The sequence below is a fragment of the Crinia signifera genome, chromosome 2 (genome assembly GCF_055691185.1).
Source record: "Crinia signifera chromosome 2, ASM5569118v1, whole genome shotgun sequence".
Classification (NCBI taxonomy): domain Eukaryota; kingdom Metazoa; phylum Chordata; class Amphibia; order Anura; family Myobatrachidae; genus Crinia; species Crinia signifera.
In genome coordinates this window covers 130,984,530-131,056,618 of record NC_139218.1, presented here as the reverse complement: position 1 = coordinate 131,056,618, position 72,089 = coordinate 130,984,530, and the positions used below count along the sequence as shown (strand labels likewise).

General features: G+C 45.6%; 1 long non-coding RNA gene across 1 annotated transcript; it reads right to left on the bottom strand.

The window, feature by feature from the left end:
* Positions 1-22,748: 22,748 nt before the first annotated feature.
* LOC146058867 (uncharacterized) lies at positions 22,749-50,279 on the bottom strand. Its single transcript, XR_014470013.1, has 3 exons — positions 50,058-50,279; positions 45,311-45,399; positions 22,749-22,893 (listed from the first exon to the last, which is right to left on the bottom strand). It is a non-coding gene; the product is annotated as an uncharacterized LOC146058867 (long non-coding RNA).
* Positions 50,280-72,089: the final 21,810 nt, after the last annotated feature.

The following is a 72,089-nucleotide window of genomic DNA, read 5'->3' as shown; positions in this document are numbered from 1 at the left end:
TTAGGCAATCTAGGCACCTGCCTAAGGCTCGGTGGCCCTAGGGGTACCAGCCAATAATCATATTTTACAGTTTGCATTATTTCATATATTGCTGAGATCCTCACTTATTCGGAGTGGGGCCTACTATCTGTATGGTGGCTGTGCAGTTCCTAGTATACTAAGCAGATCTCATGTCTAAAGTGACTGGATCCTCCATTGCTGAACTTTATGTTGGCTGGCCAATCTTCTGAGGGCAGTTACAATTCCAATTGCTTACAAGGGCTATGCCTCCCCCCTGATTACCTGTCCTCCTTCCACATTCTAGAGCCTTTAACACATATTGTTTATATATAACAGACACACTGTAATGTGGATCAGTTATTGATCCAAGCCACAAGGTAACTTTAGTGTTTAAGCGGTCCACCCACTACCCAAATTAACTCATAATAAGTAACCAAGCACACATGATGATGTAAGATGTGTAACTGGGCCTCTTAAGGGGGTATGGTATGTGCCCCCGACAGTGGATATATTGATTGGAGGCGGTGGGCGGATGGGTGGGCCGGCATACATCTCACTTGCTCGTGCGTCCCATTGCTGAGAATGCGGCATGCTAGCATCTCGTGCCCCATTCTGGCACATGCCGCAGGCTGGCAGGGGCTGGTGACTGGCGATCATCGCACCGGGAGCCACTCTAACGAGTAATGTATGTTTTATACAGTAATATAATAAAAGCAATGTATTTGCTATATGCACATTTAGAAATAATTTATGAGGCCCCTTTCTAAAAGAAAATGTGGGTGCACTGTTTACATAAGACACATGTGACAGTTGTCCATAATGAAACACCCCCAAAAATATGCAGGTTATTATGTGAGTGCTTATATATGCTTAGCATACCCTCCTGTATGGGGATATACAGCGCATACCCTCCAACATGACCCGTTCCATTAGGTACATAATGCCCTGTTTCTGGACTTCTTTCTTAACCCCTTCCCGCCGCAGCCTGTTTTTGCCTTCCTGACAGAGCCCTTTTTTTCAAATCTGACATGTATCACTTAAGTGGGGATAACTTTTTTTTGCTTTTACTTATCCCAGTGATTTTGAGATTGTTTTCTCGTGACACATTGTACTTCAAGTTAGTGGTAAATTTGGGTCGATACAGTCTGTGTTTTTTTGTGAAAAATACCAAAATGTCGTAAAAAAATGGAAAATTTAGCAATTTTCAAAATGTTAAATTTTCTGCTTGTGAGACAAATAATCATACCACTCAAAATAGTTAATAACTAACATAGACCATATGTCTACTTCATGTTTCCATCATTATTTCAACCTGCTTTTAATTTTTTTGGACACTAGGAGGCTTAAAATATGAATAGCAAATTCTCAAATTTTCAAGAAAATTTCAAACACTGATTTTTTTAGGGACCAGTTCAGTTCTGATGTGACTTTGAGGGACTTGTATGTGAGACACCCCCATAAATGATGCCATTTCAAAAACTGCACCCCTCACAGTATTCAAAACAGCATTTTGGAAGTTTGTTAACCCTTTAGGTGTTTCACAGGAATTAAAACAAAGTGTAGGTGAAATTTCAAAATTTCATTTTTTTTGCAGATTTTCAATTTTAATAAATTTTTCTAAGGAACACAGTAGATTTTACTAGAGAAATGTGACTAAAAATTGATTCCCCCAATTATTTTGTTTTCATAAATATCCTATATGTGGCCCTAGTGTGCACGTTGACCAAACCACAGGCTTCATAACAGAAGGAGCACCTACTTGATTTTGGAGCCTCCTTTTTATGAGATTATTTTTTAGGCACCATGTAGGTTTCTAGGCACCATAAGATGCTAAAAGTTAGGAACCCCCCCACAAGTGACCCCATTTTTCAAACTACACCCCTCAGGGAATTCATCTAGGGGTATAGTGTACATTTCAAACCCCTAGGGGTTTCACCAATTGTGGTACAACTGGGCTGTGAAAATGAAAAATTACATTTTTTACACAAAAATGCAGTTCTGGCTCAAAATTTTTCATTTTCACAAGGAATGAAGGAGACAAAGCACCCCAAAATCTGTGCCCCAATTTCTCCCGAGTACGGCAATGCCTCACATGTGACCAAAAAATACCATTTGGGTGCATGGCAGGACTCAGAAGGGAAGGAGTGATATTTGGATTTTGCAGCACAGATTCTGGTGGAATGTTGGTGGGTGCTATGTCGCATTAGCAAGACCCCCGAAGCACCAATACAGTGGAACCCCCCCACAAGTGACCCCATTTTGCAAACTACACCCCTCAGGGAATTCAACTAGGGGTATAGTGTACATTTCAAACCCCCAGGGGTTTCACCAATTGTGGTACAACTGGGCAGTGAAAATGAAAAATTTAATTTTTTACACAAAAATGCAGTTCTGGCTCAAAATTTTTCATTTTCACAAGGAATGAAGGAGACAAAGCACCCCAAAATCTGTGCCCCAATTTCTCCCGAGTACGGCAATGCCTCATGTGTGACCAAAAAATGGCAGGACTCAGAAGGGAAGGAGTGATATTTGGATTTTGCAGCACAGATTCTGGTGGAATGTTGGTGGGTGCTATGTCGCATTAGCAAGACCCCCGAAGCACCAATACAGTGGAACCCCCCCACAAGTGACCCCATTTTGCAAACTACACCCCTCAGGGAATTCAACTAGGGGTATAGTGTACATTTCAAACCCCCAGGGGTTTCACCAATTTTGATACAACTGGGCTGTGCAAATGAAAAATTAAATTTTTTACACAAAAATGCAGTTCTGGCTCAAAATTTTTCATTTTCATAAGGTATGAAGGAGAAAAAGCAACCCAAAATCTGTGCCCCAATTTCTCCCGAGTATGGCAATGCCTCATATGTGACCAAAAAATACCAGTTGGGTGCATGGCAGGACTCAGAAGGGAAGGAGTGATTTTTGGATTTTGCAGCTCAGATTCTGGTGGAATGAATGGTGGGTGCTATGTGGCATTAGCAAGACCCCCGAAGCACGGTGAAATCATGAACCTAATAATCCATAGATGTGTGGTATATTTTAAAACACTCCTTTATACATAGGCCGGGTTTGTCGGGGCAAGTTTCACAGTGGAAAATAGTATCCTTTCTTATTCCCTTTTTATAGCAAACTTTGCACCTTTTTTGTGTCCTGCCCTTTTTTGCAGTGGAGGGGATTTCGTTAGGAAAATGCTGCCCTGGTACAATACGGGGGCCAGTACTAGAAGTACTGGGGCCCTCTGCCTGCTGGTTCCCAAATATTAGGCCCTTTATGACTTCCTCTTGAAAGTGCATAAATGTCCCCCTCTGGCTGGTAGAACGGAATAGCACGTAAGCTTTATACAGTGCCATCTGGATGATATACATGGCCAGCTTCTTGTACCAGATTTTTGTTTTCCGCAGGGCACTGTACGGCTTCAGTACCTGATCTGAAAGATCCACTCCGCCCATGTACTTATTGTAATCTAGGATACAATTAGGTTTTGAGGTGTGGGTACTGGTACCTCGTACAGGGACGGAGGTGGTACTGTCTCCATTAATTGTTGTCAGTATAAGGACATCCCTCTTCTCCTTATATTTGACCAACAACATATTTTCGGTGGATTGTGCCCTGCTTTCACCCCTTCTCAGTACTTGGGCAATGTGCGTTTTTGGGAGGCCTCTTTGGTTCTTGCGCACAGTACCGCAAGCTGCTGTACCTCTTGAACCAAGGGCCTTAAACAGGGGGATGCTAGTGTAAAAGTTATCCACATAGAGGTGATAACCTTTATCCAGGAAGGGGTGCACTAAATACCAGACAATTTTTCCACTAACACCTACGAGGGAGGGGGGGCATTCTGGCGGTTCAATTCTTGAATCCTTCCAATCATATACCCTAAACCTGTGGGTGTACCCTGAGGTGCTTTCACACAGTTTATACATTTTTATGCCATACCTTTCCCTCTTACTGGGAAGGTACTGGCGGAATTTAACCCTTCCTTTAAAATGTATAAGGGACTCGTCGATACAAATAAATTTTTCAGGGATGTACATCTCTGCAAATTTGGCACTGAAATGATCAATGACCGGCCTGACTTTTAATAGCCAGTCAAAGGTGGGATCATCTCTGGGTGGGCACTGTGCATTATCGGTGTAATGTAAAAATTTAAGGATTGTCTCAAAACGAGTCCGAGCCATGGCCATACGGTAAAGTGGGGTGCTGTACAGAACATCTGTACTCCAATATTGCCTAATTTCTGGCTTTTTTACTATGCCCATATGTAACACCAGACCCCAAAACGTCATCATCTCTACTGCATCTACAGGGGTCCACCTAGCAAATGATGACGTGGGGTTTTGAGCAATAAACCGCTGGGCATATAAATTACTTTGGTCCACCATTAAATTTATAAAATCATCAGAGAAAAATAATTTGAAAAAGTCAATTTCTCTGAGACCTGTTGAATCAAATTGGATTCCTGGGATGGCCAAAAACTCAGGAACCTGGGGCTCAAAATTGTCTGGTGGTGGGGTCCATACGAGATCAATCATTGGGGGGGGGGTCTCAGCTGCTCTACGGGGGCGTCTTTGAGGGGGTCCCTCATCACTAGAGGAGGAAGAGGAGGTTAAGACGAATCCTTCAAATTCCCCGCTTGCATCACTGGCTGTGTCAGAGTCAGAGGCAAGCATGGCATATGCCTCCTCCGCTGAATACATTCTTCTGGATGACTGGGATGACATTTGGGATGACATTTGGGATGCCATTTTTATTTTTGTGTTTCTGTAAGTGTAATGTTTCAACACGTGTATAGTGTAGGGGGGGTACAAACTTTATTTCAACACGGGGGGTATGTAGTGTAGTGTGTATGTAGTGCAGAAAAAAAATACTTTATACAGGAATTTGATCCCAATTAAAAAAAAAAAAAAATTAGATCAAGCCTGTGCCGAAAATGCTGTTCAGTGATGTACGTCACTGATCAGCGCTCAGCGGCCACAGGACACCCACAAAAGCAACGTGGGTGTAAAAACAATTTAAAAAAAAATAAACCACAGCACTCTCCCCCAAAAAAACAATTTAAAAAAACTGCAGAAAAAAAAATTATATCAACCCTGTGCCAAAAATGCTGTTCAGTGATGTACGTCACTGATCAGCGCTCAGCGGCCACAGGACACCCACAAAAGCAACGTGGGTGTAAAAACAATTTAAAAAAAATAAACCACAGCACTCTCCAAAAAAAAAACAATTTAAAAAAACTGCAGAAAAAAAATTATATCAACCCTGTGCCAAAAATGCTGTTCAGTGATGTACGTCACTGACCAGCGCTCAGCGGCCACAGGACACCCACAAAAGCAACGTGGGTGTAAAAACAATTTAAAAAAAATAAACCACAGCACTCTCCCAAAAAAAAAAACAATTTAAAAAAACTGCAGAAAAAAAATTATATCAACCCTGTGCCAAAAATGCTGTTCAGTGATGTACGTCACTGATCAGCGCTCAGCGGCCACAGGACACCCACAAAAGCAACGTGGGTGTAAAAACAAAACCCCACTGCATTCTCAAAAAAAAAAAAACTGCAGATCAGTGATGCAGTGATGCAACACTGATTAGCAGTGAGGGGCAGCAGGCACACAACTGTGGGTGCAACCTGACAGGGTATATATATATATAAAAAAAAACCTGCACCCCCAAAAAGTTGCTGATCAGTTAATTTATACTGATCAGCACAAAAGGGGGGGCAGCAGGGGGGGCAGCAGTCAGTTGCACAGGCAGCACAACCTTTGGTGCAACTGACAGGTATATACTGTATATAAAAAAAAAACCTGCACCCCCAAAAAGTTGCTGATCAGCACAGATATACTGATCAGCACAAAAGGGGGGGCAGCAGACACAAAATATAGCACTCTCTATCACTCTCTGTCACTATCTCTCACTATCTCTCACTATCTGTCACTGCAGCAGCAGCACACAAGATCCAGGAAGCATTCAGCTGCTGGCAGCACGCTACCAGCGGTGATCAGGTAAGTATCAGGCAAGGATCAGGTCAGTATCACGACAGATTGGCACGGTGACCGCTCTGCACGCAATTCCAGACCGGAATGGCGTCTGCAGCGCAGTCACCGTTAGTTTAATCACGCGCCATGGCTGTGATTGGTCCGTCGGTCCGACGGACCAATCACAGCCTTGGGGGCAGGTGGGGTGAGGTGTTGTCATCACCGGTGACCCCCTCACACCCGGCGGTGATTGATCCCTGTGTTACCGAGCGTCTGATTCGCCGGTAACACAGGAAAACACTGCGATTGGCTGTTCACATTGAACAGCCAATCGCAGCGATCGCCGACGGGGGGGAGGCATCGCCGCCCCCCCTGGGCATGCTGGGACATGTCTGCTGTCAGGGACAGCAGACATCGTCCCTCTGTCACCGCGTCCCTAGACGCGGTGACAGTTTAAAGTCATGATGTATATATACGTCATGTGTCGGGAAGTACATTCCGGCCATGACGTATATATACGTCAAATGTCGGGAAGGGGTTAATTGATAATTGCAGTCACCTGTGCTGAACTAGTTCAGCGATGATAACGGTGTTCCAGCAAAGGTGAAGGCAATCCTAAATTAAGGAAGAAGTCCAGAAGCAGAGAATTTTAGACCTAATGGAATGGGTCATGTTGTAGGGTATGACAGCGCTGCTGAAAAATTCACCTGTATTGAACTGACGGGTTCTACAACTTTTCATTTTCTGATGCTAGATACTGTATACCACATTGAAAGGCTAATTTAATGTTCCCAAATCTTTTACCCTAACAAAACAGTGTAGAATCATAGATTATCTGTCTTGAAGATCAAAACGAAAATAAATACACTTCCAACAGTAAATAATTAAGTAAATACAGGTGTTGGTGGATCAATGCATCTCTGTGACTCGTTGTCAATACAAATTATGGGATGCCATGTCAGGTATTGCTAGGAACAGGCTGACCTACATGGAAACGCATCTCTGGAGGCAGAGAGAGTGTGTGTTTGCCTCTAATCAACAGAGCAACATGTGACTACTCTTCTGAAGTTCATGTGCATGCATATTATGTTCTGTCTTTTTTGACAATCAGTGGTATTTAAAGTGTATATATATATATATATATATATATATATATATATATTACTCTAATAAATAGTGGCACACAATCCAGGTGTAGAATCACAACAGGTGTATTGGGCAAATGCACATCTAGCGCTTTCGGGGATGCAACCCAGTCCTCAGGATGATAGCCCCAACAGAAAAAAAGTGTAAACTTTGGGGCTATCATCCTGAGGACGGGGGTTGCATCTACACCTGTTGTGATTCTACACCTGTATTGTGTGCCTCTATTTATTGGAGTACTGTTTGTTTTTGCATGGAGTGCACCAATCAAGCTGCTGAAAAATAATTGGAGTGCCGGCATATATGGAAGTATATATATATATATATATATATATATATATATATATATATATATATATATCTCAAGACCCAAAATCTTTAAAATTGCGCTCACAATGATCCAACTGGTCGCTTATAACACTTAATCCCCTACTAGTGGGATTTTCTAAACAAATACCACCCCAATAGTGTTATTCTAGCGCCCTTGTGTAGGAATTAATTAGGTATTTTCCTTTCTTTCAACTCCTTAAGAAATCAACGATTTCTTAATCAGCAAGTACCCAGGGTACTTGCTTCAAGATTAAAGGAACACCAGTTAATCAAGAACTGATGAGATAAAATGCTTTTATAAGTTGAATATTAATTTTTAATAAATATTTTTGATATATGTCAAAAATCGTTGATTTCTTAAGGAGTTGAAAGAAAGGAAAATACCTAATTAATTCCTACACAAGGGCGCTAGAATAACACTATTTGGGTGGTATATATATATATATATATAGACTTCGACATTTTTTTGAAGGGTCTGGAAAACAATGACTACAATCTTTCCTTCACATACCAAGTTAATGAAGAAAAAGTAGAATACTTGGATCTGGTACTTTCAACCGAAGGGGATAGGATAATGACAAAGAATTTCATTAAGAATGTAGATGCAAATTCCTATGTTCACTACAAAAGTAACCATAAGAAACAATGGAAAAATAATACCCCCCTTTCCCAATTCTCAAGAATTAAAAGAAATTGTACAGAGACGGCTGACTGCAAAGAGCAAATTATGTTGTACAAAAATAGATTTTTGGAGAGGGAGTACCCGGAAACTGTTCTTGATGACGTTGTGGAGAAAACAAGAGGCCTGAACAGGGAAGACCTCCTTAGATACAAAAATAGGGATGTGAGAAGCGATCGAGTGAACTTCATCACTACCTATAATTCACAGGAACATAATATAAGAAAGATCTTTAAGAAGCATTGGGGCATATTACACACAGATCTGATTTTAACCAAAATACTGCCAGCTCAACCAGATATAGTGTTCAAAAAGGCGAAACATTTTCACTAGCACCTAGCATGTTACAATCGAAAAGTTTGAAAATAAACACCCCGTGGAATCAAGCAAAGGGATTCTACAAATGCAATAAGTGCAATATATGCAAATTTGCACATCAAGATTTTAGAAATTTTACTAATTTTAATGGATCTGGAAAATACACCTTAAAAAGTCTTGTAAATTGTAACACAAACTCGGTCATCTATATGCTAAAGTGTACATGCAATCTGAAATATATTGGTAAAACCAAACGCATGTTGAAACTTAGAATCCAGGAACATGTGAGGGGAATTAAGAATAAGAGCGAATGCCATTCAATACCAAGACATTTCAAACAATATCACAATGGAGAAGTGGCAGATTTAAAATTTAAAGTTGTGGAACATGTCACTCTGGGTCCAAGAGGAGGAGACAGAGAAAACCTCCTGTCCAGAAGGGAGATGTTCTGGATCCACGAACTAGGCACTTTAGCCCCAAATGGTCTGAACGACAATTATGAACTGGCACCTTTTTTATAATCTTTTTTTACAATCTTTTTTATAGTCTTTTTTATAGTCTTCTATAAGGAGATTTTATATGAAATTTTTATCATGATAGCCCCCAATGCATGAGAATACCTGTATTTTATAGTATTTTATTTTAATATTCTTAGGAGGAATCCTTTTACTGTTGTACGGTTACTTGTATCACCTAGTAATATCTTTTACCTGTTTGCTGTGGAGAATAACGTTATCTTTGTAGGTAGCCGGGTACCCAATGGGAGGGCACTGTGACCTTTAAACCCTGTTGTTTCACCGGCCAAAACCTCCCCCCCCCCTTTTTTAGCTTTTGATAATATGCCCTATTTTTTATACACGGAGAGTCTGCAGACTATCTATATGTATGCACCGTTTTTTAAAGATAAAGAAAGATCATGTTTGTAGCTTTGTATTCCCTGCTGCCATCATAGCCAGTGAGAGGTAGTCATGGCAACGGGGACGCCTTACTGGGAGGGAAGATCGAGACCCGCCCACGTCTCTGGACGTAACTCTGTTGTGCATTCTAAAAGCCGGAAGCCCTGTGCGTGTCACAGAGCCGCCGGAAATGACGTCACCGGAAGCTCCGTGTGGATCACGGAGCTCCCGGACTCAGCTACCCGCCCACGTCTGGGGCGTGACACTACCGTGCACTCCGATGTCGGAGGCCCTGTGCGTGTCACGGAGACAGCCGGAAATGGCGCTACCGGAAGCTCCGTGCGTTTCACGGAGCTCCCGGAATTGGATCTTGCGTTCCACGGACCGGAAACCGGAAGTGGGGAGCCGCGATGGCGGGATCCCCACTCCAATAATCAATTAGAGGAGGTATAAATATGGGGCAGAGGACCCATAGAAGTCATGCTCCTGAGGAAGTCCAGCCTGTGAGGCTAAACGGACGAAACGCGTTGAGAGTGACTAGTGGGGACGATTAGATTCCACTTCAACTGTATCAGATAAGCTCTTTTGCTTTTTAAACATTGTACGGGCATTTATTGTCGTTTTGTAGCGTAAATAAATTTGTTGTAGCAATATTACGCTAGTGTTGTTCTTATGTCTCTATTTGTATATGTGGCCACCTGACTAAGGGAAGAATCTCTGGAGTATAATCAATGGTTCCTGACATCCGAGGGAATTTGCAAATCGAGCTCATAATATAGTGGTTTAGGACCACTACAGACGGTACACCTTTAATCTTTGGGGTGTTCTCTACACTAAGTGGTGAAGGGATTCAGATTACTCAGTAACATACTGCACAAGGAGGCGCCTATCTCACATTTTTTTCAGATTTAAACCGTTGGGTTCCTGGGAATAGGAGCCAAAAGGAGAGGAGCTGCCACTCTAAAAAAAGAGGACTTGTGCTAGAAAATACGTGGAACTAATCCACATAAATCAGTTGAATATCTGGGGAGAAGTGTCCTTACAGCGCTAGTACCACCACCCTATCACTATCACTATATATATATATATATATATATATATATATATATATATATATATATATATATATATATATATATATATATATATATATATATATATATATATATATATATATATAGAGTGTGTCCTCCAATAGGAGGTGTGGGGCACTCTCCAGGACAACTTTATGCAAGCTGGAGTTGTCCAATCAAAAAGACATCTTGTTCATAAATACAAACGGGTTTTATTGGTCCAACATCGTCAATCCAAACATGCCCCAACGTTTCGGTCAAAGAGACCTTTGTCAAGGAGCCTACAACAACAGTGGTACAAATATATCAATATGGACGCTTCACTAAGCATAACAGTGTGCATCGATGCATAAGAAAAGAGGAACTTACTTTATGTCTGGTGTAATTATCGCGTATCTGAGGCTTAAAAACCTCTTCCTGATGGGAGACAGCCTGATCAGGGACTTACCAGAGCCGGTTTTTATACCTGACTGCCATAAGTCAGCGTCCCCCACGTTTGGCGCCATTTTCACAGCGTCAGCGTGGTTTCGTGCGGCATCCCGAACAAACCGGAAGTCCGGCCGTCGGAAGTACCGCCAATGGAACGCAAGTTGGTACGCACGGCATCTGGCGCGATGACGTGCGTGCCTGGCAGTCAGGGCGGGTACTGGGGCTGATGAGGTTCAAACTAAACGCTATTATTGTAGCGTTGATGCAGTATGTGGTGTATAAAGAGTTACTATAGAAACCGGCAATGGACCAAACTGTGGTGATATCACCATAGTTACGTGCGTGATGTATAACACGATGTGGGCAAATCTATATAGGAAATAAAATGCATATATCTATATATATAGAAAGGGAAAAATCGATAGTGATTAATGCAATGGGTAACCATCGATGGTCAATGTGACAACAATTCATTTTCTATTTTTTATATATATTTTTTTGTTTTTTATGGTTTTTTACTTAGTTTTGTATTATTTTATTTCATGGGTTTTTTTAAAAAAAAAATAATATTGATATATTATGTATTTTTATAGAAAATTATTAATAGAAGAAATATATTTATATGAAAAAAAGTAGAAAAAATATTTTTATAGAAAAAGTATGAAAAAATATGAAAAAAGTGAATAAAGGGATGTTACTCAACACCATTGTAGAGATTCTGCTGGGATGGGGAAGGTCATGTAAAGGAAGTGCACATTTAACCATAAACGCATGGAAAGGCTGCATGTCTATGCATGCACAGGGGTGTAATCTAGTGCAGGCATGTCTGTGCAGCATGAGCATGCTTCAGGGGGAATACACTTTGGCACATGATATATCAATTCACACAAAACATGATCTAGGCAAGCATGGAACAGTCCAGTGATGAATCTATCCACAACAGAAGGTATCATAATTTATACCACAGTCCTTTGTCGGAGAACAAGGCTTATTTCAAAAAGATATTTAACAGATTATTTTCATTTAGTCCTCTGGGTGACAGCGTCCCCAGTTGGTAAATCCACCGACTCTCGAGTTTTTTTAGGGTTAGGGTTCGATCTCCACCTCTCGGGGGTGGGGGGACCCAGTCGATGAGACGGCACCGTAGACTAGCAATCTGATGGCCCGCTGACAGGAAATGACGTGGAATGGGTAAATCGGCTTTACCTGTTTGGGTCGCTGATCTAATAGAGTTCCTGTGATTGGCCATTCTTTCACGAAACTTGCGAGTTGTCATGCCCACATAGGCCAGGCCGCATGGGCAATTTAACATATAAATTACATAGTCCATCATGCAATGAAGGCGGTGACGAATTTTGATGGGTTTGCCCGAATGGGGGTGTGGGAATGTTGAGCCTGGTATCATACTGTTGCAGGTCGTGCATCCAGAACACTTAAAGCAACCTGGTCGAACTGTGTGTAGCCAGGTTGTGTTTTTGTCAATCTCTGGTGTTGTTGTGGGTCTCATCAACAGTTGCTTTAAATTGGGGCCTTTTTTATAGGCCATCATTGGATGTACATGTTGTTGTAGCTTAAGTGTAGGATCGGATGCCAGGATACGCCAGTTCTTTTTAAGGTCTTTCTGGATCTGAGTAGAGGTGTGATCAAATTTGTTGACATATATCATCCTCTGGGGCTTCTTTGTTGCAGTAGGTGCGATCTGTGTTCTCATTTTGTCTCTTGCCTTTTGTAGGCATCTGTTCAGTGTGACCAGGGGGTATCCTCTGTTCAGAAAACGTTCCGTCATCTCTTTAATTTGTACTTCTGATCTCTCAGTGTCGGTGTTATTTCTGATTACTCTCATGTACTGTGAGATCGGGAGATGTTCTTTTAAAGCCGGAGGGTGTTGGCTTGTTGTGAGTAGAAGGGTATTTCGGTCGGTGTTTTTCCTGTAGAGGCTTGTATGTAGAGTATTATTCTCAATGGTCACACAGATGTCCAGAAAATTGATCGTCTGGTGGGATATCGAGTGGGTCAACCGGATCGGACAGTCTAGGTTGTTTAGGGTGTATAACATTTCATTAAGTGCCTCCAGGGCACCAGACCAGAGGATGAAGATATCATCTATAAATCGTTTGTAGAAAATAATGTTCTCACGATATTTGGACAGGATGTGGGTAGTCTCATACTCATACATATACAGTCCGGCATAGGCTGGGGCCAAATTAGACCCCATGGCTGTGCCGGATGTCTGTACATAGTACTGATGATTGTACATGAAGTGGTTGCAACAGAGAATCAAACGGGCCATATCTACCAAAAATGTGGTGGGTGGATCCTTCATTGATCGCGTCTCAAGGGCTTTATGTAGTGATGACAGTCCTTCCTCATGGGGTATTACTGTATACAATGAACTGACGTCCATGGTTACAAGCAGTGTCCCGTCTGTCACTTCCATTGCGTGCAGTTTGTCAATGAAGTCTGCTGTATCGCGAATGTAGGTCGTACTTGAGGTGATCAGTGGTTGAATATGATGATCCACGTACATGGCCAAGGGTTGGAGTAAGGAAAGTCTAGCCGAAATTATAGGGCGGCCCGGGGGGTTAATTGTGGACTTGTGGATTTTTGGAAGCGTGTACAATATTGGGCAAACTGGGTACTGGACGGTCAGATAATCGAGTGCGTCCTTACTGAGCCATTTAGAGTTGAAACCTTGCAAAAGGAGAATGTCAACCATTTTTTTGAAGGCTGGTATTGGATTGTGTGGTACCAACTTATATGTATGGACGTCCGGTTTCTATAGTAACTCTTTATACACCACATACTGTATCAACGCTACAATAATAGCGTTTAGTTTGAACCTCATCAGCCCCAGTACCCGCCCTGACTGCCAGGCACGCACGTCATCGCGCCAGATGCCGTGCGTACCAACTTGCGTTCCATTGGCGGTACTTCCGACGGCCGGACTTCCGGTTTGTTCGGGATGCCGCACGAAACCACGCTGACGCTGTGAAAATGGCGCCAAACGTGGGGGACGCTGACTTATGGCAGTCAGGTATAAAAACCGGCTCTGGTAAGTCCCTGATCAGGCTGTCTCCCATCAGGAAGAGGTTTTTAAGCCTCAGATACGCGATAATTACACCAGACATAAAGTAAGTTCCTCTTTTCTTATGCATCGATGCACACTGTTATGCTTAGTGAAGCGTCCATATTGATATATTTGTACCACTGTTGTTGTAGGCTCCTTGACAAAGGTCTCTTTGACCGAAACGTTGGGGCATGTTTGGATTGACGATGTTGGACCAATAAAACCCATTTGTACCTATGAACAAGATGTCTTTTTGATTGGACAACTCCAGCTTGCATAAAGTTGTCCTGGAGAGTGCCCCACACCTCCTATTGGAGGACACACTCTATATTTTGGGCATCACAACCCTTTGTTGGGCACCCAATTGTTGTACTTTATATCACAAGTGAGAGTGTGGTCTCTCCTTCGAATATATATATATATATATATATATATATATATATATAGTGGTGAAGCAGGGTTAGTTTCACAAGGGAATGGTGTTTTCTCTGGTCAAGACTGCCCTGTAGTCCAGGCATTCCCAACCACGGTCCTCAAGGCACACCGACAATGTAGGTTTTGTAGATAACCAGGCTTGAGCACGGGTAACTTAATTAGTATCTGAGGGATTCTGATTAAACCATCGGTGCTGAAGCTTGGATATCACTAAAACCTGCACTGTTGGTGTGCCTTAAGGACTGTGGTTGGGAATGCCTGCTGTAGAGGGTTAAGAAGCCATCCAACCTCAGAGAGAATGCTTTGCAACCAGGTAAGACAAACTGGTTCACTGCAAAGCCAGGAATGGCTCTCTGAGGTGTGTTTGGGGGATATATGGATGGGCTCCTAAACATGTGGCTCCAGTCCATATTTTCAGACCTGCACAGCCACAGGTGGGAACTGGGCTAATTGCAGAAAAAGGGAAAGAGATTTAAACCTTGTTTAATTTGGTGCTCAGGGCGCTGATGCCTAAAAGGGACCAGTAAGTAGCAATAAGTATTGTAGCGGCCGGGACTTGGATTGCCAGTGCCCTGAGCCACTGAGGCATCGCGTGCAAGGAGCGCTGAATGGACCTTTCTTTGTTTGTTCATACAGATGGAGCCCTCCTCATCTAGCACTTTAATAGGATAAAGTGAGTAATAGGATTACTCTGCTAATCCCCTACTGTATTGTTCTATGTATTGTATTGCTGCTGAGAACAATAGGATAGCCATGGCTAGCCATGGTGCGCCGCGACCTAAGGAAGATAGTTGAGAGGGGCTCTATTTGTTTGCTTTGAGTAAATTTGTGGCGTGTATGTCAATAAATACATGCACAAATACCAAAAACTGCATGCTGTGTCCTATCTGAACGGCATACCTGTTACATTGTGGTGGGGATCGAAATTGGATGCGCCCCCTCCTGGCAATTTCTGATGCCCCCCTAAAATAAAGCCTGCCCCCCTTAAAATAAAGCCCCCCTCCCACCTCGCTACTTACCCCTCTGCTCACCGCCTCAAGAAGATCTGCAGTCCCAGTGGCGGCAGTGAATAGAAGGGCAAGATTGGTTGCGTGACCCGCGGCGGCGAACAGAGGGGCAAATTGGTCCCGGGCTCCAGCAGCAGTGCAGCACATGATAGCCCACCAGACGCCCGGTGCCCACACTTAATCAACACCTCCCTGCGACTGCAGGGTCTGCGGGGCTATTGTTATTAAACCAGGTAGTTCTTTATCAGTTTTTACAATCAGCCAACCTGCTCAGGTTATGGGGGGGATCTTAGAATGCACACCTGATTTACACGAGGTGCTATCATGCTGGGACTTGTAGTTCTGCAAAGAAAAACATGTGGTGCAGATGCACACTCCATATTATTAATTAAATCAATCAATAACAGAGGTTCTCGGTATATTCATTGGCCAAGAAATATTTGCCCACCAACCAGCTTCACGGTGACCTCATTTCTGGTGGGCACCTAAAGTGCTCAGGTGGCATGACCGATAATCGGACAAGCCATAGAGTATACACTTGACCACCATATAATATCCCCAGACTTTTTGACTCACTGATGTAGCAACTGAGACCTAGGCATACCCATAACTTGTCGTTTCTGGGCTTCAAGTACCGAACAGTCATAACCTCTCATAATTTAGTGATGAGGGTGTCAAGCCGCTCAGAAATGCCAGTTGCATCACTCATCAACCTCGCAATCTGCATCATCTGCGACATGGGAAGACTTTTCGGTACTTGTATACTATCACGGCTCCCATCGCATGCCATATGTAATGGCATGCGATGGGATGCGATTTTACTGGGTTTTCAATGCAATTGTGAGAAAAATCGCATGCCATCGCATCGCATGCCATCGCATCGCATGCCATCGAATGTGATCGCATGCGATGCAATTTTTCACAAAAATCATGGACATATGTTCAAATGTAAAATGCACCCCAAATGTCATTTTTCACACCGTATCATCGACATTATCGATGCCAACCCGAAGCGTGGCGACCGCAGCGAGCCGGCGAGGGGCGGCGGTACGCGTCCTACGACCTTTTCATACCCCCACTATCCACGTCGGCGTGGAGTTGAGAATAGAAAGTGTGGCGAGCGCAGCGGGCTCGGTGGCTCGCTGCACTCGCCACACTTTCTATTCTCAACTCCACGCCGACGTGGATAGTGGGGGTATGAAAAGGTCGTAGGACGCGTACCGCCGCCCCTCGCGGGCTCGCTATGCTCGCCACGCTTCGGGTTGGCGATGATAGTGGGGGTGATACAGTGTGAAAAATGACATTTGGGGTGCATTTTACATGATTTGAACACATGTCCATGATTTTTGTGAAAAATGGCATCGAATCGCATGTACGATGCCCATCGTGGGAGCCATGATAGTATACAAGTACCAACTTTTCTTTAAGACAGGTGAGTGATGGGATGCAGTCAAAATCCTGACGGTCGAAATACTGACGCCGGAATCCCGACCACCGCAAAGGCGGCACTTTGTCCCTCTATGGGTGTCCACGACACCCATAGAGGGAGAATAAAATAGTGTGCTGAGCGTAGCGAGGCACCAGGCCCACTGCGTGACGAGAGCAGCAAGCCCACATGGATTCCGGCTACAGTATTTTGACTGTTGGGATTCCAACCACCGGGATTTCATACTGATCCCATATATATATTTAATTTATCTAAGACCCTGCTTTCCAAAGAAGAAACTTTGGTCCTCTCCAAGGGTCTATCTTTTGTCCCAAGTCACGACCTTGATCAGTTTGAGTGGAAACTTGATTGTTACAAGTTTGGAATGACTTTACACCTAAGGGAACATTTCTGTGACAACAATACGAGTCTGAAGATAGACATACCACCACAGGTTAAGAAATTACAACCTAGATTAACCTATGATCCACAAAATTTCAATTCATCTATCAAAACATTTGTCCGCGTGATGGAATCGACATGTCAGCAACAAACAGCAAATCAATCACATAAGAACTTAACGATGGTGGAGAACCAGGCTTTGCAAAGGCTTAAAGGAAGTACAGACATTGTCATCCGCAAGGTGGATAAAGGTGGGTCGATGGTGGTACAGGATCTACCGGACTACTTATCTGAATGCATGTGACAATTATCAGACATACAGGTGTATAAATTATTACAGAAAGATCCAACTATGGACTACAAAAAGGAATTGGATACTTTGTTAAGTACAGCAGTCCAGAATAATTTAATCTCAGTGGACTTGGGTAAGGTATTATGTACTGAATATCCCATATTCCCCCTGTTCTACCGAAGGTGCATAAGAGTCTTTCGAAGCCCCCTGGAAGACCCATCATATCTGCCAGGGGCTCACTTTATCACACAGTATCCACTTTCTTGGATGCACTGTTAATCCATGCATACAGGAAATGAGATCTTATCTGAAGGATACCAATCGCCTACTGGAGCGACTAGATGCATTGGGCACCATTCCTGACAACATAGTCATGTGTAGCACGGATGTGATAGGTTTGTACACCTGCATCCCACATGCAGAGGGGTTGCAAGCAGTGGAGAACCTGATAGGTTCTAATGCTGCATACAAAGGCCCATCAGTTTCCTTATTCATGGATCTGCTGACCCTGGTTCTTAACCGCAACTACTTCTTATTCAATGGTGCGTTGTATCGTCAGCGCCTAGGCATAGCGATGGGGTCAAATGTGGCCCCATCCTATGCTAATGCATACATGAATGAGGTTGACAAACAATTAATCTTTCTAGCACCTTATGCAGATAAGGTACTATTGTATCTTAGGTACATAGATGATTTACTCATCTTTTGGAGCAGTAACGCCAGTGAACTAGGAGACATCTTTGATACTTATAACGCACAACAGAACCCTGTGAGGTTTACTTACAGTATGAGCAAAGAAGTTATCAACTTTTTAGATGTCAAAATTAGGGTAGAACATGGCCTAATTCAAACTTCAATCTACAGTATGTGAAGGAAACTGATCGAAACACGCTGCTAAGATATGAGAGTTGTCACCCTATAGCACTCCGACAGGGATTGCCTTACTCTCAAATGTTGAGAGTGAGGAAAATAACTAGAGAACAGGATTCCCTGGGTTACACAACATGCAGTGGGCAGTAGCAATATCACCCAACAAGTGAAAAATCTGTGGACAATGGTAGCCACTGATGGTGATCTAAAAAGCCTACATAATACCAGGATTATGCCTGCCTACAAGAGAGGCTGCAACCTAGCAGACCTTCTCGTGAAAACTGATGTCACAGAAATGACTAAAGTTAAAAAGCCAGCACACTTCTTGTCAAGACCTAAGGGCTGCTATAAATGCACTGGATGCGTGACATGCAGTTCCTTACTGGCTGGAGACATGGTTAGTCACCCTCATACGGGACATAAATTTAAAATTAAACACTCTGTCACATGCTCCAGTCAGTATGTTATGTACATTCTGTCTTGCCCATGTGGGCTTTACTACGTGGGCAAGACAGAGTGTCAATTCAAGGAACGCATGGTATACCATCGTCTAGCCATTAGACAAGCTCTTAGCACTTGACATAGCGTGCCAAAAAAGGGGCATGGTCTATTTTGACCCCTTGGGTGGGTGTGATACATATGTGCCTCCAATAGTGCAGTGCCATATATACATATGCCCCCAATAGTGCCAGATTCACAAACGTGCCAGCTATGCCGACCATGGTGCATGCCAAGTGCCCCCACGGTGCCAGAAAGCTGGTGCCACAACCTGCTATGCCCTTACAGTGCAACAATGTGCTCGAGAGCCGCGGGTTGGCCACCCCTGGCATAGATGGTCAGACAGAGCACAACATGGAGGAAAAGAAAGACAGGTAAAGGAGGAGCAGGCTTTGTGCAGCAAGGGTGAGGGAGTACTAGACAGATGGACAGAGCACCATGGTGGGACAAACTCACAAAAAGACTGACAGGGGGTAAGGTTGTTCTCACCATCCCCAGGTTTGTAGTATCCACTTACTCTCCTCCATGGTAGGGCTTGCGGCAGCAGCAGAAGTGGCTACTTGCAGCGGGTCCACCTTGGAGCATTACCAGGCAGCAGTGGGCACCATCTCCCCACACACACACACAGGGTAGTGCTACTCTGGACAGGGAGCAGCTCTGGGAGGCAATGGAAGCCAGTCCCCTCCATCAGTGAGCAGCTCTGGAGGCAAGGGAGCAGCTCTGGGTGGCAACAGGAGCAGGTCCCCTCCTTCGCCAGGGCGTGGCTCCGGACAACAAACAGTCCTCGTGTCAAACTCAATACACGACTAACTAATGCAATGAGTAGGCCCTCTGCTTTGTCCTTGCCCTGAACAAAGACCTCACCACATGTAAAATGTGACCACAAACTGCACCGTCTCTAATGCCCCCAACAGGAAGACATCCAGGTAATGGGTATCACCCCTATGGCTGGATGCACCATTGTAAGAAAGCACTAAACTTCTCAAAGTAGGTGCAGGGGACAGAACAGCCCATTGGCAAGCTCATATCCGCAAAAAATTCCCCACCTAACCTAAAACCCAGGAACCGCAAGGAATCTGGGTGTAATGGGAGCAGGCAGAAAGCAGACTCCACGTCCAGCTTCGCAAGCAGTGCCCCCAGACCACAGTCCTGAACCAAACACAGGGCCTCATCAATGAATGATAATACCCCCTGGTCACTGACTCAGGGATGGCATCCATCCCGCCCCTCCCTGGGGATGAGACAAAAGCTGGACAAGGCAGATCTTTCCCGGTGTGCTCTTGGGCGCCCACCCCACAGGAGAAATGCACAAAAAGGGAAGAGAAGGAGCAGGATACAGACCGCACATGTGTCCTAAACAAATTTCCACATCCACCCTATGTCTCTCCACCAGGAAAAAATCAAGCCGACTCCAAACTCCAGAAGGTGACCACCTGCATGGACTCCCCAATAGGCAAAAGAAAACCAAAGCAGGGACTGATTAGCAAAAGCCAAGCATCCGCCCTGTCAGGGTATGGCTGAAGCCACCTGCCCAACTCAGAAAGGACAATCAGGGGATTGACTTACTTGTGACCACCGCTGAAGACCCCAGAAGGGACGGAGGACTTACTGGTCACAACTGACGTGCAATCTTATGCCGCATGACCCGATCTGCACACATTGCAGGAGTGATGAAAAGGCAGGTAACCCCCAAGCTATACCTACCCTCGCTGTAACCCAACACTTGCCCATATCCGCAGCGTGGGCACTAGGGGTACTGCTGCCCGAAGAGCACAAGGGTGGTTCGATCCACTGGGTAATGTCCAGTCACACCTCAACATCCCTGAAACCCATGGGCAAAAGAAGGCTGCAAAAGAAGCAAAAGAAGGCTCTTTCCTGCGGAACCTCTCATCACAGTCCCACCAATGGTAACTCTAGACTCCAAGGACATATCATGAACCAAAAACCAAAACTCCATTACCTTAGGATATACCAACGGCCACAATTCAGCATAACAGGTGGCTAATACCAATAACAAAACCCTTAAGCCATTGCTGGAAATTGGCATTGTCTCCATACCACCCATTTTCTTTGCATTGTCTAAACGGAATGGGATCATTCGTCAGACTGCATTTAGGTCTACAAGCATTAGGTCTACACCATTAGGTGGACTTGCATTTAGGTCCACCTGACTGAAGGTCGACATGGGTTAGGTCGACAGGGTCATTAGGTCGACTGGGTCATTAGGTCGACATGTGTTAGGTCGGTCAGGTGTTAGCTCGACAGGCATAAGGTCGACAGGTTCATTAGGTCGACAGTGAAAAAGTCAACATGTTTTTTTTCTTCATTTTTTCAAGCGTCGACAGAGTCAACATAGCACCGCGTCCTCTCGCATGGCTCACTGCGCTCACTATGCTTCGTGTACGGTGCCTCGCTACGCTCGGCACACTATTTTATTCTCCCACCACGCCCTAGTGGATGGTAGGGCATGAAATACCACCTGTCGGCACATGTCGACTCATAAAACAGTCAAATGACTCCATGTCGACCTTTTGCCTGTCGACCTTCCCCAATCTTTTCCCTCAACCACTTCCTAAGACCACTGATGTCTGCCGTATTGGCACAATGCACCATCTCCGTAAAATTGGGGAATAAGGGGGGCCGCTGCGAACCTATATCCTTTCTGCTAACCTTAGCCACATGCCATGCAAAGAGCCAGCTAGCAAACAGATGCCGGGGGGAACCCGGAGAAACACTATTATCAGAACTACTGGAAAAAAGAACTAGAAAAAAAAAAAAATGGCAGCAATCTCACCAACACCCGCTGGTCCCGGAAATTCGTTGGCCGCAACGGCTGACCTGGAATCTGTAAGCGTGATGAAGGATTCGTTCCGAAAACGCGTTTAAGCGTTATTGCATGTTTGTGTGGACTTGTGGACCCGTGGACAGAGTACTGCTGAGCGGTGAGACCTTACTGAGCCCCCCTTGTATTCCGGATCAAGGGACCCAGTCTGAGGGACTACTCCGTGGATACCATCTGTATGCTGCTTTGCCTGGGTGACACATTTCTATGCTGTTGTTCAAGTCATTTTATTGTGAGTGTATCTGACTCAATTAAAACATTTTGCTTGATTTTACTGAATTGCACTATGTTGCTTTCTATTATGTCTTCCATATATTTGTAATAGGAAGGATCTGGAGATTGATATACTCCCAACAACTACCTGTGAACCTTGCCAAGTTCAAAATTGGTTTTGTATATCAGTATAAGGTTTTAATTACCCTTATTGTTTGGTTATCTGTGAGCGCTGTTACTTCCAATTCACCTCCTGTCTTTTGCTATTGCAAACAAATGTCAAAGATTTTAAGGTTATTAACTTCTTGCCTGGCGGCACCTGTGATCAATTGAATGTCGGTATATAAGTATGTGGATATCAGGAGTTAGCCACACCCCCTGATGAAGTCTGTGTCTGTGACGAAACGCGTTGGACGTGGCTGCTGTGGTTTTGACGCTGTGACGTCCCTGCTGGTCCGTGCATTCTATTGGAGTTCACTGGCTGGTGGCATGTTTCCACCAGTGACTGATCATCCCCTGAAGCGGCTTTTACATCTGTGCATACCCCACAGTACTGCCTTGTGATCATCTGTGGCAAGCTTTTATCCGATAACCCCCATGTATGTCAGAATATTATAATAATTATTTTTTTGCAATTTGCTGATTGGTGCGCTTCACTTCTCTTTTAGAATTTCTCCGTGCCAGGTGCCCTCAGCAGGGGTACAGCCGATAGATGTCCCAAATGTATAGCGGGATTAGCAGCGGCACTCAGGACTTAGCTTGAAAAAAAGACTAGTAGCCAATAGCAGTGACGTTTCAGCCCTTACGGGCTTTTATCAAAAACAGTTTACATACATACATAAGGTGAGCTTACCTCTATAAATAGTGCAGGATCAGTGCTGTAAGCAGGGACCGGGGCCACTCGTGGACGCCGATGGCGCTGTGTGAGTGACGTCACTGTCAGTGAGACCGTTGTCACGGCAACGCGTCTGTTCATGGTGAGAAGTAATAAAGTTTTGTTGAAACTGAAGGAAAAAAAATGAGAGAAAGTGCTTTTGAATGCGTGAGTGTGTGGACCGCTGTCACTGCCTATAACACAGGTGCTGCAACACAACAACAACAAAAAATAACACAACAGTGAAAAAACATAACATGAATGACAGCGGATTATGCTAAATATTTAAGGAATTACTGGAGAATAACATTAATATAAGTGACAGTGTTTGTGAGCTAAATATAATGTACATTAATTAATAATGAAAAAGATAGCCTAACTTGAACACCTGCCATGCTAATAAAGAAGTGATCTGAAATGTAAGCCCGGATCACTGTACTACTTGAAATACATAACTGCTCAACAAGCATTAACCAAGAAAGGGATATCCTGCTTAAAAAGAATAATGAGTTTTAAATATACTATGCTGGAGCTACTTATGGGCTCCTGTCGATCTGTGTCTTAAATGCACTAAAGTAAATAAACTAGAAATAGATGGTATAGAAAAACCTAGCTTCTGTTCTACTTAGCACCAGCTGAATAAATGTCACCTCATCAAGGGGCAACATATATGAAAGACATCACAAGAACCAATGGAGTCCCAACTGTTCGTTGAGACCTTTGGGGGCCATGGTTCCCAATTTATGGATCCAGCGGGTCTCCAGCTGTAACAGCTTTCTCCCTCTGTCTCTTCCTCTCGCCAATGGAGGCACATGGTCAAGAATCATGTACTTGACAGAAGACAAGGGGTGTCTGGGGCCTTGGCATAGTGTCTGGCCAGTGGTTGATCACTGGAGCCTTTGTTAATTGCAGCTCGAATGGCAGAGTGATGTTGAGACATGCGCTCTTTAAATTGTCTCTCTGTTTTGCCTATGTAGGCCAGAGAGCATGGGCAAAAAATGATGTAGACAACGAACTTCGTTGTACAGGTGAGGAAATGCTTGATGGGAAAACGTCTCCCTGAGTAGGGGTGAGTGATATAAGAACCGGTTTGCATAAAACTGCAAGAGGTGCAGTTTGGGCATTTGAAACACCCTTTTTTTGTTTTACCTAGAAAAGTAGTAACCGGTGTTTTACCCATGTTGGTGATATCTGTTTTGACCAGATGATCACGTAAGCTCCTCCCCTTTCTGTATGCCGGCATCAGGGCTTTGTTCCCCAGATCCAATTCAGAATCGGATTTGACTATCGGCCAAAATTTTTTAACTTTATGAATTTTATCTCGGGATTCATTAGTAAATAAATTAACCCATATAAATTTGTCAGATTTACTTTTAGAATCCTTAGCCGAGTTCAGCAGCTCATCTCGCGTTTTCAGCATTGCCTTTTGTTGTTGTTGTATAAGGTCTTTGCGATTATAACCCCTCTCAATTAACTTGTCTGTTAAGACAGACAGTTCCTTGATCGCCTCATCTTTCTTACTGACAATCCTTAATATTCTCAGGTATTGACTGTATGGTAAGGATGCCTTACTGTGGGTGGGGTGTGCACTGCTGGCCAGAACAAAATTGTTCCGGTCTGTGGGTTTTCTGTAAAGACCGGTTTTGATTGTATTTTGGTCAATGGAAATCTGCACGTCCAAAAAAATAATTGTAGTGGTGTTAATGGTATAGGTCAATTTGACAGGACTATCTGTTTGATTGTGCCTTTCAATAATCTCCTATATTTCAGATTCTGAGCCAAGCCAAAGGATCAAAATATCGTCGATATAGTGAAAATATCTCAGGATTCTCCCCGCTATACCAACGTCACTGAAAAATAAATCTTTTTCCACTTCATACATAAAAGCGTTGGCTAGCGACGGGGCCACATTGGACCCCATTGCCACGCCCCTTGTTTGCAAATAATGTGCTCCATCACAGTAGAAATAATTTTTACTGAGCACCAACTCCAATAATTCCATAAAAAAACCTAGGTCAGGGCCTGTATATTTAACGTTGTTGGTAAGTAATCGGTGAACCGCTTGGAGGCCTGCTTGGTGGGGAATACATGTGTATAAATTACATACGTCTATCGTGACCAATAGGCAGTTTGGAGGTAATTGGCCCAAAGCCGTGAGAGCTTGTAGTAAAGATGTCGTGTCTTTCAAAAAGGTGGACATGGATTGAACAACAGGTTGCAAAAAACCGTCCAGGTAAACCGATATCGGCTGGAATAAAGACCCTCTTGCCGAGATTATCGGCCTACCTGGGGGCCTGGTCGCATGCTTATGTATTTTGGGAATAGTGTAGAGAATGGGTTTGATGGGAAACTCTACTGACAAATATTCTTTACAAGTCTCAGAGATATGTCCTTCCTGCACTCCTGTGCGGAGGATCTGATCAATTTGTTTTTTGAAGACTTGAGTGGGGTCATTCTGCAGCTTGGCATAGGTGGTTGGATCTGACAATTGGCGCTGGATTTCCATTCGATAATCTGAAAGGTTCTGGACAACAATTGATCCACCCTTGTCTGATTGTCTGATGATAATGTCCTCATATGAGGCTAGTTGTTTTAAAACTTGATGTTCTGCCAGTGACATATTCCACTTGGTGGTGTTCTTATGTGATGTGGTATTTTGTGTGGCTGGCTCCGTGAGGTGTATGAAGGTCTTCAATGAAGCATTAGTAATGGTGGGATCAAACAAAGATTGTGGTTTGAATTTGGCCATATGTGGCGGGATGGACATATTGTTGGCTGTAATCGGTGTAGCTTTAAAATGTTCACTCAGCCTAATTTTTCTATTGAGCTGGAAGGCTTCTATTTTGTCCTGTAGGGGGTCTGCCGTCACTGTTGGAATAAACGCCAGACCTTTCTGCAGGACCTTGGTCTCGTCGGTAGTAAGGGCTCTGGAAGATAGATTAAAAACTATATCCTCCTTGGGTTGGGAGGTTTTTTTGTCACTCTTCCTCTGCCTGATGTTTTGTTTGGCGTGTCTTGTGTAGCGGGGTTTGTGCCGGCTTTTTGGGCACGGGTACGGACCCCTAAAGGGCGTGAACCTGGGATATCGCCCATGTCACTATCGCTGCTAGTCGTCGCCGTGCCGTCATCAGCTCTACGTCGATCTCTGTAGTTTCTTCTTCTTCTATAGGCTGGACGGGCATCTTCACTCGGTGGGGCTCCTGTCAACCAGCTGTAGACTCTTTGGAATTCATAGTCTTGGTCGACTTTAACACGTTTGGCCTTCTTAAATTGAATAAGTTCCTCAGTATACTTTTCAATATCTTTCTTTAGCTTGGTAGACCATTCATCCATCACATCGGTGGGTATTCTGGACAGGTGAGAGTCTTCATATGCCTTAAATCGCGTTTTAGCACTCTCGAATTCTTTTTTAGACTCTTCAATCACAAGGAGTAACAAATCGAACGAACATTTGTTAAGAATAGATGTCCATTTGATGCAGAATTCTGCATTATACCTCCCGATGGTGGGCGTGTTGCGGATTCGGAACCCACGTGGGATTTTTTTGTCCCGAAAATAATTTGAAAGGGTGAGCCCGTGATAAAAAAAGTCTAACTCACGTTTTTTTTAGCTTATATAAATTAGCAACAATGTCCTTGGGGTTGTCTTTACCCTCCAGTAAATTGGCTACATCGGTAAATAATATGCCTTCAGCGTCGGAGTCTGAATAGCTATATAGAGCTCCCGGTGTTAGGGTTATATATATAGGGTTATATATATACAGTGGTCGAAGTGTATAGCCAGTATACAGCGGTATGTCATACCGGCACTTCTTCGACCACTGACCCGGAAGTGATTTTTATTTATTTAAAAAGTGTGCAGCAGAAGGCAGTGTAAGTGGCCAGCCTGCTGCACTTACAAGATGCTGCTACCCTACCCGAACCCCGCCGGGATCTGGAGCCCACATAGGGCGCCGTACGCTGAGTGGTGCCGCTCTCTCCCAGGAGAAGGAAGCAGCTGCACGCTGTTACTCACAGATGGCGTGCGCTTCCATCCGCACCCGGGTGATGTAATCGGTTACGGGCCGGGAACTGAAGCTGCAGCACAAGAGCCAGCACAGCGGGGAAGTGCGGCTTCTTCCTCCGTGCAAACGGAGAAGATTCACTTGCAACGGCCGCTGGTGGCCGGACAAGAGACCCCGGAGCCAGCTCCGGCATCTAGGAGTCAACAAACAGCAGAGCTCCACAAGGCAGAAGCCCCGGCAGCAGGACAGTGTGGATCCAACAACAACTGGAAGCAAGTCCAGCAAACACCATCCAAACTTGAGTGTACCAACCACATCCACACCATCCAATCTGCTCGAGCCGCTGAAAGTCACACCACAGTAACATTGCAAGTGGGAGGGGACATAGGCACATAACTATGAGATTGTAAAGGGGTCTAAAAGATCGCCTGAAGCCTTACAGGCTAACATTGCATAACATGAATTTTGGCTCAATCTGGGTGGCATGATGTGATTTTTTTGGCTCCTTCCATTTGCATTTTGTCTCATTCTGTGTGGCATCATGTTTAAGGGGCAAGTATAAGGGGGGTCTACTATTGTGTTGCATTATGTATATAAGAGGTATAGGACATGCCCCTTTTAGGTGGCCACACCCCCTTTTTCAGGAGCGCATAGCATCGTCCTTCACTTTTCCATACCCCCACTTTAACATTTCCACTTCGACCACTGTATATATATATATATATATATATATATATATATATATATATATATATATATATATATATATATATATATATATATATATATATATATATATATATATATATATAAATATCTTATACAACATTGGGGGAGGGGGCACCAATATACATCTTGCCTCAAGGCAAATGGGATGAACTTACTTCACTGAGCATTACCCTAGCCTTCCCCTTCTCTTCTAACCCTAAGCTGCCCCACTAGTGCCTAAATGTTACCCCCCCCCCAGCTGTCCACTCCTGCTTCCAGCATACTTATCGATCGGGATGCCAGCTGTTACTATTCTGGCGTCAGCATCCTGATCTGTCCGCAGCTCCAGAGCTTGTGTGCTAAAGGCAGATGGGATGCTGTCATTGGTTTGCTGAACTTTGCTATCTTGATCAACAGATGCTGACTGCGTCCCCAAGGAAGAGCACCCGGTATGAAGAAGTGTACACAGCCTGATCTTGGACACATTACTGCATACTGTAATACTATGACCTATTGGGCCAGATTCTGAGTTGTACGCTGACCAATAGTGTGGGCATCTTTTGCCAAATATCTACATAACCGAGTCTTTGTCACCTTCTAAATGTCCTATACATTTTCAAGACACATGCCACGTGTGACTTAGATGCATGCACATTGGAATCAATTTACTGAAATGCATACAATATCCACATTGCATTTGACTGAATTACTCCCATGGTCTTTACTTTCCTTGCATAACATGAGGTTAAACAATTTTACAATAAATATGATATTAGCATATAATGATTAATCAGATTAATTTCATATGTGGACAGAAACTCTATAAACTTATTTTTCTATTTAACTTACTTGGAACAAGCAGCAAATTGCAGAACCAGCTCATTTACCCCATTAATCATTTCAAATCATTTTTTACTAAATAATTTATTGGTACTTATCTAGTTACCATAAATGCATATTTAGATTGAGCCTTATTCAAGGTTAATGTTACATAGAAAAGGGTAGGGATTTGCATGAGGAAAGCAATGCGCTAATGTGTGTTAAACCATCCAAACAGATCTGTCTCTAAAGCATCTTGATGCATCATCTCAGACTACACGTGACTTGGTGCTGTCAGTTTAAATTGCCTGCCCGGTAACTTGATACATGGAACTCTACCTGCATGTTCAAGATCAAATGTGTAATTGATAGGATCATCACGCATACAATAAGAAACATAAAAATGAATAGCCAAACAGCGGCTTAGAGCCAAAGATGAATGAGTCACAAGAGCCAGACAAGGATGGATGGGAAAGAGAAGGTGGCAAGCTTAAAATGCACAAGTAAATGCAAAAGCTTAATTAATCAATAGACCAATTTGTAAAATGGGACAGGGAAGTAATCCATCCGTGGAGCAGATTCAAGACAGCTCCCATGGGAAACTAAGCAGTTTGGTTTGAAATGTTCAAGTTACCAGTAGAGAGATACTGTAGGCAGAATCCTTGTCACTCATGTTTGTATCCAAGCAAAGTTTCCAACTAGTGACTGACCTTGATCGTCCTTGAGTCAAATTTTTTAGTAGCTATAAACTAATATTTCTTAAAGTTAATCAAACATTTGCATTGCAGTTGCTGCTATACACATCTTACAGTAAGTGATACTTAAAAGATGTTTTCCAGCAGCAATAGTATGACACATTCTGAAAATGTTTAACAGTGGTGCAAAGTACGACCATACTCTCTATTTTATGCAAACCATTTTTGCAAATTTTGTCAAAGAAATTGGCACATAATTACGGATTTTACAGCTGTTTATACCCTTCTGTGATACGGTATGAAGTTATGGAACTACTGAATCAATACTGCAGCAAATGGATTGCACATTGCACCTGTCCATTCAGGTGAGACCCATTATTTTAAAGAAGCAATGAATCAATTGAAAGGAGAAAGCCCCATTAAAGTTCCTATGGGTTCAATTAAAAGAACAACAACTTTGGGGTCTAGTTTCTAAATCGAGGCAATACAAGGAAATTGTTACAATTTATCAATAAAATTTAGCAAATCTAGCTAGGTGATGCTCCGCTTCCAGCATAGAAATATGGGGTAGGGCTTTGCACTGGCATTTGCGTAAAATTGGAAGATGTCAGAAAAAACGCAGGAAGCTCTAAAGTACTGGGGTACATGGGGGAAGCGGGTAACCCCTACCTTAGAAAATGTAGAGAGGATTTACGGCTTCTTCAACTGCCTTTCTCCCCAGGCCAGAACACAGCAGCATATGTTATGGGTGTACTGCAGACATCATTAGCGGCCTCTTTACCACGGCCTTCGCACCGCTTTGTAAGTCTAGACTTTCTCGGCATGTGCAAATGGGGGAATCCATTAGACGGTGAGTGATTACGAATGGATTTCCTCGCGTGCATGGCTGCAAACGCATTCACAGCAGTGCACATGTGGGGCGGTGCAACCTGATCTATGGGCTGCCAGTGTCGGAATCGGGCCCAATATGAATTCTATTGCCATCATTTTTGGTGCTCATGTGCTGTAGATTACAACATAACTTGCATTTGTGCAAAGTTCTACATGAGCTCCTATTTGTGTGCTTTACTGTAACAATAAATATGTGCGTTTTGCACACAGTAAGGTTAAAGAAGCGTACGTAGAAGATCGCAACAGACAAGCTTCACCCTGGGCACAACCTTTTTGACATTCTCCCATCGGGCAGACGCTTCAAATCGATTCCTGCCAAATCATCCAGATCCGTGAATAGCTTCTTTCCGTTAGCTATCCGCCAATCAAACAATGTGCTACAAATGAAATCAAATAGACTCGTCTAACTTTGCTTGTCTAACTATGCTCATCATTGAAACGTTAATTATCCAATGTATGTATGCGAAAAAGTTGAAATGTCTCTGTATGTCACACCTCTCCCCCCCCCCCCCCATGTTCCCTTGCTTGTTCCCTTGCTTGAAGCTGCTCTGTAATACACAAAAATTCCTAGTATACGCGCGTATACATGGGCAATAAAGTTTATTCTGATTCTGATATCGGAGAAAAAATGTGTTGCAACTTTAAGTGATGTATAAAAAATGCACAGTTAAAACAACAGTAAGTTTCAATGCTGAATTTTTGGTAGGTTTTAGCTACTGACTTAAAGAAGCCTCTAGCATCTAATTTGTTAAAGGGTTTTTTCCATCTTGTAATCTTTGGCTTTTAGTACCAAATATAGTATTTAAGGATAATTAAGCTTGATAATCTGTTTGATGCTGTGGGGTCTGCTAGTTAACAAGTGCTTTTATCTCTTGCTACCCGTGTTGTTCAGAAAATGTTCTACAATTTTCTCTCCCTGTAATAAGAGGAGCCATGTTCCACACTACACTGCTATTTTCTAGTACAACACTTACTGTTTTAGAATCTGCTATAAATATAGTGTTTTTGGTGTTCTGTGAAAGTTTAATGTGGATTAAGGCTTGAAAGAATAAAATGGAATTATTTGGATTCTTTAACTCTTGTACTGTATTACAGTGGAAAATAACTTACAGTATACACTAATTCTGTCATATTAAAATAAGAACAGGGACAGTGACATTGCATCAAAAGACACAAGTGCAAATCATAAAAGAAAATGTAAATATTATGCTTTTGCATCGTATGTGTTCTGTTCATAGTATTGCTGTATACAGCGGTTGTATAGTGCTAGTAATATGCAGTGCTGTATAGATAATTATACTGTATCACATCCAGGCTACTTGATAGCACCCAAACAGTTATTGTGTAAGCTTTATTAATGTTGTTTGCATAGTGATAGAAAAGAAATCAGTTTCCATGTTAGCATGTTTAACATGGGTTATAATTATGCTGTATGCTGTAGTTTGGACTGTATTCTGGTCCATCGCTCCCCTGCGTGTTCGCGAGTGATGGTATGCGACTGTGCATGTGCATAACCAGTTATGCGCAGGTGCAGTCATTTGGTGTGAGCAGCCACAGCAAATTGATCATTAGCCGGCTGCTCGCACACAGCACTGCAGGTGGGGGCATGTGGCAGCATCGTCCATGGTAACACCCAGCATTTCATGGGCGTTCCCATGAAAACGCTGGGAGTTCCCATGGAAATTCGGCAATTATGTGATTGGGGGGGGCAGGCAGCTGATGCCAGCAGATGTCAGCTGCCCGTCCACTCTCCACACAGGGCACCCGCAGACCTAAGACACCACAGAGGTGTCTTAGGTCTGCGAGTGCTGTAGAAATCATTTGATGGTCGGAATCTAAATGCTAAACATCCATTTGCATGCCTGCGGGGGATCGTGGCATGTGAAGGGGCGGGCGGCATTTGGTGGACTTGCAAGGCTGTGAAATTCGCAACCAGAATAAGGTCCTTAGTCCCATGGAGAAATGTGGATTTTCAGGAGAAAAACAAACATGTGAATGTTTCTGACCGAACTTCAAAGCAGTGGTGGTTTTTATCTATGGGCTGCAGGGCTGCAGCCCCCCCAGGTAAAATCTGCCACTGTCTCTGCCTAAAGTGAAGCCAGATGCAATCTGCAAAACTGCACTGGCTTCACTGTGACTGGCAGTGACTTCCTATTGGAAGTCTGACCTGCCAGTCACTCAAGGCATCCCATCGGGAGGTGTTTCCTCCCTTCGGGATGCCTCTCTCTGCACAAATGCGCGGCAGCCCCCAAAACGGGTTCTGTGCATGCGCAGTAACGCGGACCATACTGCGCATGCGCTGGAACCTGGGAACCTGATCAAGTCTCCGAGGGTTACTGCGCATGTGCTAGCCCCGTGCAGGGACAGGGATGCGCATGGCGTTCGGGGATGGTGGCAGTGACCAGGGACAGCAGCGGAGGGGGGGGGCGTATTGCGGCAGCCCTCCCCCTCCATAATGGTAAGAACCGCCACTGCTTCAAAGGGAGTATCAAAGGATTTTTTTATTCCTGGTAGAACTTAAATAGTGAAATTTGTTATTGACACTCTTCCTGGGGGTGGGCCTTTTCATATCATATAGATTATCTGAGTATAAAAAGTATAAATATAATGTACCAACTAAAGTTGCCTGGGTTAAATCTTCAAGTTATCAATGAGTTGGTTGTAACTGTCATCAGTTTAAAAAATAATTAGCAGCTTAGTAACTCTTCCAGACAACCAGTGGTGGTTCCAGAGGAGGGGCTGCAGCACAGTCCAAAAATCATAGGGGAGCCCACCAACTGCCAGAGTCCGTTTGGAATGGCATTTGGTGCCAGTTTGTGTGGCTCCGCTATTTGAATTTTGGACTGTGCTGCAGCCCACCCTCTGGAGCCTCCCCTGTAGCCAATCCATGAGGTGACTGGCCAGTTCTGTTTTAGTTTTTTGGTGGCTGGACCCCTTTTTGTGCCCCCAGGTTTGGGATTGGTAGTTTAAGTAGCCATAAACTTAATCTGAACCCAATCAATGTTCTCTACCCCCTCTATGTTTTGCAGCTTTGCCATATCTTGCTTTCCTGACCCTTTGTGTAGTGGCTGGACCCCTTTTTGGGCCACAGGGGTGCTAGAGTTGTCTTCCCCCACAGCCATATTTTTCCAGATTGTAAATAATATGTTTACGTTTGGATTATTATCTATTACTTTTTTCAATAATTCCTGTATAAATGTGCATCTAGTAAATATAAAAGGAGTTACATACCGTTTTGATTTAAAAATAAATACCTCCCTTAGACCATATGTGGGGATGGAATGGAAATGGTTCCTATTGAGATCATGCAATAAGAGTTTTTATTACTATCCTATTACTCTGAGTTTTTATTACTACTTTTAGATATTGTGTAAAATACACCAATACATACTGTATAAGTACAATTTAATGACAAATATAATTACAAATTATATTACAATTATAACTACTGTAAGACTATTCCAGAAATACCAAGTAAGGAAAAAACAAGTGAATGTACTATTACATTTACCTAGTTCTAGTAAAACGTATGTCCAGCTCACAAGTGTGGATTAGCTGTGGGCCTATTTCCTATTTATGGGCTGGTGAGAGTGGCATCACTTCCTGTGTAGCCTATACTAAATGTATTTATATTTGAAGTAATATTTTTATTTTTATATATTTATACCGTATATACTCGAGTATAAGTCGACCCGAATATAAGCCGAGGCACCTAATTTTACAACAAAAAAACTGGGAAAACTTATTGACTCAAGTGGGACCATCACTCGAGTATAAGCCGAGGGGGTCTTTTTCAGCATAAAAAATGTTCTGAAAAAGTAGGCTTATACTCAAGTATATATGGTAAATGGGTATTTCCATAGCTAAATGCTCATCATTTTATGTGTGCTATATACTGTATATTAGGAAAAGGACATTATTAGCTGTGTTGCCTGTATATCTTTTCTGTATTTAATTAGTGCTTAAATATTTTAGGGGGTCCATTAGAAGGGATACTACCCAATAGCCCAATCCCCTGTGGTCCCCAGAGTTTATGGGGTGCTAAATAAGGAGTTTTTTTAAATAAAAATAAAAAGTGAAAGCGGCTTGCATTCCACCCAATAATTTACTCCAAACCCTGGTGCCCTCAGGAACAATAGATTAAGCAATAAAAAAAAAATCCAAACTGCGGCAATCTGTGGTCATTTCAATTGTATTATGCAAAGAAAAGCATTCCCAATGTTTCGGGGCTGCCACGTTTGTCGATGTGAAAAAATTAACATAAAATTGTGCCTACCTTCAAGTCGCTGGATATGAACTGATGACTACTTCCTGCTCAGCGCTGTGACGTGCACCCATGGAATGCATATGCGTACACATAGAAGTACTGAAACCTCTTGGTCCTGGAGTGTTTATAGATAAATGGATACAAAAAACTACCAAGGTAACATCTAAAGATCTCAGGTTGACAAACCGAATAAAAACGATGGAGTAGGCTGCTCTGGCGGTGGCAGGAAGTGCTTGTGCTGGAAATGCTGGAAATTCAGAAAAGAAAAGTTAGCAAAAATCACACAGTGTATATACAGTGTTACGTTTCGTGAGCTTGGTGAAGCACCAACCGGAGTGTAACGGAGCGGAATGAGGCAATTGGATAAAATTAAACCTTTTTTAATGAAAGATACTGCGATACAATGTTATTGGTGATGGCACAATGATATAACTGTAGATATTGGATGAGGAGTAATAAAGACAACAATAATAACTTGTTGAAGGTTATAATGAAGAACTTGCTGAAAGAGTTTGAAGATAATGACGACTGAAGATAATTTTGGAAGAATTGAGGATAATGATGATTTGAAGATAATAATGATAGGAGTGGAGTAAGATGAAGTCAAATGGAAGGGGTTCTGCTGAATGAGGTCGTGACTGCTAGGACACCAGGTAAACTGTCCACGGACTTTGTATCCTTGTATCCTTAATGGCGGCAATGAAAGTTCCGTGGAAGAATATGGATAGGAAGTGGACCAGCAGGAGTGGATACCGAGAAGACTTCACCCAGAGGATTGGAGTCAGGCTGCAGCGGAGACTGCAGGAATTGCCAGAGATGCACGGAGATGCTAGCAGATGGACAACATTGTACTAACTGCCGGTCTGGCCTGGCTAGTCAGTATTTAAGTGCTGAGCTGTACTGTGATTGGCCGCAGGGATGACATCACGGCTGGAGCTGCGAAGTATAGGCTCTGGGAACCAACAAGATGGCCGCCGCCCGCTGTGGCGACAAAAACCAGCCGTCGAGGAATACTACACGGAGGCGCTGCAGCCTGAGGCCTAGACAGACGTGGACACCATCATGGCGGATCACACCTCACGCTACCTGGAGCCAGAACGCCAAGACACTGCACATCAGAACTGACACCCGGTAAATGGACATGGACCCTGGTGGGTGACAGAGCTACAGCGCGCGGCAGGTCGGCGCCGACATCAGAAGCGGAGGTGAGTGCCAGGGCAGAGAGCATAGCGTCAGGGCAGCGCAGGTCGGAGACAGCACAGGGAGCAATGGTAGCTGCTATGGTGGTTGTGACATAAAGCTTGTAATGCTGATGCGTGATCCTGTGGGTTTGGCATTGCAACAAATAGCAGACTGTGAAGGCAAGCCAATTTTGAATATATTGTATACAGTCTAGTATTCTAGTATAGTCAAAATCGGCAGCATGGACAGTGTTATGGTTAGCATTTATTCCTCGCAGCACTGAGGTCATGGGTTGAATTCCTACCATGGCCCTAACTGTGTAGTTTGTGCATTCTTCCCCTGCTTGAATGGGTTTCCTCCCACATTCCAAACATTATACTGGTGCTGTGGGTGAATTGGCTTTCAACAACAAAAAAATTAATGAATGTACAGGGCCTGATTCTGGTTGAGATTCCGATGTTGGGTGACTGCGCATGCATGAATATGGGTATATGTAGACTACCTTTGCGAACACTTCCCAAGGTGTTCGGTTTGTTGAGGGAGGGAAGGATGGCGGGAAGGGGGCTGGGGCAGGAAAATGCCCAGTGTTTTATGGGTGTTTCCATAAAAATGCTGGGCATTCCCCTGGGAACTCAGGCATGTCGATGCCTGTCAGGGCGGGTGGCTGACATCACATCTCTGTTGTAAATAAATGCAGTCTAGACTGACTTGTATTTGTGAACGGGAGAAATATCTTTGGTGGTCGCGAACATGGAATGATTTTTCAATTGTGCAGCTGCATGCATGTGGTCGGGTGATGGGTGTTCTATCTGAAGCAGAGGAAGATTCATGGGACCCTCACCATACACCTGTATCCAGGGATGCCTGTTTTTGGGTTAACATCTTTATGCTTATCTTGTCTGTATTTGTTCGTAGGCAAGACTATGGTGAGAGTCCTCTGTTTCTAATCCTGCTTGTTAATTTGTTTTAAATTGTTATAAAAAAATACTGCACTATGGTGATCTCTCCATCCTTTTGAGTTACAATGTTTCTGAGGAGAAGGAGGAACTCATTGGTGACAAATTTGTCTCTCAACCAAGCGCATTTGTCTACTATATATGTGGACAAAAAATATTATTCATTTTAAGTGTTACAGTGTTACACTATTGCCTATTTCTTTTTCTTTTGGGGTTACCATTTTGGATGTACTGCCAAAAATCACGACATCTAGTGCCTGGGGAATTCTCCAATATCTTTTGTTGGTATAGCAGGTGGTGATTACCTGTTCGTAAGGCTGCGAATATACGCAGCCTAGTGAACCGGTCCGAATCAGGCCCTAAGGATGCTATCCTATTCCCCCAGATGTATTTTTGGCCAATGGTCATTATCACTCCATCCAAAACACAGTGGATTAGGGATAAGTCTCCGATCCCATATTGTATGTTTTCGCCCATCCGGCAACTATCTATCGGTGATTAGGTATATCATGGCTCAGCGTGTATTACGACATGCCAGAATCATGGCTAGTAGGAAAGCCCTTGAAAAACCTTTTGGGCTGTTTCACATGCTCCGGCTGAGCCCGCGTGGCGAAACCCCGCATGGCCAAGAAGCCATACTGTACACAGGAGTTTACAATGGTTGGGATTTGACGGCAGCCCGGCAGCCGTCCTTTCCAGTGGTGAAATCCGGCTGCAACCCGGCGGCCAGGCCGTGACGATCCCATGTGAATGGACACAATCCTGTCCATTGTGGGTGGCCGGGTGGGCCAGCCCGCCCCAAATTCGGAGAACAGCGTACAGCCGGAAAGTAAGTTCTGGGCTACCTTTCAGGCTGTGAGCAGAGGAAAACTCATTCAATGGTGAGCAACCATCAAATGATCGCAGCGCAGCGAGCCACCGAGCCCGAAGCGTGGCGAGCGGACGCGGATACCTTCACAGGTAAACGCGTCCCTTCGCGGGCTTCACAGGTATCCGCGTCCCCTCGCCACGCTTCGGGCTCGGTGGCTCGCTGCGCTCGCCACACTATTCTATTCTCAACTCCACGCCGACGTGGATAGTGGGGGTATGAAAAGGTCGTAGGACGCGTACCGCCGCCCATCGCGGGCTCGCTGCGCTCGCCACGCTTCGGGTTCACGTTGATCGTGGGGTGGCGTTAACAATTGTGGGGGCCATTTCACACTTCAGGGTGGCTATTTGGCCTCTGTGGGCCATTTAACATTGATTCCTATGGAAAAATCGTGTCAATTGAGGCATTGAACAGAAAAATCGGGTCAATTGAGAAATTTAACATTGGTCCCTATGGGAAATCGCGGGCATCGCGTCGGTCGCGTCGCACCCGATTTTTTAGTGCATTCAATGCCCGCGATGACCGCGATATCCTATCTAGTGGCGCCGTGAAAGTAAAGAAGTACCAGATTTTTCTTAAGATCCCGTGTGCGTTCCTATGGATCTTTTGTTAAATCTTCTGAAAAAACATGGTTATGGATGAGAGCAAATGACAGTTGACCATTTGCTTGGAAATGCTGGAAAACTGCCAAACTGTCACTCATCCATAACCATGTTTTTGTTCCAACCAGCCAAATCTGAAGATAAATCTTACTAGTGTATGGCTACCTTTAATCTGTGTTCTTATACTTTTTCTCTGTTACTACTGTGTTCTGACGCATGGTTTCTTGTTAGTTTTATTATATAAACCTCTTAATGACCTTCATTTGTATGTTTTCATTTCCGTTTTCAATAAAAATTGTTATTCAGAAAAAAAAATCGGAATAATTTAATTTATCATTTATATCTTTTTTTTTTTTCAACCTGCACTATAGCATTTACAACACTGAAAGCCAAACAATCAAGAAAGGGTTTTTATTTTTTTAACAAAAACCTACAATCCTATTCAGTGTATGTGAACTTAAATAATAACCTCGAGCTTTCAAGAGAAAATACCGAACAGATTTCACGAGGTTGGCTATGGTAATGGCAGTAGCATGTTTTTTGGCAGGTATTGAAATATTTTTTAAATGCGTATTACATAAAATGTTATAGAGCCATTTAAACTGACCTGAACTTCTAATGGATTTTAAAGTAATGTTTTATGAGTTATACAGTACCAATCAGTGCATGTTTGCATCATTAAGCCACAATACAGCAGAATGACAAAGGTAAACTGTGGTAGCAACGTGACATTGATAACTATTGTAGTGCAAACAATGTGGAAAAATGTGGTAGTGGGGATATTGGGCCTGATTCACACTTGATCACGTTGCTGCACAGTCATAGGTGCCGATTCTGTGCGTGCTTGAGGGCCCGAGCACCCACGGAAATTGATGAGCACCCACCCGCTCAGCAGCGGCCCACCTGCCCGTGTCCCAATGCATTCCCCCCCCCCTCGTCGCTTGCACAGGTACTGTGTGGGCATTTATGTATTTGGCACTGTGGGGGGGGGGGGGGGGATTTTTGTACCTGCACTGTGTGGGCATTTATGTATTTGGCACTGTTGCCATAATTTGAATATTGGAGACAACTGTGCTGCGTAATATAAATCAGTATTATTTTGTGGCCATGCCCCTTTCCAATGAAGCCACTCCCCTATATTTTTGGCTTGAGCACCCACCTGCAAAAACATAAATCGGCACCTATGTGCACAGTGGTTGATTATCAATACACTACACATACATACGGCCCATAGTACGCATGCATGAGGCTGTCCTGCAATAAAGTCCTGCAACTTTTACTGGGTATGGATCAATGGATAGACATGAACTAGGCTGATAAGCATTAGGTCGATGCCACTAGGTCGACATGCATGAAGGTCGACATTACTAAATGTCGATGTGCAGAAAGGTTGACACGACTGAAGGTCAACATGGGTTAAATCGACAGGGTCATTAGGTCGACACAAGCATTAGGTCGACCTCCAGTCATGTCGACCTTCCTGTATGTCAACCCTCAGTCATGTCGACCTAGTGACCGTATCCTCTTTTACTATATGCACTCTGGGTGATTGTAGGAGGCGTCTGGGGGTGGAAACCAGGCAATTTGTGGGAGTGCTTCGATGGAAAGCAGGCGTGTCTAGGAAAAAGCTGGGTGTGTTCCGGAAGGTGCAAACACGACTGAGCATTTTAGAGGACGGTGTGTTATCAGTTTATTTATTTATTTATTATTTGCTGTTGTGAGGAGCCTATATTTTGAGTGCAGAAGCTCCTCATGATACTAAGCATGCTCTGTTGGGTCAGGCAGGAAGACAGCAGCAGTTGTGGGCTCCTGACAGTGCGCATTTGCCTCTATATAGTACACTTCACTACTAGGTGCTGGGCTTCTGGGCCTCAGAAGCCATTTTAGGTTTATTTTAGTTCAATTCGTCACAATCTATTGGTGGATACTCACCTAATGAAGTCAATACCCGACTGCAGAATAACATCTCCGGCGACTTCCGCTAACTTCCGACACTTGGGGTCCCGCCAACAGCGACACATGAGTGAAGGGAGCCATGCAAGGGCACGTGTTACACTAATTGAGGGTCCATGTCGCAAATGTCAAAATGGACACCAAACCGCGAAAAACTCATGTCAACCTTTTCATGTGTCAACAATTTCCATGCTGACCTATTGCTTGTGTCGACCTTTTGTCGCTGTCAACCTAGTGCACATTGGCCCCTAATGGTCAACCTAATGACTGTCAACCTAGACACTGTTAACGTAATGATCCATAATCAGAAAATCCCACTGAAAATAATGGATCAAGTTAGTGCCAGGCACTAAGAAGATATGTTTTTCAGAATGGGCTGGTTGGAACAAAATCCTGGTAATAGATGAGAGCAAATGACAGTTGACCATTTGCTTTGAAATGCTGGAAAACTGCCAAAAACTGTCACTCAGATATTACCAAGTTTTTGTTCCAACCAGCCCAATCTGACAATCAATCTGTAGATGTTTGGCCCGCTTTAGGCTGCAGATAGGAAGTGTTACGGTTAGGGGGAAAGGATAGTATAATTAACTACTAGTTGTCGAGATCCTGGACATGGGTCTTCTCACTGCCAGTATCCCAAGCGTTGGGATCCCGATACCAGACCATTTCAAACAATATCCTGAGAGATGCTCCGCAAATTCTGCTTCAGTCTCAATACCTGATTCTGCTCACACCTCCATAGGATGCCTGCAGATTCAGCCTTCTATGACATACAGTAACATGCCACTGATGGAGCGATGTGCTTCATGCATTTTTTTAAGTAGATTGCATCTAATTATAAACACATGCAAGGTGCAAAAACACAGCGCGTTTTGAACTAGATGTGATGCGATGAAGTCCAAAAAGCACAGGCAGCACATACAATTTGTGCTATGCAATGTAAGGTGTGCAGGAGCGAGCAACACATCTCAAGCCCAAAATGCTCCGTGCATTTGCACCTTAATACAATTGTCAGAATTGACTTTAGTTCTCTGGGCAGCTCAACCTCTGCAGCTCCGCTCTTCTAATTACTTCAGTGCCAGGCCAAGGCCAGCTGCCATGTTCTGTGTTATTGAGGGGTGGATGGAAGGACTCCAGATGACGTGGGGGCAGGGGAGACTTTAAAAGTAGGCAACCCTGTTCCTCCTTCCTACACTACCCACTATAATGCTCCCTTTCACCTACTCTACCCACTGTTGAGGTATAAATGTTGGCACAGGTGTATTATTCTATTCAGTGCTAGCATGCGGGTGTAGGGAGGTATTACCCTTCTATCTCTGAGCTAACAATGACAAGATGGGTGGGTAAATACAGGGACAGAAAATATGCTGTGCACATCACCCTACCCTCTGCAAAGCTCTGGTCTGGTTTGGCCTACATCAGGTGTGTTCAACATGTGGCCCCCCACAGCTGCTGTGTAGCCGTGGCCTATATTTACATCTCTCTTCTTTCTCTCATTGCATCCCTTCACCTCTAGCCCCCCTCCTTTCCTCTCATCTTCTTATCGATCATTGCTCCTTTTTATATGTCTCAGCCCCCTCCTCAGTTTGTCTTACCCACAAAATAATTATTGGCTATTCTTGCATGCTAGTGAGCGATGGCCATTACCATACCTCCCAACATGAACCATTCCAGGAGGGACAAAATGCTCTGTATCTGGGCTTCCTAGCCAGCAACAGTTGCAGCCACAGCACAGCCCAAAGTGCCAAGAGGGGTGGCACACCAACTGTCAGTGAGTCCCTGGCTGTAGTGTCTGTCAGTGTTTGGAGTGACAGTTGATATAGCTCCCCTATTAAATTTTGGACTGTGCTGCAGCTGCACATCTGCAGCTGGCAAGGAAGTCCAGGAACAGAGCATTTTGTTCCTCCTGGAATGGGCCATGTTGGGAGGTATGCATTACCCTGTGCCCTTTATAGCCCTGGTAAATAAACTTTATAATAAATCACATAAATGATTACATTCAGTGGTGGAATGTAGGCACAGTGAGGCTGATGATGTCACAGGCACAGTAAGGCTGATGATGTCACAGGCACAGTGAGGCTGATGATGTCACAGGCAGCCTTACTCAGATGTCATAAAAAAGGCTGTGCTTGGTGAAGCACAATCAGTACTTTGATGAGAGTGAGCTGTGTGGTACATACATTTCTGTATAGATATACATACGCGTTTTCTCATTTAAATAACATGTGGCAGCCTAATTTAGGGCTGCTAAAAAGGGACAGGCTCCGCCTGGAAGACAACAGAGGCTTAACTACCAGGATTTTTGATGCTGCTCAGTACATTCTGCGCAAACAATTTAAGATCAATGGCCTGCAAGATTTGGGAAAAGGATATGTTACCTCCTTCAGTCCCCTGTCTGAGCCAGCAGTGCAGATTCACGTAGTGTTTTATGATGTCGATTGCTCTCACGCGTTCGTATCCTACTTTGTGAATGGGAAGATATACATTGCAGATAGTGATACATTTGAGCTTAGCACCCCTTACAACAATCATCTGTATGCCTTCTATTGTAATGTTCCAAAGGAGCAGAGGCATTTGCATATTACGAATGCAGAGAAACAGGGGATGACCACAAGGGATTGTGGTATATATGCTATAGCAAATGCTGTGGAAATACTGTTCACCGGCAATATCCCCAGCTGCACCTACAATGTGCCATTAATGAGGCAACATCTCATACAGTGCCTGGAAGCTGAAAAATTTACGCCATTTCCTAAAACTAGGAAAAGAAAATGCCATGAACCGTTGGAACCACAAATCACCAACAAACGAAGGCGACTGGATCCAAATTTAATTCGCTGCGGCATAGAAACTGGAAAACTTACACTACTTCCAGAAAATCGGAAAAGGAAATGCCATGAACCGTTGGAACCACAAATTACCAACAAACGAAGGCGACTGGATCCGGATTTAATTCACTGCGGCATAGAAACTGGAAAACTTACACCACTTCCAAAAACATCGGAAAAGGAAATGCCATGAGCCGTTGGAATCGCATATCACCAATAAACGAAGGCGACTGGATCTATTTCACATGTGATGTTGCTATGGGCAACCAATCAATCCTGCCTACTATCTTCTAGATGGTGCTAAATAAATCAAAAACAATCCGGCATTCATTAGATGCAGCTCTACCTGACAGTGGCTTCAATGACGCAAAAGCTGGGGATTAGGGCTACTGGCGATACCCCAAAAAAAAAACGACACCTGGCAGCCACCTCATGGGTGTGTTGGAAGAGCTGCTAAGATGATCATTTTTGTTAAATTGTTCACAGTTACATCCAACTCATTGATCTAAATTCCAACAATGTTAACCTCTTCTTCAGGGACACATGACATACACTAAACAAAGCTGCGCAAAAACAGCATCAAACCCCACCTCCAAGTCTAATCAGGACAGTCCTGTACTAACCACGTGCCATCAGGTGTGGACGCCATGCCGGCCACTCTGGAGGCACTTCTCAGCAAGTGCTATGTCACCATGGTCTGCTCGGGGGACTCGGCACAGAGACGGAACTTCTGGTCACCCGACACCCGCGTCATCCACCAGCGAGCCTCATGGGAATACCAGAGCCGGCTTACAGGACCAGGTCATTAAACCACAAATACATTATATAAACCCTGAAACTTATTCTTGCTTCTATAAACCATACATGTCTAATGAGGGAGATGACAGGGACATTTCTGAGGCCTTTAGCACTTGTCCAGATATGTGCACCAACTGCAAGTTTCACTGACCCGTTAAAGCTGGCATGTTCAAACTAGTGCCCTCCATAGTTAGGACATGCCTACAAATCCCAGCATGTCTTGCCATAGTTTTTACCTTCCCTAATAGCAAAGCTGGGGCAAGACATGATGGGTATATTCACAACAGCTGGGGGGCCATAGTTTGGACATGCATGCATTAAATTATCCAAGTAAATTCACTTTATTTTTGCATCACTTTAAATCAGCTTCTGTAGATTTGTGGATTCAAATACAGAAGTGCGGCCAGTAAACTCTAGGTAATCAGAACTGACATAGCATGCTTTATTATTTCAGATTTTTGTCCTATATCCAAACTCCCTTTTACAGAATATGAAAATGTAAATTTGGGGAGTTAGATGACCTATAAACCACCACTGACTTATTTGTACTGTAAAGACAAATTAGATGGTAAAAATGGGTACTTGTTTCCTATCTGGGCGCCCAGGTTTTCAACGTACGGCACCGTAATGAAATCGGATCGCATCGCATCGGATTCGGTACACGATGATGTACGATGGCATACGATGCTATCCGATCCGATTTCATTTTAAATCGGATCGCATCGCATAAGGTGACGCGATCAACCCCGATTTTTACATTGGAATCAATGTTAAATGGTCCCTGAGACCCGATTTTACATTGATTTCAATGTAATAACCCCACAAACCCACGATTTGTATAGGAAACCCCCCCCTGATGGTTTAAAATGCGCCTCCATTGTTAACGCCACCCCAGTATTGACGTCAACCCGAAGCGTGGCGAGCGCAGCGGTACGCGTCCTCCGACTTTTTCATACCCCCACTATCCACGTCGGCGTGGAGTTGAGAATAGAATAGTGTGGCGAGCGCAGCGAGCCCGAAGCGTGGCGAGCGGACGCGGATACCTGTGAAGGCCGCGAGGGGACACGGATACCTGTGAAGTATCCGTGTCCCCTCGCCACGCTTCGGGCTCGGTGGCTCGCTGCGCTCGCCACACTATTCTATTCTCAACTCCACGCCAACGTGGATAGTGGGGGTATGAAAAAGTCGGAGGACGCGTACCGCCGCCGCTCGCCACGCTTCGGGTTTACGTCAATACTGGGGTGGCGTTAACAATGGAGGCGCATTTTAAACCATCAGGGGGGGTTTCCTATATATCCTATGGGCCAACCATAAAAGCGGGAACGAAATCGGATCGCATCGCATCGTTCATTATCGTGTATGTGCATTTGTGGTATCCGATGCGATCCGATTTTTATACGGAGAATAGCATGGTGCGCAATTAACGTAGCGGGCGCCCAGATAGGAAACAAGTACCTAAAAATGTTTGTTACATCAATTTAGCAAAAAACAACAACTTGTGGCACGTTAAGAGAAGAGATAATAAACAGCCAACTGGTACACAAGCATTGGGTCGACATGCAGAAAGGTCGACATGTGCAAGGTCGACAGTCAAAAGGTCAACATGGGGTTTTTCACCCGAATGTTGACATTATTGACACTGAAACGTAGCACCGCGTCCGCTCGGCACACTTTTATTCTCCAACCACGCCCTAGAGGATGGTAGGGCATGAAATACCGCCTATCGGCACATATCGGCTCTAAAAAACCCATGTCGACCTTTTGACTGCCGACCTTGCCCATGTGAACCTAATGCTTGTGTCGACCGCATGACCTGTCCACCTAGACACATGTCGACCCAATGACCGTATCCCCAACTAACATGGATCAGAAATGCAGCAATGTAAATAAATGTATTTTTGACATGACCATTAAATGACCCAGATTGTCCAATAAAAACATACGTATTTCACATAAAATGAAATAATACTACTTTACCGTTGGGGAACGCTAAGACACTGATGATGAAACAGAAGTTTACCAACAGGATCCTCTTCCATATATTGTCTTCTTGGCTTGTGTTCTCCCTAAGACATGTGAAAACAACAACATGAATATGAGACGTGAAACATTTACATCTTGCAATCACTTGGCAAACTTTCACCCTGAGCATTCTATATTACAAACATCTGATGAAAATCTTCCACGCAGGCCCTGTGTTGAGTTTGTATGTTCTCTTCTTGTTTGCAAAGATTTCTGGCCACAATTTAAAAACATACTGGCCAACATATTGGCAGATTTTAATAACCTAGTGCAGTGGTCCTCAAACTCAGTCCTCAGGACAGGATATGGGGTCACGTATCGGGATCAAATGCAGCTAAACACTGCTCGATTCAGGGTCATTTTCAATTCAATGTGCTTTCAAAAAAATTGAGGGTACTTGTGTATTATCCGGGTGCCCACTAATTAAGGTATGCTATGGAATGTGATGGGACCCGATTTGAGGGTTTCCAGGGCTGAATATACAATTTTAATATTGCGCAGCATCGCATGCCATTATAATGGCATGCGATGCGACGCGATTATACCCGATTTTACATTGTACAGGCACCCAGATGCCTGATTCCTATGTTAAATGCACCCCCAGACCCGATTTTAAATTGTACACCCACCCTGATGGGTAATGACTATGTGAAATGCACCCCCATTGTTAACGCCACCCCACTATGAACGCCAACCCAAAGCGTGTGAGCGCAGCTAGTGAGCGAGGGGCGGTGGTATGCGTCCTCCGACCTTTTCATAACCCCACTATCCACGTCGGCATGGAGTTGATGTTATACAGTGTGGCGAGTGCAGCGAGCCACTGAGCCCTAAGCGAGACGAGCGCATCAAGCCCCTCGAGTGGACGCGGAATAAATGTGCAGTAATCCGCGTCCGCTCGCCACGCTTCGGGCTCGGTTCGCTCGCCACACTATCTAAAGTCAACTCCAAGCCGACGTGGTTAGTGGGGGTATGAAAAGGTCAGAGGACGCATACCGCTGCCGCTCGCCACGCTTCGGGTTGGCGTTGATACTGGGGTGGCGTTAACAATGGGGGGGCATTTCACATAGTAATAACCCATCAGGGTGGGTGTACAATTAAAAATCAGGACTGGGGGTGCATTTAACATAGAAATCAGGCATCTGGGTGCCTGTACAATAAAAAAATCGGGTGCATAATGTGCAGATATGCACTGCAAATTCTGCTTCAGCCTCAATACCTGATTCTGCTCACACCTCCAAATGCCCGCAGAATCAGCCTTCTATGACAGACAGTAACATGCAACTGATGGAGTGATGTGCTCCATGCATTTTTAAGTAGATCGCATCTAATTTATAATTGCAAGGTGCAAAAACACAGTGCGTTTTGAACTAGATGTGATGCGATGTAGTCCAAAAAGCACAGGCAGCACATACAATTTGTGCTATGCGATGTAATGTGTGCTGGAGCGAGCAACGCATCTCAAGCCCAAAACGCTCCGTGCATTTGCACCTTAATACAATTGTCAGAATTGTGTTTATCTCACATGATAAATCTATAGCTGTGTACACACGGTGAGATTTTGTTTGCTGTTCAATCGAATGCCAAGCAAAACACATTTGAAATGGACTATATAGTACGGATCTGTACTATATAGTGATGCCTGTAGTCGATTTTACTGTTTGACTTATACTAGTCTACTATTTATACTGTACTAACAGGAGTACGCATCGGGATTGAATCAACATCGAATAAGGAGAAAACTGTTTGATGTCCATTTGATTTCTATTCAAATTTGACTGCATAGTCAAATTGAACACAAACTCTCACTGTGTGTACACAGCTGAAGTGGTGCCTATGTAAAATAATAATACAATAGTATATTATGTATGACTGTCAAGGCAATTTGTTCTTTGTTTTAAAAGCCATGTTAACCGGATGAAAAAACTGTATCTGGTGGGAACCAGTAACCATTATCCCTCCGCTGAAGTCCTGATGGGTCAGGGCCTCCTAGACACAAATCAGTGGAATGAAACTGGTCTACAGATTGGCTAGCTAGAGCACTGCAGCTGTACTGGCCTAGTTACGTCTGTGTAATTCTGTACTCCACATGTACTGTATGCCTAATTTTAGATTATATAGTGTGATTTTATAAAGGTCAGGGGTTTACTGTACCCGTAACTCACCTTAATGGAGCTGTATGATATTATCCCAGTAAAGCCCTGTACACACGGGGTGAAAAAAGCATAATTGCTGGCTAAATGGATGCTGAGCAACCATATCGCCCGTGTTTAGGGAATGTGTTCAGTGAGATAACACTAGGAGCGCGCTCCCGCAATTAGCCCTGTACTGGTTGCTGATTGCGAGACTGTGCTTAATCGAATATGACTAGTAAACCAATTTGCATAGTGCCTTTTGCATCGCTGGTCGCCGATGAAAATGTGCACACTGAGCGATATGGTCGCTGAACGATATTACGCCAAAATTGCTCTGCGACCAAATCGCACCGTGTGTACACAGTTGACCGGGACAGCCTACTACTAGCATATGGTAAATGTTATACTCTGCCTATGATCGCCAAACACCCATGTGTCTGTATGTGCAATGCTGTCATGCCCACTTCCATATTCCAATGACCCTTCCATGGCAGTTCCAGGTGTCCTCATGGCCGCTACAGTTCCTGGCCAGAAATGTCCACTTTGTGTAAAGCATGCCTCCCCAACTGTCCCAATTCTGGCAGTGCAGCATGTAATAGCTGCTGTGCACGCAGTGGGGTATATTCAATGCGGGGACGATTGGCTGACGGCGAGCTATATGGTGAGCAGCACCGATAGCCCATCATCAGTATTCAATTCTTCCTCCTCACTCGCCGTTTCCACCACGTCTGCTCCATGAGGGCAGATTTGCAACTTATTTAGAATATCCCAGATGGTATAATGCCAGTGGTTCGGGCACATCTGGCAAGTTACTTCTGGTGTGTGGAATGCACACTGCACTCCACCCAGAGACCTGGCCGCTTAAGAACTTCCGCTATTTGGAACGCAAGCTGCATTCTATGAGGTCTATAGGGACTGGTGCCGGACGATTATCTCCATTTCTGATGCGACTTCCTGTATTCCAGCCGCAAACCAGTAATACTTAAAGCACCATCATCTATTTTTCAAAGAGAGTCAACATGGTATAACAAAAAAAGCAATAAATAAAGGAATAAATTTAACAATATTACATCAAAATAAAACATAAGTAATTAATATTGGATAACATTCAAACTGCCCCACCCCGCCATGACACATCACACATACACACACACACACACAGCACCAACCCCCCCACTGACACCTCTCTCACACACACACAGCACCAACTCCCCACTGACACCTCTCTCACACACACACACACACACACACATACACAGCACCAACCCCCCACTGACACCTCTCTCACACACACACACAGCACCAACCCCCCACTGACACCTCTCTCACACACACACACACAGCACCAACCCCCCCACTGACACCTCTCACACACACACACACAGCACCAACCCCCCACTGACACCTCTCACACACACATCACCAACCCCCCACTGACACCTCTCTCACACACACACACACACACAGCACCAACCCCCCACTGACACCTCTCTCACACACACACACAGTACCAACCCCCCACTGACACCTCTCTCACACACACAGCACCAACCCCCCCACTGACACCTCTCACACACACACACAGCACCAACCCCCCCACTGACACCTCTCACACACACATCACCAACCCCCCACTGACACCTCTCTCACACACACACTGCACCATCCCCCCACTGACACCTCTCTCACACACACAGCACCATCCCCCCCACTGACACCTCTCTCACACACACAGCACCATCCCCCCCCCCACTGACAACTCTCTCACACACACACACACAGCACTAACCACCCACTGACACCTCTCACACCGGAGATGCAAGGCAGCAGTCGGACGGCTGAGCAGGGGGTTAGCAGGGGGGGGGAAGGGGGGCCGATGGTCCTGGGACCCCTGGAATCGTCGGGCCCGGGTCAGGTGTCCCCTTTGACCCCCCCTGTCGCCGGGCCTGCACACACACATCACCAACCCCCCACTGACACCTCTCTCACACACACACCCCCAGCCCGCCCACTGACACCTCTCTCACACACACACCCCCAGCCCCCCCCACTGACACCTCTCTCACACAAACACAGCACCAACCCCCCACTGACAACTCCCTCACACACACACACCACCAGCCCCCCCACTGACACCTCCCTCACACACACACCACCAGCCCCCCCCCCCCACCTCTCTCACACACACACCACCAGCCCCCCACCCCCCCCCCACCTCTCTCACACACACACCACCAGCCCCCCCCCCCCCCACCACCTCTCTCACACCTACCGATCTGTTTCCAGCAGCTGCAGGTGTCGGTAGCTAGGGGTCCAACAAGTATCAGCGGCCATACTTCTCCTAGTAAGGGGCGGGATGAGGCAGCGCGAGGGCTGATGACGCCGCCGGTTACATTTCCCTTGTCACGCGGCTGCAGGGCGATCAGTGCGGCGGGGGGGCGGGATGTGGCTGGAAGAGCTCTGACTTCAGCAGCATGTCAGCTCTTCCAGCCGCATCTCCCCCCCTCCCCTCCACTTTCAACTCTTTCATCCCCCTCCACTTTCAACCCGTGTGCTGCAGTCTCACTTACCAGCAGGACCAACCACTCAGGGTGCACGGAGAGCAATCTCCCACCTCCGCCGCTCCATCGCGGTGAGAATCCCTGCTGCAGCGCTGCAGCTGGGCGGCGCCGCCAGCTCTTTGATTGACAGGTGCGAACAGTGTGCTCGGCACCGCCCCCAGAGGCGGGGCCTGAGTTTAGTGTCGGCGCATGCACCTCCCCTTACTCAAAAGTAACCGTGGACGTCTCCCGCCTGGAGCTAGGGATGGACATCGGAAGCCAACCATCAAATGATGGCAGTGCTTCCACCATTGAAACTTTCGATGCGATGGTAACTAACCATCGAATCAAAAGTATTCGATGGTGAAAACTAGTTATATGACTAGTGCATGCGCAAAAGCCTGTATTGCCATTTGTAAGGTAGTAATTGAGTTTGGTGGCAGGGCCCAGGCTCTGAGCAACATATTGCTTTATCACTGGACATTGTGTGTATAATATACATATATAATATTCACACAATGCCCAATGATGAAGTAGTATAATAATTTTGTACACATTATTAACACTTTAACAGCAAGTAATCAAAATGTAATAAAATTAGATAAATTGTAAACTAACTCGTTTTAGGTTTCACTATTTTTCCAGATAGGAAAATGTCTATTTATTAAGGCAAGTGTAACTACACACACACACACACAAATAAGGGAGATGACGGTACAGTGGTCATCACATCATTTATATGGTGAGATAAATATTGCAATGAGCAGGGCTGGCTCTACCATTAGGCAGCTGCCTAGGGTGCCAGGATCTGTGGGGGCACCACTATAATGCTACACACTAGGCGATTCTAGCTTCCATCGTCAGCTATATGGTCGCTCAGTGACCATATTGCCGGTGATACCTAGCGACCTTCGCCGTGTGTGCGCTCCCACCGCAGCCCAGCGACGGTCGCTGGTCGCAGGAACTTGCTAGAATCACTGGTCCCCAGTAAAATACTGATAACCAGCAATTCGGTCACTGAGCGACCAATCGCTAGCGACAAGGTCACGTAATATAAAAAATAGTTCACTATATATAAAAACAGTTAAGGTGCCCCTACACTGAGGCGATTTGGTCCGATTGTGGCCAATTGCGACCAATCGACCCCTTAAATCGGACCAAATCGCCTCTCCCTGACATGCTGTTGGGTCCCGTGCGCATCGGACCCGACCAGGTGCTCAGACCGGCAGGCCGTCCACCCGTTATTCCTGGCGGTGAGGCGGGTGGGAAGCAGGGATGCATGCAATCTATCACAACGGATCGCATGCGTTCCTGCCGCCGGGAAGGTCCCTGCAGCCTGCCCTGTGTCCGTACACTGCTGCGAGACGTCACAGGATCTGTGGCGTCTATGGGCACCTTTATCTTGGTTCATTCCACTGGTACCCCAGGACTGTGTATATTGTTCCTCACAGTGGTTGAAGTGGAAATTTTGAAGTGGGGGTATGGAAATTTTGAAGTGGGGGTATGGAAAAGTAAAGAGTGAATATAGTGCGCACCTTCGGACACCCCCCTGTCCATCAACGTTCCCTGCCAGACTGCCCCGTTGTACAGGGGTATTACAAAAGCACAATATGCGCTGCTGAGTGATCAGAGAGCATCCTGAGGGGGAAAAAAAAGTTTGTTTTTTTATCTTCAGATTAAAGTGGCGGTATGCCATACCCCCGTATACCGCCCCACTTCGACCACTGGTTCCTCACTATCTCACTATATTCACAGAAACAGACAATCTCTGACCAACACTTCACTGATGATCATATAGTGGTTGCTGCCTGGTAATACTAATGCAGTATATTAATGAGTGTTGTATGTGACTGACATTCACAAATATCTGTAGCTAGTTGTATTGTGTACCTATTATTATTATTATTGTAGCTTGCCTGAGCTGGTATAACATTCAGTGACTTCTCCTCCTCTCTGAATCCTCCAGAGCTCAGTGTGTCTGTGAAATTTGCTGCTGTTTGAGTGACTGGTGCTGCAGGGTGAGGTTTGTGCTCTGATTGGCTCTCTGAGTCAGGGAGAGCCAATCAGAACTAGCAGTGGGCCCTGTTGCCTAGCAGCTACAGCAACCATAGAGAGGGAGAGGGAGGGAAGCAGAGAGAAAGTCAGACAGCCTCCAACGAACCTAGGAAGTTTCCCTGACACAGACACAGCAGCCAGGGGAGGCATAGCTTTTGGGAATTACAAAAAATAAGCCACCATCGGTACACCATCGAATGATTAGCATTCGATGGTGGCAAACATCGGAAGGTCACCATTAAATGGTAAAAACACTAACATCGAAAGAAAAACATCGATGTTTCCGAAACATCGACCATCGATGTCCATCCCTACCTGGAGCTAGCGTTTAGCGCTGCCCAACCCCCTGCTAGCTGTGCGGTGCATGTCGTGACAGGAAGAGGATGTGGTGGGCCAATGAGAGGACGTGGAGGAGGAGTTGAGTCTATTTTATATTGGGCTAAAGGACCTTGGGGCAGATGTATTAACCAGCGTTAAGTGCAAAAATGCACTTAACGCTGGTTAACTGGGGGGGATTACGTCTGTCCCTAATGTATTACTAGCGCACCTAACGTGCGCTAGTGACAGCCCGCCGAGTTACGCTCGGCGGGGCTGTCCCTGCAATCCCCCCCAGGGATTAACGGCCGGGGCGATGTATTAACAGCCTTCAAGGCGTTAATTCGCCCCGGCCGCTTCGCCAGCTCAGGGCTAGCGTTGTCCTATCCCCCACTATGGGGACAACGCTAGCCCTGCGCCTGGCTTGGGCTGCGCTGGAGATCTCGCGGTTTTTGCGAGATCTCGCGCATGCCCAGTGCGGCCGGCCGGGGGACAGGAGATAGCGCATCAGTATTAACTGATGCGCTATCTCCAGAAAGGGACATCGCCGAAGGGGGGAGTTAACGCTCCCCCGCTTCGGCAGACAAGATGTTAATACATCTTGTCGATGTCCCTTCCTGCTTCGCCTCGCTATTGAGGCGAAGCAGGAAGTATCATAGCGGCGCGATAAGCGCTGCTATGATACATCTGCCCCCTTGTCCCTCCAGGCACTATGATTTAGCCCACTCAATACAAATAGGCTATATTCTAGTGGCCTAAAGAACAGGTCCTTCTATTCACACTGATTTAGCCTACTCAACAAAACTAGGCCATTTCTTAGTGGGATAAAGGACCTGGTCCCTCTATCCACTTTGATTTAGCTATTCAATAAAATTAGGCTATTTCCCAGTGGTCTAAAAGACTCACTTCAATAACAAGGTCCTTCAGCCCACTTGATTATAGCCCATTTTATATAAGTAGGCTAAATCCAAGTGGGCAAAGGGACTTGATATTTTATTAGCATCTGGTGTAAAGGACCAGGTCCTTTAGCCGACTTGATTAAAGCCCATTTTATATAAGTAGACTGAATCCTAGTGGGCAAAGGGACTTGATATTTTATTAGCATCTGGTGTAAAGGACCAGGTCCGTTAGCCCACTTGATTATAGCCCTTTTTCTTTAAGTAGACTGAATCCTAGTGGGCAAAGGGACCTGATATTTTATGAGCATCTGTTGTAAAGGACCAGATCCTTCAGCCCACTTGATTATAGCCCATTTTATATAAGTAGGCTAAATCCAAGTGGGCAAAGGGACCCGATATTTTATGAGCATCTGGTGTAAAGGACCAGGTCCTTTAGGCCACTTGATTATAGCCCATTTTATATAAGTAGGCTAAATCCATGTGGGCAAAGGGACTTGATATTTTATTAGCATCTGGTGTAAAGGTCCAGGTCCTTCAGCCCACTTGATTATAGCCCTTTTTCTTTAAGTAGACTGAATCCTAGTGGGCAAAGGGACCTGATATATTATGAGCATCTGGTGTAAAGGACCAGGTCCTTCAGCCCACTTGATTATAGCCCATTTTATATAAGTAGGCTAAATCCTAGTGGGCAAAGGGTCTTGATATTTTATTAGCATCTGGTGTAAAGGACCAGGTCCTTCAGCCCACTTGATTATAGCCCATTTTATATAAGTAGGCTAAATCCTAGTGGGCAAAGGGACTTGATATTTTATGAGCAGCTGGTGTAAAGGACCAGGTCCTTTAGGCCACTTCATTATAGCCCATTTTATATAAGTAGGCTAAATCCAAGTGGGCAAAGCGACTTGATATTTTTTTTTAGCATCTGGTGTAAAGGACCAGGTCCTTTAGGCCACTTGATTATAGCCCATTTTATATAAGTAGGCTGAATCCAAGTGGGCAAAGGGACTTGATATTTTATTAGCATCTGGTGTAAAGGACCAGGTCCTTTAGGCCACTTGATTATAGCCCATTTTATATAAGTAGACTGAATCCTAGTGGGCAAAGGGACCTGATATTTTATGAGCATCTGGTGTAAAGGACCAGGTCCTTCAGCCCATTTGATTATAGCCCATTTTATATAAGTAGACTGAATCCTAGTGAGCAGAGGGACCCGATATTTTATGAGCATCTGGTGTAAAGGACCAGGTCCTTTAGGCCACTTGATTATAGCCCATTTTATATAAGTAGACTGAATCCTAGTGGGCAAAGGGACCCGATATTTTATGAGCATCTGGTGTAAAGGACCAGGTCCTTTAGGCCACTTGATTATAGCCCATTTTATATAAGTAGACTGAATCCTAGTGGGCAAAGGGACCTGATATTTTATGAGCATCTGGTGTAAAGGACCAGGTCCTTCAGCCCACTTGATTCCAGCCCATTTTATATAAGTAGGCGAAATCCTAGTAGACAAAAGGACATCACATTTTACAAGACACTTGCGTAAAGAACCAGGTCCTTTAGACCACAAGTTTGTAGCCCATTTAGACATAGCTAGGCTAAATCCTAGTGGGCAAAGGGAGGGAGTGTTGTGTGCGCAGGCACACCATAAATGTCCAACACCCCCATGCACACACCGTGTTTTCTTTTCTAATGTGAATACACCAGACTTGCAGAAGAGAAGTGTGGGGTGAAGCTATCAGCCACACTCCTCTAGGTGGAGAGCTTATGGACATAGTTGGATCTCTTGGGCCAGTGGTGTCAGGGGGTGGGAGGAAGGTTAGTTACGGCTGGGTGCCACTGCCAGCAAGTGTGGATCCATGGCAGGAACCAGTTATGTGACTAGCTTGGTTAGCACAGATGAGGAGAAGCGAATCAGCTGTACTCATGGGGATCCAGTAGGACACTGAATAGCAGGCAATTGGGATGCACTGACTGAAGCACCACAGGGAATGGAACAAGCTGTGGGTGCTACTGAAACAGGTGAGGTTGCATACAAGTGGTGGGGGCAAGGGATGGAACATGAAGAGAGGGAGTGAAATAAAGACAGGATAGTACAAAAAACAGGAGGAGAGGATACGGAAAGGAAAACTGGCAGAAAGGACACATATATTGGCACATTTAGGTAGAAGGGGCACAGACAAAGGCTCTGAGAAGCAGAAGAGGAACAGATAGTCATAACAGGGCACATTCAAGGCCCCCCATACCCTATGTGATTTGGGCCCAAATTGCATGTGAATGACATCTGATCCGATGTGTGGTCCCGTGCGTTCAGATCAGAGCTGGAGAGCATACGTGCTGCACATAACATAAATCTTACATGCAGCCGTCAGCAGCACATCGAGGGTGCTTCTCAGCACCCGCGATGTATCACATCCAATGTAGGGGGAGGGGGGGCACTAAGAGCCAGGCGGATGAATGAAATTAAAAAACCTCCGCCTGCAGCTTCCAGGGATTTATTACATGTAAAAAATGGCACATCCAGTGCCATATTACATGTGAGCTCTCCAGAGGAGCTGCCTGGGTAATCAGGTCAGACTTGGATTTTAGAGGCACAAGGAGGCAGAATGGGGGACGGATACAAAAGGAACTATGGGACACAAATTGTGTAACTGATTTGTTTAGGTGGCACAATAAATTACTTAAAAGTTGTAAATGGGTCACTTCACAGATATATATATTTCTAAATAAGAATGGTATAAATCCAAGTGTGCCTATACCCAGAGGTTTGAATCAGACATCTGTCAGTTGTGGGATGGCACCTTCAGGGATGGTGCAAGGCACTGAAGTGGCCCAGGAGGGGGTGATGCAGCCGCCGCCACGTCGCTCCACAGGGGGGTGTTATGCGATCTCGCTGGGGGGTGTTGTGATGCAGCTGCCGCATTGCTCCATGGGAGGGAAGGGTCTGACGGGTAATGCGGCTGGCGATGCATTGCTCCATGGGGGAAGGGGCTGGCAGGTGATGCAGCGAGGGCAGCTGTGTTAATCCACGGGGGTAGCAGGGGGCGGGGGAGAGTTGCACTGCTTACCTTGATCCAGGTGGGGTCCAGTGCCCAAGTGCCGCACTCCAGTTGGCAGCGCCCCAGACAAATGCCTAAAGTTGCCTAGTGGTGGTGCCTGGCCTGGGCACTTTGTGGGGTTACATGATCTTTTCAAACCTCCTTTAACTGTTATTTCAAATGATGTATAAAAAGGAAGTCCATACAATAATTTTTATTAGTCTGTTTTTTTTACAAAAACTAGAATTCAGTGAAGATTTTCAGTGCACAATTGATGGTTAAAGATGGAGTAAGTGTTTTTTAGGGAGAGAGGCTGCACCAGGTAGAGAGGGGGAAGAGAGAGCCTGTCAGAGAGGTAGAGAGCGGCGAGGAGGGGGCGAGGAAAAGAGGATGGACAGAAGGGGCGAGAGGGAGACGGAGTGTTGGAGAGAGAGAGAGCATAGGCTAGAGTAAAAGGAACTGTTAGAGAGCGAGAAAGAGCAAGAAGATGGGGGGGGAGAGGGGTGGTGATTTGAAGAGGGCGATGGGATGTGGTAATGTAATGAGGGACAATGTGAAATGGATTGAGGTGACAATCTGTCACCATCTGCCTGGCTCCGCTGCTCCCCATCTCCCTAGCCGCTCCTGCATGTCTCCCTCCCCCTGCCGCCATTGCCAGCTCATGTCAGGGTCAGAAGAGCTCGTCCCCGGGGACCCTAATTTTCTTTTTAAAATGAGTTGCCAGGCCACAATTTAGGGTCAAATACATGCTATAGCAGGTAGGATGTGCAGGTTTTGAGGGACATGCCTTTGATTGTGAGAGCAGGAAGGGGTGGTGGGAAGGAGGCAGAGCCAGATTTAGGCTAAATGGGCCCCTAGGCAAGAAACCGGTTTGGGGGGTTAAACAAACAATCCATAGCTCTATATTTCCATTCCTGATTCATGCTCCCCTCGTTAGTTTATTATTATTATTAATGATCCTTAAACAATATGCCACACTCAAAGTAATGCCCCATACACATTATACCCCGTACACATTATGCCAAACACCGTAATGCCCCTTACACAACCAGTGATTGTGCTAGGTGCAAAAATGTGTGGGTCCCAGATACCCCTCACTTTATAAAGTTGGGGCCCCACTCCACTGTTTACGGGTTCCACTACATAGTCTGCTTTTGATCTACCCCTTCTAGTCACTACAATGCCTCTTAGGTGGGGCAGAAGAAAGAGTAAGTGGTTTGATAGACAAAAAGGGTGTCTGGGAAAGAGCAAAATATTGAGAGGAGCTAGAAAGAGGGAGAGGGGCTTCAAGAAAAAGAAATGCGAAAGGGGAATATCAAGATAAAGGTGGGAGCAGAGAGAATGACAATGAGGGAGAGAGGGAAAGATGGGAGCAAGAGTGTGGCAGTGTCCTGGATAGAAAGGAGAGACAGAGGGCCAAATGTAATAGGTTGAGAGCAGAGTTCGCAAAATTTTACCCCTAACTGCGGACCCCATAACTGAGTGGGTCCCCAGGGAAGCCTCGTGCTCTGCTGCAGCCGGTGTATAAGGAAAACTGATAAGTTCCCCCCCCCCAGTGTCCCGTGTACTGCAGCCGCCGTCCTGTGTTCCTGTGCCCTGATCTGCAGCATGGCAGAGCCAGACACCCACGCTGCTCCCCAGGGCCTGCTGCTGGAGCTCTCCTCCCTGGGCCAACCACTGCTGCCAGAGCTCTGCTCCCTAGGTCTCTCTGCCGGAGCACTCCTGCTCCCTGGACCACCTCCCACTGCTGTCTGAACTCTCCTCCCTGGGTCATCCACTGCTGCACCCGGGGCCTGCTGTCGGAGTACTGCTGCTCCCGGTGCTACCTGCCACCAGTGCTCTACTGCTCCCCATGCTGGCAGCTGGTGCTATTACAGGTGGGCATGGGCTGCCAGCGCTGGGAAGCATGAGAGCATGCCTTTGCAGAACTGTTAAAGTCAGTGCATGGAAGGCTGATGCTGGAGCAAGACCTGCCTTCGCCTCACCCCCCCTCCCCTCACCCCATCTCTTTACTCTTTTTCACCTTTCCTTTTTCTATCTCTAATGTCTGGCAGTGACCACATTTGAAATGTCTACTAAGAGGGGAGCAGGAGCGTTGCTATAGGGCAGAAGTATCAACTAATGTTAAGTGCATATCTGCACCTAATGCTGGTTAACTGGGGGGATTATGGTTTTTATATGTATTAACAGCACACCTAACGTGCTCTATGGACAGCCTGAAGAGTAACGCTCGGCGGGGCTGTCCTCTGTAATCCCCCCTAGCAATTAGCGGCCGGGGCGATGTATTAACAGCAGCTTCTCCAGCTTAGGGCTAGCGTTGCCCTATCCCCACTGCGGGGACAGCACTAGCAGGGTGATAAGAGTGCCCGCTTCTCTTCGTTATGCAGGAGAAGCGGGACCTGTTCTTTTAAACGTTTATAGCCCCATTAATAATTCTGCCCCTATGTGGTGGAACATTTGTGGGCATTATCTGTAAATGGCGTTACTTTAGGAATTGTGTGTGGGACACTAGTGGAGGCATCATACAGTATGTATAAGCCGGAGTACTGGGGCATTACGGTGTGTGGCATATGTTCTGGGCATTACGGTGTGTGGTATGTTGTATAATGGGCATGACTGTGCGTGGCATAATGCCCAACAGACATTATGGTGTGCGTAACCCTGGCTCAGTGTGTCCAAGTGGTTCTAGCTGGTGTAGTGTGTTTAAGTGGCACTATTGTGTGGTGTAATGTGAATTTGTACTATTATGTGGCCATGCCCTGAATCTAAAAGAAAATGTTGTGGGTTCCTTCTCCTCCTCCCCCCCCCGCATGACCAGCCCCGGGCTCGGAGTGGTCCTGATTCCCAAGATATGGAGGACAAGGTGAGGGGGGTCCCCTGTATTTTGGGGATCAGCACCAGGTTCTTGAGCCGGCCATGGTTTCCAAAATACAGGGGACAAAATGAATATGGGTCCCCTGTATTTTGGGGACCAGCACCAGGCTCCACTAGCAGGGGGTGTAGCCAGGGGACACTCTTGATGGGGTCCCATGGCCAAAACATTACCCACCCTAACTAATCAACCCAGGCCCCCTCTCCAGGGCACCCCAGGCCTGGGCTGAAGCCCGAGGCTATCCCCTGCACCCCTGAGCGGTGGGTGCAGGGTTGGTAGCTTGTTTAAACAGTAAAAATAGGAATTTAATACCTACCGGTAATTCCTTTTCACAAAGTCCTTATGGGATACTGGGCATCGTCTTAAGACATTGGGTATTAGAGGGTATCCTCAAAGTCTTAAGACGATTCCCAGTATCCCACAAGCCTGCCCCACATGCTGGTACTTGGGAAAACCACAGGTACCAGCATGTGGGGCATTAATGGCCCGCCGGTACCCATTGGCATAACTAGATACATGTGGGCCCCATAACAAAAATTTGTAAGGGCCCCTATTTATCATCTAATGCTGAAAAATGTATACAGCACATGATACTGCCCATAGCAGCTACAGCCCCTGCACCAATGGTAGTTACGCCCTTGCCGGTACCTATAGCCCCCCTGTAAAGGAAATATAAAATAAATAAAAAAACACAGGTTTTTAGATAATTTAATAAAAAAAACACAAAAGCAGGTTTTTAAATATTTTATTAAACTGCATCTGGTCTTCACTCTGCTCCTCCGCCGTCAGACTGGCTGCCCCGTCTTGAACTGGCTAATATAGCCAGCTCCAGGGGGTGGGGCAATGACAAGCCATAATTGTCTGGCCGCAGCCATTTTGAATTTTTATTTCTGCCGGGCCGCTGGATGAGGGGGACCAAGACCGCCGCTGAGACAAGGCCACCACAAGGGTCAGTTTATTTAGGGTGAGGGTGGGGTTCGGAAGTGCCGCAAGTGGGGGAGGGTCCAGGGGCTGCGAGTGGGGGCGGGTTCCGGATGCTGCATCTGGGCATCTAAGGGTGAGGAGGGAGCTGGGCATCCTGGAAGACGTGCACAGGGCATCTTAGAGGTAGAGGGGTGCTTCTAGCAGTTAGCAGGAAGCAGGGATCCCTGTTGCGTATGAGAAGTCAGCACGGGGTCCCTGCGGCAGATGGGAACAAGTAGTTCCCTTCCGCCGCAGGAACCCTGCTACTGATCTCACATAAGCTGCAGGGACCCCCTACCTGCTGGTGGGTGGCATGCAGCGGGGTCTGGCAGCACAGGGTCGGGTAGCGCTGGCGGGCAGGGGGTCCCTGCAGCGTATGTGAAGTCAGCGGCGGGGTCCCTGCGGCAGATGGGAACTAGTAGTTCCCATCCACTGCAGGGACACCGCCGATAATCTCACATATGCTGCAGGGACCCCCTGTCCACCAGAGCTACCCAGCCTAACCCTGCGCTGCCAGATACCGCTGCATGCCACCCACCAGCCGTCTGAAACATGCTGCAGAGTCCAGACAGGAAGTTCCCGCTGGTCAGAGCTTCCTGCTGCAGGCAGACAGTGAGAGCCGGGCAGGCAGGTATCTGAGGCATTATAGGGACGAGGTGGCTGTGTGACCGGCCGGGCTGACCCCTTCAGTGATCGATCAGAAGCCACCACACAGCAGAGATGTACAAGGCATTCTGAGCAATCAGTTTAAATTTACAGGCAGGGCTGTTATTCATCGGGGTCCCGCGGGGCTGCAAATCCATATCGCTGTGTGGGTTACATTCTGAGCGGTTTAGTAAAATTATGTAAAGTTGAAAAAGTGGCTGAATATCGCTCCGTGTGTAGGGCCCATTAGTTCAGTTGGCAGAGGCAGCAGTGCCCCACTCACAGCCAGCAGTAGGAGAGGAATAAGAGGGAGAGGCAGCAGTGTTTTGTGAGTATCAGAGAGGGAGGAAAGGGAAAGAGCGGGAAGGAGAAAAAGGAGAAAGACTAGGGGCAGAGTGAGAAATAAAGAGGAGATGAGAGATATTGCTGACAGAAAGAGAGGAGAGAGACGCAGTAGGGGAGCGACAAGCGAGAGCACGGAAGAGAAGGGGGGAAAAAAGAGAGAAAAGGGGTTGAGGAGTCAGCAAAAAAAGAGGGGAGAGTTGACACAGAGGAGGGTGAGAGAGAGGGGATAGAGGCACTGTGGGGGAGGAGGAGAAGGATGGAGAGAGGAGGCAAGAAGGTTGGTGAGGGAGAGCAGGTGTTTTTGTTTCGTGGGGAGGCCCCCCCCCCCAGTACAAGCAGTAGTGTAGCAGATCTCCTCACCTGCGGTCTCCTCTGCCCAGGCACTGGTCTCATGTGCCATCATCCTCACTGGTAGTGCAGGGTCTCTTGTGCAGCCACTGAAGGGAGGGGGGCAGGTAATTAAGGGGGGGGGGGTGGGCGGTCGGTTGGCAGAGCAGCCATGCCCGATCGGCAATATTAATATAAAAAACGCCTGGAGAATAAAAAGGGTGCAGGGGATTGCCTTCCAGGGATATGGTGCCCCCCAAGCGGCCGCGACCCATATCAGTGCCATCCCCCTGTACCCTCTGTAGTTACGACACTGCTCAAAAGCGTTATGTGATGGGACCCAAAAACTGTGGAGTAGGACCCAAACTTGTAAAGAAGAAAGGGGTTTTCACTGCGCTCAAATAAGCTGCTCGATAGGAGGGGTTAATACAGTATATTGGTTTAAATCAAGCGCTTGTATTTAATGACTGTGCATGCCGGAAAAATGAGATAAAATAAAAATAAAATAAAAAATAAAAATAAAATTAAAAGAAGATAAAAAAGCAATAAAATATATAATGCAATAAGCAAGTGTTTGCTTTGAATGTTTACAGCTCCTTTTGGAGCTATTGGAGTTTTTTCCTGGGTGTTGGAACGTGGAGCGCACTTGGATGGAAATGCGGGGTGGGTAGCCCGGAGTTTGCCGTAGGTAATGTTCGGGAGAGTGCGGCAGCCCTAACTGTCCCTAGTCTTACCTCTCCTTTAGATGTTTCCAAGGTATCGGCGTTTTCTCCGTCCCCGTCTTCTTGCGCTGTCAGCACGGCTGCTAATCCGAAACCGGAAGTCGCAGTCCGTGCTTCCGGTAGCGGCGAGTGTGCTCCTCTCCCGTGTCCCTCTCTCCAACGCGTTTCAAGGCGTTAGCCTCTTTGTCAAGGATGGTGGCTGATTGCTTGAGCCCCTGGTTTTATAGTGTTGTGGCTTTGAAAAAAAAAAAAATCTTTTTTTGTTTTAAAAAACTTTATTTGTCAAAAAACGGAAGTCAGTCTCATTTTTGGCGGCATGCACATGGTATGGAAAAAATAAGGCTTTCAGTAAGGTTGTGTTTGGGACGATATATATGTGAACAATTTGTTTGGGTAAGATGTATATATATTAAAATTAACAGAAAGAATGGATCTATAGAAGTGTGTGTTGAAATTAGTGAAAAAAGGGAATTTATTTTAAAGAATCATTTTTTAAAAATCATTTTTTTTTTAAATTCATTTAAAAAAACTTGCAAACTCGAGGTCTATATTGAGTCCTTCCGGTTTTAGTGTTTGCAATTCATATATCCACTTCGATTCACGTTTTTTTAAATTTTCTGAGGGATCACCTCCTCTCCAATTCGGTGTTACTTTTTCAATGACATTGATTTTTAACAGGCTTGGGTCTCTGTTGTGAATTTCCAGAAAGTGCTGGGAGAGACTGTGTGTCTGGAGACCTTTTTTTATATTGTTTATATGTTCTCCTATTCTTGTTTTCAGACTCCTTTTTGTTTGGCCTACATATTGTAGGCCACACGGACACTCTAGTAAATAGATGACTCCTTTAGTGTCACATGTTATGAAGTTCTTCTGTTCAAATTATTTTTGGTTTTTATTTGATTTGATACAATAGGTTTTGTTTTCTTCTTTTTTGTAGTTTTGCAGTTAGTACAATTTAAACAGGGGAAGAATCCTTTCATGGTTGATCCATTCTCTTCCTTCTCTAGAGGCAGGTAGCTGTGTGTTTCATGGTTTTTGCTCTTCTATAGATTATTTTTGGTTTCTGATCTATGATGTCTTTCAGTTCTGAGTCCAATTTGAGAATATGCCAATGTTTGGTGAGGATTTGTTCTATTTCTTTGTGATTGGAGTTGTATTGTGTGATATATGTGACTGAGGATTGTTGTTCTGGTGTCTTTTTGTCCTTGTATTTTAGAAGTTCATTCCTGTCTAGTGTATTGATTTTTTGTATTTCTGTTTCTAAATGGTGTTCAGGGTATCCTTTTCTTATGAATTTTGATTTTAGTTCTCTGCTCTGTTCTTCGAAGATATTTGCCTCTGAACAGTTTCTTCTAATCCTTCGTATTTGTCCCCCAGGGATGTTTTTCTTCCAGTTCATGTGGTGATTACTTTGGAACGGTAAATAGTTGTTGCCATCCACCTCTTTTGTGTATGTTTTAGTCATGATGGTGCTGTCTTTGATGTATATTTCGAGGTCTAGAAAGGTGATTTTTTTCTTCATTTGATTCTGTAGTGAATTCCAGTCCATAGTTGTTGTTGTTCATATGGATCTGGAATTGTTTCAGGTCTGTCGCAGTGCCTCTCCATATAAAGAACACGTCGTCTATGTATCTATGCCAACAGATGACATTTTTGGCATAGATGTTGTTATTCCATATGTTTGACTCGATGATGCGCCCATCGCTGTGCCTTTTGTTTGTATATAAAAGTCTCCTTCGTGCCAGAAATAGTTATTGTTGAGAATGAAGTCGATTTGTTCCATAATGAAGTTTATTTGTCTGTTTGTTAAAGATGATTGACCAGAAAGTGCATTGCGCACTGCTGTGCATCCTAAAGAGTGCTGAATGCAGGTGTAGAGTGATTTGACGTCACTCGTACAAAGTATATAGTCCTTTTCCCATTTTATGTTGTTTAGAATTTGTAAAATGTGAAGAGTGTCCTTTAAATAACTTTTTTGTTTTTGTACCAAGGGTTGTAGAAAACAGTCTAGATATTGTGACAAGTTTGCAGTAAGTGAACCAATTCCGGACACTATTGGTCTTCCTGGAGGATTTTGTAGATTTTTATGGATTTTGGGGAGTTGGTAAATTGTTGGTATGATTGGATGATTGGTGGTGATGAACTGGTGTTCTTTTTTTGTGAGTACTCCTTGTTGTAGGCCCTCGTCAAGTTGTTGCTGTAATTTGTTCTTGAAGATTTGTGTTGGGTCTGCAGCAATTTTTCTGTAGGTGTCTTTTTCTGCAAGGAGGTTGGCAACTTCTTTTTGATAGTTTTCTTTATCCATGATAACCAACCCTCCTCCTTTGTCCGCAGATTTTATTACTATTTGTTTGTCCTTTTTCAACTCTTTCAGTGCATTATTTTCAGCTTTTAAGTTGTATTTGATTTTACCTTTGTCCGGTAATTTCCTTAAGTCTTCTTCCACCAATTTTTGAAATGTTTGAATGTGTGGACCTTTAATATGTGCCGGATAGAAGGTTGAGTTTGGTTTGAGTTCTGTATGTTGAAAGTCTTGATTTGTTTCAGTTGTAGGTGTATTTGTAGTTTTATTGAAGAATTTTTTTATGCATAATTTTCGTACAAATTTTTCTGTGTCTATAAATACATCAAATTTGTTAATTGACGACTGTGGGGCAAATTTCAGTCCCTTTCTTAGGAGACTGATTTCATCCTCATTCAGACTTTTCTTGCTCTAATTGAAGATGGTTTCTTTCTCATCTGATCTTTCTGGGCTTTTTGGTCTTATTTCTTTATGTTCTCTGTTGTTTCTTTTTCCGCCCCTTTTGCCTCTCTTTCTAGACTTTGCAGCATCCTCTGTTTCTTCGGTGGTATTTGGTCTTCTGGTGGTTTGGTCCTGTTCCTGGCCTGATCTAAAAAATCTTCCATATCATGGATACTTTCTTCCTGATCATCTTCTTCCATTGTATTTTGCTTTCTTGAGTTCTGGTTCTTGCTGTTCTCTTCTATACTCTGCATGAGTGTGCTTGTTCTTTCTCGCAATTCTGTCTGTGCTGTGTGTAGCCCTTGTTTGAATGAGCTGTGGGCCATTTCGCTTTTGTATGTGAAGTTTCTTTTGTTGTATTCTTTGTAGTTTCTTCTATTTCCTATGTTGTGGGGTACGTTTTTGATCAGTGGTTCTCTTGTTTTTTCTTTTGTATAATGATTTGTTGTTTGGTTCTGGGATTGTAATTTCCAATGTGGAGTTCTAATGTTTTCTTTTGATTGTGGTTTCCAGTATGGTTTGTTCTTGATTTCTTGGGTTTTGTGGTTTGTACGTCTTGTATTTTTGGCATAAATTGGTGTTTCCTCCTCTACGAGGTCTCGTCGGAATTTTGATTGTTTTTGTTGGATGATTGAGTTTTCTAATTTTTCAATTTTATCATTTGTCATTTTTATGAGATTGTTAAAATCTTCCATTCTTTTCAATGGTTCGAATCGATGTTCTATTATTTTTATATTTTCATTTATGGCTGTTAATGATGCCCTTCTGTCCTCGATAATCATTTTACTTACTGAAAGCCTTATTTTTTCCATACCATGTGCATGCCGCCAAAAATGAGACTGACTTCCGTTTTTTGACAAATAAAGTTTTTTAAAACAAAAAAAGAAATTTTTTTTTTTCAAAGCTACAACACTATAAAACCAGGGGCTCAAGCAAGCAGCCACCATCCTTGACAAAGAGGCTAACGCCTTGAAACGCGTTGGAGAGAGGGACACGGGAGAAGAGCACACTCGCCGCTACCGGAAGCACGGACTGCGACTTCCGGTTTCGGATTAGCAGCCGCGCTGACAGCGCAACAAGACGGGGACGGAGAAAACGCCGATACCTTGGAAACATCTAAAGGAGAGGTAAGACTAGGGACAGTTAGGGCTGCCGCACTCTCCCGAACATTACCTACGGCAAACTCCGGGCTACCCACCCCGCATTTCCATCCAAGTGCGCTCCACGTTCCAACACCCAGGAAAAAACTCCAATAGCCCCAAAAGGAGCTGTAAACATTCAAAGCAAACACTTGCTTATTGCATTATATATTTTATTGCTTTTTTATCTTCTTTTATTTTTTATTTTATTTTTATTTTATCTCATTTTTCCGGCATGCACAGTCATTAAATACAAGCGCTTGATTTAACCCAATATACTGTATAGGACCCAAACTTAACAAAGAGGGGTCCCGGGGACACACACTTTATTTTTCACTAAGTGTGATTACTGTGACTAGGAGAGAGGGGCGACACTGCTGCCGAGTAAAAGACCGGAGGTGGGGCACAGTTAGGAGAAGGGGGGGAACACTGCAACTGGGTGTGAAGCCAGTGGGAAGGGGAATGAAACCCTGTGGTCGGTTGTGAGAGGGTGCAGTCTCTTGGGGGGGGGTCAGAAGAAAGAGTTAGTGGAGTGATGTCAAAGAGGGTGTTGGGGAAACACAGCAAAAAAGAAAGGAGCAAGAAAGGGCAAGGGGTGCAAGAAAGAGGGAGAGGGCTTCTTGGAAAAAGTGCTGCGAGGGGTAGGGTGTCAGAGAAAGGAAGAAAAGCAAAAGAGGGATGGAGTTACAAGCATGAGTAAGAACGTCAGGGAGGGAGAGAGAAAGAAAGATGGGAGCAAGAGTGAGTGTGTCAGGGAGAGAATGGGGGAGAGAAGGTGCCTAGGAAAGAAAACGAGAGTGTCAAAGAGAGAAAGGGGTTACAGATGAAGTAAGAGATGGTGTCAAGTAGAGAACGAAAGACAGCGTCAGGGAAAGAGAGAGGAAGCGTGGTGAAAGATGGGGAGGAGAGAGACAGACTGTGGCAGAGTGAGGGTTGAGAAAGAGGGGGCAAGGGGGCAGAGAGCTAGAAAAAAAAATTCAGCAGGGAAGAGAGAGAGGGTGAGAGACAGGGGAAAGAGGGAAAAAGGAAAGACGGGGTGGGCGGGGAGAAAAAGAAGGGTGAAGAAAGCAATAGGGGGCAAGACAAATGGGGGAGAGGAGGCAGGTCCCATTCTCGCCAAAATTGGTGGGGTTCCCTTTCACCAGCGCTGTCTCCTTGGCTCTCCTGCTTTAAGGCTGGGCAGAACACAGTGCATCCCCGAGGACCCCCGCACAGCTGGCCCCTGGCTCTCCTGCTTTTCTATAGAACAGCGCATCCCGGGGACCCACCAATTTTGTAAAAGTGAGTCCCAGCACTCTTTGGGGGTGTGAAGGCTGCTGGCACCGGGTGTGAAATGGAAGGAGGAAGGCTGCTGGTGCAGGGTGTGAAATATGGGGAGGACGCTGTGTGTGCATGCTGCTAGCACCAGGTGGGAGATGAATGGAGGGGGCGGGCAGGGTGCAGGCGCCGGGTGTTGGATGAAGGAGGAGGAAAGGGTGCAGCTGTTGGGTGTCCAGGTAAAGTGAGAAGCGGATGGGGGTGTGCCGCCGGATGAGAACGGAGAATGCCACACAGGATAAGAACCAGGCGGGTTGGGGAGAAGCTTGCCACCGGGTGAGGACCATGGGGTAAGAAACAGGAAGCAAGAAGTGGTGGGGGGGTGCCCACCGGATGAGAAGCTGGGGGGTGCCCGCCAGACAGATGAGAAGTGGGGGTTGGTGGGAAGCAGGGAGTGCAAGGGGGGTATGCCGCCGAGTAGGTGAGAAGGTAAGCAGGCAGGGGGTTTGAGATGCCTGCCGGGCGGGTGCGGGTGAAGCACGGGAGGGTGGTGGGGTGTCCGCAGACAGGTGGGAAGCAGAGGAGGGGGGGATTTGGGTGGTGAGAAGCAGGAGGTGCCACAGGGTAAGAACAGGGGGCGGGGGGGTGTCACCGTGCAGGTGAGAGGCAAGGGGGGTGCCTGGGTAAGTACGGTAGAAGCAGAGTGGGGATGCCACTGGAGGGGAGATAAGCAGGGGGTTTGGGGTGCCTGGGTAAGAAGGGGGGGGTTGTTTGCTGTCAGATGGGTGAGAATCGTGGGGGGTGGCCGCGGGCCAGGGGATGCTGTCGGGCGATAAGCAGGGAGGGGTTATGCCAGGTAGGGGGTGCCCGTTGGGGCGGAAGAAGGGGGTGCCATAGGATAAGAATGAGGGGCGCGTGGGGGGTGCTGCCCGGGGAGAAGCTGGTGGAGTGCCAACCGGACAGGAGAGAGGAAAGGGGGGGAGCCCCTGGCTGATGCCCGCCAGGCGGGTGAGAAGCAGGGAGGATGACGGGGTAAGGCGGGTGTCACAGGGGGTGAGAAGCGCGTGGAGGGGGGTTAAAGCGTAGAGGTAGTCCCGCCAGGGGTGTTTTGATAAGTGCAGGGGGTGGCGGGGTGCCATCCGGGAGCGTTGAGAAGTGCGGGGGTGCCGCTGGCAAGAAGCAGGAAGAGGCCATGCCAGGTAAGAAGAGGGGGGGGGTGCCCGTCCGGCGGGAAGAAGGGGGTTCCACAGGGTAAGAAGGGGGTATGCTGCTGTGTTAGAAGCTGGTGGGGTGCCAGCCAGACAGTATGGAGGCCACGTTGGAGCCCCCATGCAATGCCCACCAGGTGGGTGAGAAGCAGGGAGGATGACCCGTTGGGGGGGGGGGTGCCCACCGGGCGGGTGAGAAGCAAGGAGGAGGGAGTACCTGGGTAAGTAAGGTAGAAGCAGTGAGGGGATGCCACCGGATGGGCGAGAAGTAGGGGGTTTGGGGTGCCTGGGTAAGTAAGGGGAGTGTGCTGCCAGGCAAGCGCGGGGGGTGTCGCGGATGGGTGAGAAGCGTGGGGGTGCACGCTGAGCAGGAGGTGCCATCAGGCGAGAAGCGGGGAGGGGGCACGCCAGGAAAAGTGGGGGGTGGTGTGAGGGGGCCGTCGGGCGGGAAGAAGGGGTCGCCACAGGGTAAGAAGGGGGGGATGTGTGCTGCCGGGTGAGGTGCTGGTGGGGATGCCGTCACATGGGAAAGAAGCAGAAGATTTGGGGTGCCTGGGTAAGTAAGGGGGGGGGGTGCCGCCAGATGGGCGAGAAGCTGGTGGGGTGCCAGCCAGACAGGAGAGAGGTAAGGGGGGGGCAAACCCCGGTCGAGTAAGACGCAGGGAGGATGATCAGGTAAGTGGGGGGGGGGTTGCCACAGGGGTTGAGAAGCGCGTGGGAGTAGCCCTGCCGGGGGTGTTTTGAAAAGTGTGGGGGCATTTTGAGCAGTGGGTGTAGTATGCGCAGGGGGGCAGTGTGGGGGTATTTTGTGCAGGAGAGGGCAGTATGTGCAAGGGGGACAGTGCGTGCACGGGGGACAGTGTGGGGGCAGTATGTGCAAGGGGGACAGTGTGGGGGCAGTATATGCAGAGGGGCAGTATGCGCAGGGGGGACGGTGTGGGGCAGTAAGCGCAGGGGGGACGGTGTGGGGCAGTATGCGCAGGGGGGACAGTGTGGGGCAGTATGCGCAGGGGGGACAGTGTGGGGCAGTATGCGCAGGGGGGACAGTGTGGGGCAGTATGCGCAGGAAGACAGTGTGGGGCAGTATGCGCAGGGGGGACAGTGTGGGGCAGTATGCGCAGGGGGGACAGTGTGGGGGCAGTATGTGCAGGGGGGACAGTGTGGGGGCAGTATGCGCAGGGGGGACAGTTAGGGTTACCACCTTTTTGTTGAGAGATTCCCGGACAGTGGCCCATCCCTTGACACACCCACAGCCCACCCACTGCCCTGCCCCCAGCTCCGCCCTTTGACCCGCCCTATGTTGATTTTTTTAAACCTTTGCTTCAATTTTATTCTTGATTTTGCATACCATAATGCCAGTTACATCATACACAGTAATGCCCATTACACGTTATGCCACACACCGCGATGCCCATTACATGTTACGCCATACACTGCAATGCCCATAACACGATATGCCAGGACTGAAACAGGACTCAATAAAGGGCAGACAAATGGTAAGGAGTAAAGAAAAGATTTATAGCATAAAACCTCTTATTAAAATTAACAATAGGATAGCCAAGGTAGATTATAATATGCTGTGAGATGAAATTGGGGCTTCAGCCACTGCAAATCATCCATCAGTCAGTCCACACAGCTTGCCTTTCATTTGTAGATGATCACACACCAGCACATTTTGATCTCCTCATTGTGTGTGTTGCTTGAGAACCAGTTGGTTGGAGGGCCCTGCTCGTGAGAGCTTAATTCTTAGGGTAGTGGAATTTTAAAAATGGCATTTGAACTGAGAAGGGTGGGAGGACAGAGGTCTTTAGTTCAAGATGTGCCGTTTTGAATCATCGCAGGCTAGTAGACAATCTGATAAGGTGGGGAATGAGTTCCAGAGGAGGGAAGCAGCAGTTTTGTGAAGGATTGTGAGGACGTACAGTAACTAGTGACGAACTAATCAGAAGGAGATGACCACACTACGTGATGAGTCTCTCACCATTTTCACATTGCATAAATAACCCGGGTCAGACCCGGGTTATTGCTGATTCGACCCAGATCGATGTGCGATGTGAAAGCACCACAGTCAATAACCCAGGTTGAATAACCCAGTATTTCAACCCGGGGAAAAAAAGGGTTATACACAGGTCAGACCCGGTTTATTGTACATTTAATACCCCTTTTCCACTAGCAACCTGGGTCGGACCCGGTAATTTGTACCCGGTTCGAACCCGGGTGGGACATGGGTAGGAGACACATTTCCACTACAGTGCTACCCTTTAAATTGCCTGATCATCCCCTTTTACACTTAACCCGGGTAAGGCCTTTTTTTCCCTATAGATAAACATAAGAAAAAGCCTTTTTAAAGGGCTTTACCATGGGAGGTCACAAAATAGGGCCACCATTACACCAAAAGGGCCACCATTAAAAATATTACCATATTAGAAGAAGAAACCACACTCATTTCTTTTAAAATAACTTTTTTTTTTACTGGCAAATATTACCACACTCATTTCTTTTAAAATAACATTTTTAATATTTTACTGTAAAATATTAAATACTAGCTGACCCGCCCGGCGTTGCCCGGGAAAACCTTGGGGTTTTTTTATTTCCAAAATTGCTGAAAAATGTCATCTTACAGTATGCTGTGCCAAAGACCTAAGAATGTAATTTGTTATAGATTCCACCATAATGTTAGAATGTGTTTGCATTGATACTCAATGATGGCAATGAAATCAGGTGTGGTGTTGTTGTTTGAAACACAACGCTCCTGAGTTGATAACTTGTATGTGTTGATGAATTCCACATCCACTCCTGAGATTTAGCACCTATGACATACCTTCCAACATCTGAGGGTCAGAAATTGGTACAAAATCAGAAAGGGACGTGGCCACACCTCCATTTCTATACTTTCAATGGTACAGTTTCTAGGGTGTGTAATTACAGGCGCTGAGTGCGTGGAGACCGGGGTGGGCATTACTTACCGTGCCATAATTAATAAAAAATTCACCGCTCCCTGCCAGTGCCGCTCCCCTCACCGATCCTGCCTGCAACAGTCTATGAGGTCTGGAGATCTGTAAAGCACATGCACCGGGCATCTCTACCAAACAGTGGGGCAGCCACTGAGTGTGGGAGCAGGTCCGCGGGCCTGGCCACATGACATCATGACGCGATGCACGCTAACCGCAACACTGCAATGCACCACTGGGAACGGGTGCAATGGGCCAAATTCTTCCCTACACCCACGGGCCAATACACCGATCCAGCAATCGCAATCATAAATGGGTGCATTGATAAGGTTTGGAGTGTAATAAGTTGAAGAATAAGACTGAGATAAAGATTTGCCATGTTAAAGTGTACAATTTACTCGATAAATTGTGAAAAAATATATACGTGTACATAGAAGTACAATTAAAAAATGACAGTAGGATTATAAAATAAGTTCTGATTCAAACTGATAATTGTTTGGATGGGGGTGGGTTTCGAAACAAATCTATAGGTGGGGGGTATGGATATTGTGGGCATAATTGGTGTTTGGTACACCTACAGGGGGTC